The 72,089-nt window shown below is 42.5% G+C and overlaps 1 protein-coding gene and 1 long non-coding RNA gene across 4 annotated transcripts; one reads left to right on the forward strand and one right to left on the reverse strand.

The window, feature by feature from the left end:
• Window positions 1–5,511: 5,511 nt before the first annotated feature.
• On the forward strand, window positions 5,512–42,176 carry EDN3 (endothelin 3). Of its 3 annotated transcripts, none has more exons than XM_033153653.1 (5): window positions 5,513–6,300; window positions 9,833–10,112; window positions 36,738–36,914; window positions 38,576–38,715; window positions 40,791–42,176. In XM_033153653.1, exons 1-4 carry the CDS (start codon window positions 6,249–6,251, stop codon window positions 38,700–38,702), a joined length of 636 nt encoding a protein of 211 aa, XP_033009544.1. In that variant the 5' UTR covers window positions 5,513–6,248; the 3' UTR covers window positions 38,703–38,715; window positions 40,791–42,176. The 3 variants fall into 3 exon arrangements, with proteins under 3 accessions (XP_033009546.1, XP_033009544.1, XP_033009545.1); XM_033153654.1 differs by having other exon boundaries at window positions 5,517–6,300; window positions 38,576–38,684; XM_033153655.1 differs by lacking the exon at window positions 38,576–38,715 and having other exon boundaries at window positions 5,512–6,300.
• On the reverse strand, window positions 13,933–18,342 carry LOC117049056. Its single transcript, XR_004426910.1, has 2 exons — window positions 18,016–18,342; window positions 13,933–14,007 (listed from the first exon to the last, which is right to left on the reverse strand). It is a non-coding gene; the product is annotated as an uncharacterized LOC117049056 (long non-coding RNA).
• Window positions 42,177–72,089: the final 29,913 nt, after the last annotated feature.

A 72,089-nucleotide genomic window follows, 5' to 3' on the forward strand; every position in this document is an offset into this window, starting at 1 on the left:
TGCCTTAATAACAAGAAATAATGGGAAGCGTGAACTTTGCACTATTCATTAGCATGGTGCCGAGGAAATGTGGGCTGTTGCTTTCTGATATATTCAAGGTTATGGGTGTTACCCAATGGTTAAATATTATTTAACATATTTTTAACTTGCCCTTTGACCCAAAATACAAAAGTGGCTTACAAAAACTAAAATTGTTATGTTGCAGGGGTATACTGTTGTCACAACAGAAAAGGCCACAGTTTTTCTGTTGTCTTCTAATCCCTGAACACAAGGAGATGGGAATCACTGTTTCAAGGGCATTTAATACTGCACCACTTCAGCTATTAGGAACAACTGATAAAAATCAAGGAAACAAAGCACTTACTTGGCTATATTGATAACTCTTTCCTAGTAGCTCTCAAAGAGAAAGCCCTATGAAACTCAGAAGAATTTGGAGAAAGAAAATTGGTTGCTTTTAGAAAAATGTTATTCCTTTTAAAATTTATGCGGTTAAATATTTCAGAACAATTGTTTTATTTTCTGATTGTCTCAAGCTTGAGAGACTGCTAGGACATGACATTAATACATATGTGTGTATAAGTTGTGGGATTTTAAAAAAATAAATATTATGGTCCTTTCTCATCGCTCCCCCCCTTTCATCCCGATCCTATGCAGAACCAGGCATATTGAACAATATGCTAAGATGTGCCATACTTTATGCAGGAGTGGACTGTTGTTGCTATGCTATAAATTGTGACATTTGCACAAAACTTAAAAAAGGCACACCCAACCTTTATGTCAATAGAAAATGAGAGGCATAGCCCACTGACTTAACCCTCTTGGGGAATTAATGGATGGAACCATTTAATTATGCTTGGAACTCCCAAACCAAGTTCATTTGAATGAACAACGAAGAGTCATGATATCACAACTATATTATCACTTTAAATGGGATTACTTTGGAAATGTCCCTGATCATTGACATTTGAGAGATCCCTTCTTTTCTCAGAGCTTTTGATGGTCTGATTAACTTAAGCAACCTAACTATATGTAGCATTATGGGTACAATCTAGCCAAAATTAAGCATTTTGAAGAGTTAAGCATATGCATACATCTCTCTAACTGAGATCAATGGGGCTTCAATGGGCGAATTGTGCCTTTTACACACACACACACACACACACACACATTTTTTGCCTCAGTAAAAGATTGCATGAAATTCCTGATTTCACTTTAATATTGTTGCTTGCCCAATGAAAGAGAGCATCTATTTCAGGCTTCATGGGATTTTTCCAGCAACAACTATCTGAAACGGAATAAAGATAGATGGCGCAATCTGACAAAATTTAGTTCTTATTTGTGGGGCATTGTCACACATGAGGCTTAAAGCAATTATTGTTTCAATCAGTAAGGCAAATGTAACAAACAGGCACCTAACTATTCTCAAGTTACAGGTGACATCCATCTCTTGGCAAGCCCCCCCCCCCGCCCCATTACAGTCAAAACACAGAAATGTTTAACCCAGCCTTGATTGATAGCAGCCACAGTCTTCTAGAATTCAAGCCATTTTATTCACATTCTGTATTTAGCCAAGGGCTTCTTTTGGCGTTGGAAATGTCATTTGTATTATATCCCAAAGAAAGTTAATAGATCAAAGCATTGGCTAAGATGTTCCATTTTGAACTTTAATTGCCGTTAAGTAGGAAATATATTTTATGACTGTAAGCTGACTTTGCACTGGGTGCAATGACCAAGCATTCCTTGGCTCTTCAGCGCATGATGAAATGTAAGGGAACATTCATTTTATTTCTCTGTCTCTCTCTCTCTTTACAAAATCCTCTCCTTCCTCCAAGGAATCAAGGACAGGATTCATACTTAATAAGGAACGGATAACTGGATTATTGTATGAATGTTCATTTAATTTTTTAAAATAAAAAAAATTATTAGCTTCTTGTTTTTATTATGTATTTTGTGTTTTTATCTTGTATTTTTACGCTGTGAACCACCCTGAGATCTTTGGATGAAGGGCAGTACACAAACTTAAATTAAATTAAGTAAGTTCTATACGGTTCTTCATTCGAGGATCACAGGGTGGTTTACAATATAAAAACACAAAAATACATAATATAGTAACAAACGAAAACAATACACACCCACCCAGTTTTTTTTTTAAAACGAAGAGGAAAGGAAATCTGACAGCCCAATGAGTGTTTGATTCTCTGGTATTCGTGCCTGATGTCTAAGTTGCACTCTTACACTGCAGCTGAGGAATTAGCTGTAGTTTGTCTATTTTCATTTGAAGACAAAAGAACCAAAGATGGATCTATATGGATAAAGAAGTGGATTTTAAAGCAGTGGGCCATCTGTGTCGGGGCCAGAGCTGCTGTTTAGCATACTCAAACAGCAAATTTGGGTATGCTATTAAAAAGCAGCGTAGTGCCACTTGCCTAGTTTCTTATTTTATTCTTACCACTCTGGGGTGCCATTTAGATGTTCAGCTTCAGGTGACCACCTCTGTCTGATGCTGCCTCTAAATCAAGGATGGCTAACTGTGAACTCTCCAGCATACTTTCTGGATATATCCTTACATATATTTATTATATCTTATTTTTAAAAAACTTGAGCAATCTGAAAATGGTGATTAGACTATCTGAGTGAGACTGTCTCCTCAGTACAGTTTACATGATATAGTGGTCTCTAGCCTAAGTCACAATAAATCATTTAGCCTTTAGGATGCCACAGAACTCTGTTGTTTTACTACAACAGACTGATGCAGCTATTCCTCTGGAACTGAGTCAATAGGAGTCCATCAATAAAAAATAAAATTATTATTTGTTCCCTTGTTCTTCCTTTATTGCTGTATGAAGATTTCATTGCTTGGGAAAGAGAAGGAATTTTGCAACATCTGAACAGAGGAAATGATAAAAACCAAGAACCATAGCCCTCATAAATGTCTCATTGGTTGCAATGATGAGTTGCAACAGAAAACTGTCTTCTTAGTACATTTTAATTTACTATGAATAAGTGAAATACTGTACTTTGTGCAGTGAATCAGTGCAGTATCTAGAACATCCAGATATAAAGCAATGCATTTTTGAGCTGGAAATCATTCTGAATATTTTCAGACACTAAGTTGTAGTTTGAGATGTTGGCCTACAGCCTGACAACAGTATTGTGGTTTTCAAAAAAGAAAAAAAGGGAAAAAACTGTACTCTGACACAATATGCATACAGTGTCAATGATGTGCCAGTACACAGAGGTCAGTTTATTTTATTATGGCTTCAATCACACAGCAATTCCTCCTGTAATGGAGCTATTCCCGTGTCAAGGGCACGTAGCCAGACTTGTGAATTATAGCACTCTAGAAGCTGCTCTTCAGTTTATTACAGTTCAATCAGGGAGTTTCACACACACATTACTTTGCTAACTCAGCAATGGCCCCACCTGTGACTTTTAGCCAGAGTCAACCATCCCAGGGTATAACATATTGCAGGGTTATAGTCTACCCGTGTAACTCATCTCCCGTAAAGAAGAAAAAGGCCACAATAACTGTAAATCTGCAGTGTAGCATATCAGTGAGGAAGCTGCAACTTGCTATTGTAATGCAGTGAATTCGGTATTTGTGTTGGGAAGTGCTGGGAATATTTTTCGTTGCAGCTGAAATCTGGCTTTCAGCTACAATAAGGAGGAATTGCCGTAATCTTCCTTCCAAAGTTGTTCTCAAATAAACTTTAACAAATACAACCAGTACTGAATACCCTTGTAAACTGTACATCATTGCTTTATGGTCTGGAAGCAAGACTGCCTGGACCTTACCCAGAGATAGTACCTCCGTCTATAAAAGTTTAGAGGCACAGAGGCTATTGCTGCTGCAGCTTCTGTCCTGTTCCTCAGTTGTTGAGGAAGGAAGGGGGTGGCAGCTGCTTCTAAGTACCCCCCCCCAGCACTTTGAAGTCCCTGAGTACTGAGCTGGCTACCCAGCAAGTACCACTGAAATCAAAAGTGATGCTTTCTTAGTAAACTTATTAGGGTTCGGGTGGTTATCCCCCCCCAACCTTACTTATAAGTAACAATTAGCCAGCTTTAGAGCAACAATTTTCTATGTTCTGGAGGACCCTTGGAATTCCTTGGAAGGTTATCTGCCATTCCTTAATTATTAGTGAAGTTCCTGGAAACACAGCTTATCCACCAATAGAAATATTCTGCAATGTCCAGCTGAAAGAGATGGCTTCCCAGTTGACAGAAGGAGGCCTTCCTCAGTGTCTTCTATGAGCGGAGAGTGTGGCCTAGAACATATGTGACCCAGAATCCGCTGTCTTGATAGATGACATGGGAAGGATTCTATGAAGTTAGGAAGCTGCCAAACCACTGGTCTAGGGGACAGGCTTAGATCTGGGTTCAAGTGCTCTCAGTGCCTGAGAGTGGCCCTCCTTGTTGATGAACTCTTAACTCCCATCAACTCCAGTCAGCATAGCCAATACTCAGGGATTATAGGAGCTGCTATCCAGTGATATCTGCAGGGCCACAGCTGGTTCCCCATCTTTGATCTATGCCAGGAGTAGGCTACATTTATCACTCTGAGGATTGCATTCCCTCCTGGAGAACCTTCCAAGGAACACAGGCAGAAGTGGCTAGAGCAAGAAATGCAAATTTTGCCTTTGGACAGCAGGCTCGTTCCTACTCCCTTGCCCTGAGTTCACAACCCTGATCTATTTCCTGTTAGTCTTTGTTTACGCCTTTGGTCATATTCCTGTCTCTCAGCCCCAACAGGTCAACTGTGGCTTCTGGCCCCGGTCCCTCGGTGTTGTAGGGCAGGGCAGGCACACTCAGGATAGGCTAGCCAGCAAAGATTTAAGATTGCTAAGCACTTAGCACATTAAACCGTTTCTGTATATGGTACTTGCATGGGCGTAGCCAGGATTTTTGTTGGGGGGAAGCTTTTGTTAGGAGAGGGCAGAACCTCAGATTTGTATTGATTTGTATTGAGTTAGGGGCTTGTTGTTGTTTAGTTGTTTAGTCGTGTCCAACTCTTCGTGACCCCATGGACCAGAGCACGCCAGGCACTCCTGTCTTCCACTGCCTCCCGCAGTTTGGTCAGACTCATGTTGGTAGCTTCGAGAACACTGTCCAACCCTCTTGTCCTCTGCCGTCCCCTTCTCCTTGTGCCCTCCATCTTTCCCAACATCAGGGTCTTTTCCAGGGAGTCTTTTCTTCTCATGAGGTGGCCAAAGTATTGGAGCCTCAGCTTCAGGATCTGTCCTTCCAGTGAGCACTCAGGCCTGATTTCCTTCAGTATGGATAGGTTTGATCTTCTTGCAGTCCATGGGACTCTCAAGAGTCTCCTCCAGCGCCATAATTCAAAAGCATCAATTCTTCGGTGATCAGCCTTCTTTATGGTCCAGCTCTCATTTCCATACATTACTACTGGGAGCTGGGCTACGCCCATATGGGCACATGCTTTTTATACAAGCTGCGTAACACGCAGTGGCTGTGGACGGAGCGGCACATTTACAACCGCTCCACGATGCAACCTGCGAGCTTATGCCAAATCTCTGTTGCTCCGTATGCAAAACCCGGGCTGGGGCGGAACCAATCAGGACCAGAACCAGCTCCCACGCCCCGCCTCCATCCCTAAACCCACCCCTCCTCCGGCGGCTCGCTTAACAGCTCGGCGCAAGTGATGGGATGAGAAACGCGCGCAAAACCCCGTTTTTGGCCAGAGCTGGCTCGTCTTGGCGGAGCAGCGTCCGGTGCGCCTGCTTTTCTCGGCATTTACCTGGGCAAAGCTGCCGTTGCAGCAGGATGCGGGAAACAGGAGGAGACAGAGAAAGACGATAGCAACTCGGCAGTGTCGCTTGTTGGAAGCGGTTTGTGCCGGTGCGCGCGTGGGAAGCCCTGAACCCGCGTTTCGGATCGGATCGAGAGGCGCTGAGAGAAGAAAGGAGAGGAAAGGCGAGCTATGGAGCGCGTCTTGGCATTGCAACGCTTTCTTCGGGACTAGTTCTGCAAAGAGGGAGCTGGAGGGCAAGCGGGGTGAAGGCGCAACCGGCAATCCAAGACCCCAGGCGCCGTTAACTCCTCGGCGCGTGGAGGAAACACGTCCGGGAGGAGAACTTCCACGTAGCCGCGACCCGGGATTTTCCCTACCGCCAGGAGTAATTTTGCACGCGCAAGTCTTACGGGGGTTTTCCGCCCCGCCCCGCCCCGCCAGCCCCCTTTCCTCGCCGTCTGTGTTTGCCTGCAAGTTGCGAAGCTTCCCATTGGATTTCATGGAGCTGGGATTCCTGGTACTTGTTGGGCTTACAGTTATATCGAGTACAGGTAAAAAAAACAAAACCAAACCAAACAAAAGTGGTGGAGAAAGAGATCGATTGTATTGGTTATTTCTGATCGCTTTCCCGGGAGTGGCGATACTGAACAAGAATTCGATTTTGCAGCGATTAGCCGCGCGATCCGTAACTAGTTTACTCAAAACCCAGCCCTTGAATTGGCTTACTTCCCTAGTAAATGTGGATAGGTTTTGAGCTGTGCAATCCTATCACGTCTCAGAGGTAAATCTAATTTAGTTCTATGGGTCTTATTCCTAGCTGAGTGTAGGATTGCAGTGGAAGATTGCAATCCTATACCCACATACCACTGAAGTAAAGTAAGATTTACTGCTGAGTTTCAAATCCCATGGGCATTAGTGCCTCCTAGTAACTGTAGAGTCAAGATCAAAGATACAGTTCTCTTAATGGCATTAGAGAAATTCTAAACACTGTTTCTTCTGTTTAACAATAAGGCACTATTATTAATAATACAGTATAATAAATATAAAACTTAAAAAACAATGTGCTCTATGGAACACCAAACAGAATAAATAGGAACAACAAAATCTTGCCAGAAGCTTATAACTTCTGAAATGTTGTTACGTAATTATAAAATTTAAATGCCTACATCAATGACTATTCCCTTGGTGACTTAAAAGCAAGACAATATTAAAAAATACACTGTACAATAATTAAAAACAACAATTAGCAATAAAAAATAGAAACAAACCAAACACCAAACGTTTTAAACTGCTTTTCCCCTTGCTTTTTTAAAAAAAATAATGCTATTTGGCAACAAAAAATTATGAACCTACCTTTCCATATTATTAACTGTTCCTCAAATGAAATTCGTAGGATTTTCTGGATCAAGGAAATCTGACAATTTTTCTAAAAATAAAAAGAGACCTTTCCAAAGTATTATATTGATTATGTGTACTTTGGAGTTGTGCATGCTTGCTGCTGAACAAAGAAGAATGTTTTCTCATGCTGTGGCTGTGATGAACAGGGAGCCTGGGAATAAATCCCTGGCTGAAATCTAACCTCAGTAACACATTCTCTTCATAGCATTAAGGATAGCAAAACCACTGTCTCTTGGCTGCAATGGTGTTGATCATTCTTGCTTGCCTTACCAAGGGGTTGCGAGAATCATCTTAGTAGTCTATCTGAAATGCTTTGAAGATGCAAAAAGTCCGGTATTCTCTCCACCAGGAAGTTCCCTGACGGAAATAATAACTGTATTGTTTTGGGTATCTCACATGGTTGTACTGCACTGTATACTGGTTGCACCTAGGATCTCTTGCTTGTAGAAGTGAGGATTCCTGGAGTGCACCTCTTAAGATTGCACTGTCACCCCTGCAGGTATTGCTCTGATCTCCGTTGAAATCCTGCATGCCAGAAGGATCTGGCAGATGACAATAAAATGTGCCTCTAACTTGCATGCTGTGGCTTGTTGCAACGCAGCACGCTTTTGATGAGAGGTTTTATCACAGTGTAATATGGCACTAAATTATTCAAGGAATTTTTGGAGTATTTCCTGCATTTCAGGATCTAGAAGTTGCACAACTCCAAGGGATAAGTTGCACATTTCTAGTGGCTAAGAGCAAATGTTGAAGCCAGTAGTCCTCCAACATCAATGAAAGACTTCTCATATCTGTATACTGGCAGCTTAGGAGAAATTAGCACTTATTATACTTGGCAAAGTAGTGCGGTTTGACAATCAATGTACGACTTTGTATTTTTTTCGTCCATTTGCTCAACTTTTCCCTTATTGGTATTGTTTGCAGGTAAGCCATAGTTAATATTTTACCAGGAATGCATGGATCAGTCTCATTTTGCTCCTCCCCTTGCATGAACAGGAGCAACAAAACTGCCCTTGGTTTATGGTGTCCAAATGGTTGACTGTGATTTGTTTTTATTCAAACAAACAACAAGCAAAATTTGACTTCAGATCATGGTTTGTTGCATGAGCGTAACCGGACTTTATTTTTTTAGAGGCGGCAAGCTTTATATTGGGGGGGCAGAACTGAATTACCTTCAATGCAATTGGTCAATTAGTTAAGTATTTTTATTTATTTACTTGATTTTTTTGGGGGGGGGGCCACCCTGGCTACGCCCATGGTTTGTTGGGATTGAAATAAACCACAATCTCTGGTTTGGACAGAACACTAAGCCAAGGTTTGCAGTTTTATGTTCCCACTAAGAGATTGCTGTTGTGCTCAGGTCCTGCTTTCAGACTTCCCATAGGCATCTGGTTGGTCACTGTGAGAACAGGATGCTGGACTAGATGGTCCATTGTCCTGAACCAGTAGACTTTTCTTATGTTCTTTTTAGCAAAGTGAGAGTGATCTGCTCATTAACGCTAGACTGTGGCTTAAAATGCCATGCTTCGCCATCCTACTAACTTAATGTCCTGCTTTGCATGTAACACTAGACCATGGTTCATTAAACTATGATTTATTAACCATGGCTAAGTGATATACATCCATTGGCCATGTTCAGATGTTATGATAAACTATTTTATTGTGAAATGTATGAGCTTGTGCAAGCTTTCCACTCCTTCAGCACGACTGTGAGAAGTGGATTGGAAGTTCCACTTCTGTTCCTGATTAATAGCTGTATAGTGTTACACCGCGTGGTTTGAAGCTTTCTTGTTTCAAACAAACCCTAGCTATCATTAAGCATAGTTTTTATTTGTTCAGATGACATAACAGGTCATGGTTAATCAAACTGAAAGAGAAGGCTTCTGAGCTCCTCATGGCTGTCACAGAGGAGGTGAGAGGGGTGTGTGCAAACCAAGGCTCACACAGGCTCATTCCTGTCATAATCACAGAATCATAGAACCGTAGAGTTGGAAGGGACCCTGGAGGATCATCTAGTCCAGCCCCCTGCAATGCAGGAATATGCAGTTGTCCCATACAGTGATTGAACCTGCAACCTTGGCATTATAATAATATAGCTGTGGTTTATTATGACGTCTAAACAGAGAGAGTGTCTGCTTTGGTAAGGATCCTGTGGAACTGGGAAGGAAGAGATGTCTAGCATCCAGGGAGCTGCCTGATATCGAGTCAAACCAAGAAGCTCAGTATTGCCTACACTGAGTGGCAGCTGCTGTCCAGTTTTTCAGGCAGGAATCTGATCAGCTGGTTGAAGTGTGGTGTTGATAAGGCCAATGTTGCAGGTCTGCTCCAGCTGCATTGCAGGGGGTTGGACTAGATGATCATCGGGGTCCCTTCCAACTCTATGCTTCTATGACATGTAATCATAGGTGGAAGTCTCAGTTGTTGATTAGCATAATAAATAAATAAATAAATAAATAAATAAATGTCCATGATTTATTGCAGTTTCCTTTCCACATGTTAAAAAGTAATAAAAAACAACTATTAACTTAGACGAGCAAACATGCTAAGGATTGTGACAGTCAATGGACCTTTAAATCTTGTTCCACATGTTGCTGCCTTTTTATTGGTCTTAAATGCCTTCCTACAGAAATAGAAGCTTCCTCTTCTGATTAAACTCTGTCTTTTATTTTCTCCCCGACTTTGCAGGCTTCTCACTGCCCGTCTCTCGCCCCCTGCTGCTCTACAGTGGTGGCAGTAGCAGCAACAACAACAGTGAGCTGAGGTTTCCAGGGCCCCACGGGAGGGTCAGCAAAGAAAACGAGACAGCAGTAGGAGGGCTGCTTTCAGCCAGCGACGCCACCGTGGGGAAAGTGGCTGGCCCACAGGAGGTACACCACAGAGCCAAGCGCTGCACTTGCTACACCTACAAAGATAAGGAGTGTGTTTATTACTGCCACCTGGACATAATCTGGATCAACACGCCAGAGTGAGTGAGGAGGTTTGCTCTGAATGATGTGTGGAAAGTGAATCTCCCTGCTGTTTTATATACTCCACATGCACTGTTACATGTGGAATATACACTTTAATCTGCATAATGGTACAGAACCAGAGTCTGGTTATGCTGAATGAATAAGATACGGTATTAGTTTGTATACATGTCTTAGATGTTGTTTATGTAGCTCTTCTGTGGAGTTTGGCTGCGCTTCCAGCGGCTGTATATAACTGACTGCGTGTGCACATGTTTATACACAGTTTGATTTGTATCGTCTAGCTAGTGTACCAGAAGCCGAAAATAAGATAAGATAAAGTGAATCAAAGTGGGGTAGCCTCCAAGCAAGGAACCAATGAGTAAAACTATTCATATGATAGCCCTAGTGAATTGTGCAAAGCCAACTATTGGATAGGAAGGCAAAAACTGAACAGGGTCAGTAGCTGATCTTACTGGCATGAAAATGCAAACAATGGCTTGGCTTTCCTACCAATCACTACTTATGCTCTCCCACAGTGGCATAGCATAGGTTGCTGGTGCCCCAGTGGGGCATGTGCCCCCCAGTGGACTGGGCAGCCCAGTGGTGCTGGGCCATCATGCGAGGAAGCTGCCTCTGCAGCTCCCTCACATGCCAGACTCCAGTGGATGAGTGGCGCATCTCCTCTCCTGCCCCTGGGTCAGGCCTGACATCTCCGGCATGGCAGCGTTGGGCCATTGTGTGAGGAACCTCCTCATGCCCAGTAGAGGAGAGGTGTGGCGATGCTGGTTCTTGTCTTCTCCAAGTAGAAATACGAATGCAGTTGGCTGTATTCCAGTGTGGAAGGATTGTGAGCTGCTGGATGTATTTAACTGAGCAAGTGGATTTGTAGATGCCTGCTTCCTACCCTAAATATTGCAGTGCCTTCATCAGATCCTGGAGTATGAAGTAAGTAAAGTAAAAGTAAAGGACCCCTGAAGGGTTAAGTCCAATCAAAGGTGGGTGCGGCGCTCATTTTGCTTCTCAGGCCAAGGGAGTCGGCGTTTGTCCACAGACAGCTTTCTGGGTCATGTGGCCAGTTTGACAAAACCATTACTGGCGCAGTGGCGCATGGAGGACCGTGACAGAAACACCATTTACCTTCCCGCTGCAGTGGCATCTATTTATCTATTTGCTTTCGAACTGCTAGGTTGGCAAAAGCTGGGACAGAGCAATGGGAGCTCACACTGTTGCATGGATTTGAACCGCTGACCTTCTGATTGGCAAGCCCAAGAGGCTCAGTGGTTTAGACCACAGTGCCACTGAACCTATAGATGGAATTATTTTTGTAGCTGACAACTAATTTGACAAAAATAATTCAGATGCTGACGTACTGCCCCAATAGTGTTTACATAAAAATGGAAGGTTTTTTTATTTTTTATTTTTACAATGAAAGTGAGTGCTGGAAAAGGTTCCCCTTTGTGCATCCGGCACATGTTAAAAGTTGGGAATTAATTTTTAGATCCCACCCTTTACACTAGACATTTCAAGAATTCCACAAAAATCTATGGACAGCACAGTCTGGCATGCATGAAGTACACACACACACACACACACACACACACACACTCTTCTTCCCACCGTCCTATAAATTTGTAATAGGTAAAGGTAAAGGGACCCCCTGACTGTTAAGTCCAGTTGTGGACGACTCTGGGGTTGTGGCGCTCATCTCGCTTTACTGGCCAAGGGAGCCGGCGTACAGCTTCTGGGTCATGTGAGCAGCATGACAAAGCCACTTCTGGCGAACCAGAGCAATGCACGGAAACGCCGTTTACCTTCCCACCGGAGTGGTACCTATTTATCTACTTGCACTTTGACATGCTTTAGAACTGCTAGGTTGGCAGGAGAAAAATTTGAAATATTGCTGCTCAGTTCTGCCTTGCTCAGACCACACCTGGAGTACAATGTCTAGTTCTGGGTGCCACAATTTAAGAAGGATGTAGACAAGCCGGAATGTGTGTAGAGGAGAGTAATCAAGATGATCAAGCGTATGGAAACAAAGCCTTATGAGGAATGGTTGAGAGTGTTTGGTATGTTTAGCCTGGAGAAGAGGAGACTGAGAGTTATGATATGCTACATGAAATATGGAACAAGCTTGTTTTCTCCTGCCCTGGAGGGTGCGACCTGAACAAATAGATTCAAGTTATAGGGGACGACAGAGGATGAGATGGTTGGACAGTGTTCTCGAAGCTACTAACATGAGTTTGGCCAAACTGAGAGAGGCAGTGAAGGATAGGCGTGCCTGGCGTGCTCTGGTCCATGGGGTCACGAAGAGTCGGACACGACTGAACGACAACAAATTATTCCTTGGGGTTTTTAAGCAGAGATTGGATGGTCATTTGTCATGTATGCTTTAGTTGAGAGTCTTGTATTGCAGGGGGTTGGACTAGACGACCCTCTGAAATCCTCCCAAATGTACCATTCCATGATTCTATGATTTTAGACCTCTATCACAAATACTTCCTACTTGGAATATTCCAAATACTTCCTACTTGGAATATTCTGTTCTGGCAATTGGTCCACTGGAGCTACACTGGGCTGCTAATGATATTATTACAGGCTTATAAGTAGCCACTTATCTGATCATCTGTGGTGAAGCATTGCCTTCAGGCAACCAGGGAGGGAACACTGCATTTATTTTTCTTTCAACCATCCCTTGGCTGACAGTGGCTGCTTGGAATGTATAATGTTAGCAGGTAGGCTAGAAAAAGGGTTGTAGGCAAGCATCTTTTGTAAATTTATTTGCAGGGCTGTACTTTTTATTACTTTGACATGTGAAATTGCTATGTACTTACTAAAGCAGTAATAATAATGTTATGCATTTAATATATTAGGCACTGTATGAAAGAAAAAAGTTTCCTTATTCTTATTTCATCATGTGACAAAAGGTAAAAAGATGAGTATATTCAGGTTAATTAAAGTTTTTAATTATTGACATATATTCTCTCCTCCCCCCCCCCAAAGTTTACCCTGTCCACTTCCTCTGTCTTGCCACTCCTGTTTACATTTTAGGACTGTAAATTTCTTGGGGGAGGGATTTGTATTCACACAAATTGCAAAACACCCTGCACATTGTTAGCACTATTTAATTAAACAAGTGAAATAAACATTGGAGGAGTCATGTAACAGTTGTTTCCACCTTGGCTTGGAGTACATACAGCTTCAGACTGCAAAGACTGCATATTGCTCCCTCAAGAGACGAGTTAATCCCCGCCCATAGAAAATGAGCATGTTGGCAAGATTCTAGCCTACCCTTCTCGCTTGTGTTTCTACAAGCCCTTTTTGCATCCTCCAAACTGTTGCCATTGAGTTTGAAGATTTACACCCTACCTTTTAGTCAAAGGTTCCTCAAGATCGCTTAAATCAGATTTCAGTACTATATAAGATAAAAACCCAAACATACACACATAACCCATCATCCCTCAGGCTGAGCCACACCTTGGAGGGGCTTAGACCCTGGAACTCTGTATTGTATCCTTCAAAATAATAATAGTACATTTTAGCATGTGCAGAATGCCATTTCCATTGTTGTTAATATACCACATTTTCCCCAGACCAGGAATTAATGTGGCTTATAGATAAAGCAGATATTTATCACTAAGTATGAGCTATGCCAACCTCTAAGGTGGGCTGTGGTTTCCAAGTGGTTTCTAAGCAGGGTGTCGTGTCCTAGATTGCGCTTCTTTCGGAACATTAGTTGGGAGTGGCTTAAGCTGTTTTATGTACTGTACTTGAGAAACAGGCAAGTGGAAGCAGGAAAGAGGAAGCATTTGATCGTTAGATGTTACTTGCCTTTTTTTTACAGCATTCCATTCATGGTGATCCATGGGACAACAATTTGGAGGTGCTAGTGTAGAGCCTCTGCAGTTCAACATGCTGCAAGAAAAATATTGTGTCAAGCCACACTGGAAAATGTGTACAAATTGTGTTCTGCTTGAGCAAATGGTTAGAGCATACTATACAACTGGTGCCTTTCTGAAAAGCTGGATTCCTGAGCTCTTGGGACATAAAACTGCACTTTCATTGAGTTTATATCTGTTTACTAGTCACGATCTTTCCCATTTCAAATCAAATATCTTTAATACGGTCGAAGACCAGAGAACAATTTGTAAAAGTATAATATTATAAATTGTATTGTGCTACAAATAGAAATAAAAATGCGGGCCAATTCACGGAATTGGTGCTTACATTTAAAACCAAGTTCCAGCCATTTAAAGTTTTAAAATTTAAATTCATAAGTCTCTACTGTCTATTATCGTTCCATCGGGGGTTAAAATTCGATCTCCGTTGCTGACATCACTGCTCGTCTTCTTCTTGTCGCAACGTGACAGTACTTTGCCACAGGCTTGATAATTTCGGGATCTTTATCAGCTAGGAGGTGTCTGATATAGTTATCATCTGTGCTATTGGGTAATTTCCTCAGAATCGGTTCGATCAGCTCTTTTCTTGAGTCTCGATATAATGGGCAGAGTAGATCTTTCCCATATGATCCCTACAAACTATGATTGCAGTCTGATGGAAAGCAGAGAATTCCCTGTTTGATCTTAGCTCCTTGCCTATTTCATAGAACTACAATTCTAAGAGGTGTTTGAGAAGAGGCCATTGCAGTTTGACTTCTTGGAATTTGTGGTGTCAATACATGCTTAGGTTACAAAGGTATACAGTGGGAATGTATACCTTGTTTTTGTTGTAGCTTAACACAGATCACAATGCCACCCTGCATTCTAATGGACTACTTGAACATGGCTGGGGGTATTAGTGGGCTGCTTGATGATTCGTCTCCTGTTGTAGCAATTGCAATGTGCTGTGTTAGATGCTATATGATTTTTGTTTTGTTTCTTTATTGCTTATTTTATTTCTTATATATTGTTTACAACATGAATTCCATAGAATTCAAATTGTAATACGTTAAAAATATCTTATAAGAAATAAAAGAAGCACTAGAGTTAAACTGGAATACAGATTACTTTGACCCTCATGAAGATGCCAGTTGTGAAAACACTGCAGTTCCTTCAGATCCATCCAACACTGACCTTTCTTAGTTAACTTTTAAATACATTTGATTTGTGGCTTCAATAGTTAGCATTTAAATCCCATATACTGTACACAGAAAATGTATGACACCCAGATGCATGTTTTCCACCTTAGTACCCTGTTCTCACAGATGAACGCCAGGAATTGAAAACAGTGCCCACTGTGTCATAAGCATACATTTTAAATTAAAAACTCCTGTGTAATAGCAAATAACTTCATAAGAGAAATCCAGATGTTACAGGATTTTTTTTGAAAACCGTGGAAATTATATGTTTCTCTGGATCCCATCATGTTGCACATATGGATTTTCTCAATTGCACTTTTTGTCAGATGATAGATTGTTTAGTTTTCCATGGTGCATATCTGAAAAGCTGTAATAGTTGCTTCAGGGCACTTTTATAGTATTTTGCTTGTATTAGTAAGTGAAGGTTTTTGCTAGATATTTTGATAGGATATGCTGCTATTGGCTTCCATATCACTGCAAATATATATATCGCTCCAATAACAGCCTCATTATAACAATACCAATTTTATCCAATTGATACAATTATTAATGCCAGTTATTCAAATGCCAATTATTAATGCCAATTATTCAAACTGCCCCCTCGCATGCTAGAATTGATAAGTTCATTCTTCTACATTTTTTCTGTGTTCCAAAATTTTAATAATTTTCATTCCATTCCATTCAGATATAATAATCCCTTATATAACAGCTACAATCTTGTGATTTCAATTCATGTTGGTATAACAGGTAATTTATAAAGTTTCAAGTAAGGAACTTTAGCTGTAATCGTTATTCTTTCCTGTGTGTGACATTTCCTCCCACGATGTCTTTCCATCCATATATGGTGTTGTATCCTTTATTCCTGCAACTGTTGATGATTCCAGCATCGGAATCAGGAAGCTATATCACCGTGATTCTTGATCCTAATGCTACTCTTTGGCACAGAGATGGAATATAGAACAATTGCCATACCACATGTTGTTTAGTTGTGTCCGACTCTTCGTGACCCCATGGACCAGAGCATGCCAGGCACTCCTGTCTTCCACTGCTTCCTGCAGTTTGGTCAGACTCATGTTGGTAGCTTCGAGAACACTGTCCAACCCTCTCGTCCTCTGTCGTCCCCTTCTCCTTGTGCCCTTCATCTTTCCCAACATCAGGGTCTTTTCCAGGGAGTCTTCTCTTCTCATGATGTGGCCAAAGTATTGGAGCCTCAGCTTCAGGATCTGTCCTTCCAGTGAGCACTCAGGCCTGATTTCCTTCAGAATGGATAGGTTTGATCTTCTTGTAGTCCATGGGACTCTCAAGAGTCTCCTCCAGCCCCATAATTCAAAAGCATCAATTCTTCGGTGATCAGCCTTCTTTATGGTCCAGCTCTCACTTCCATACATCACTACTGGGAAAACCATAGCTTTAAATATACAGACCTTTGTTGGCAAGTTGATTCTCTGCTTTTTAAGATGCTGTCTAGGTTTGTCATTGCTTTTCTTCCAAGAAGCAGGTGTCTTTTAATTTCGTGACTGCTGTCACCATCTGCAGTGATCATGGAACCCAAGATCACCATCTGCAGAGATCATGGAACCCAAGAAAGTAAAATCTCTCACTGCCTCCATTTCTTCCCCTTCTATTTGCCAGGAGGTGATGGGACCGGTGGCTATGACCTTAGTTTTTTTTTTATGTTGAGTAATGTACTGAGTGAATTGTTGAAAGATTGGCATGGCTAATACTGGCTCTGTAGGTGTACCTGTGTGATACATTAGTACATTTGCCTAATTCACGAATTGCATTTTTTAGAAGTAAACCTTTAAAATTCTGCGAGTGAAGTGGCTTAATAAAGGAATATGAATTGACATTCTAAACTCTATTTCTCTTTTAAAATGCAGGCTAAATCATGACCCAAATAATATGACATTGTTTCAGTATTCACAATTTTTGTGCATTGAATATGCTATGTTTTGAGCTTCTGTTTATCTTTATTTATCTGCTAAAGGAAGATGACATGGATAAGAATACATTGGAAATTCTCATTCTAGAGCAAATTTAGGGTTATTTCAAAGTAATGTGTTTTTACATTTCTTATACTGGTTTCGCAAGGAACCTATGGTACATAAACAAATTTTGGCTATTCCCTTCAAAACATTAATTAGTGAGACCCAGGAAACCTGCTGTTTGCCACTTGTAATTTTTCAAAGGAGAAAAGATTAGACATTTGGCTGCTTTTCATACCACATATGATAAGCATGTGTTTCTTTCTTGGGAAACTGTTATTGGAAAACTGTTACTGAATTGCACACTTCTGTCCTTAGTCTCTGAACCTTTTTTAGTACAGCTGTACCTCGTGTTACGAACGCTGCGTGTTGCATTCATCACGGGTTACAAACCCACCGAACCCGGAAGTACCGGAACAGGTTACTTCCGGGTTCGGCGGTTCGCATATGCGCAGACGCGCCAAATGACGCCACACGCATGTGCAGAAGCGCCGAATCGCGTGGCAAGCATGCGCAGACGCAGCGCTCAGCATGCGGACTGCTCAGGATGCGAATGGGGCTCCGGAACGGATCCCGTTCGCATCCAAAGGTACCACTGTATATATAAATAAGAGGTACTGCTAGGGAACTTTTAAGGTGAGGGCTGAAGGCCTTTTCACACAATATAGCTTTCTGTGAGTAAAATACAACTGAATGTTAAACTTACCAGTGTTGTTTTGCACCAAAGCATTATCTGTCTAGATAAACCTTCCTGCCTGAGGCAGCTTAAACTTGAGATGTGAATTTGGGAAATAAACATCTCACATCATTTCTCCTTAGCATACTTTCAATCAATGAGCCAGTTGATCAAATTCCGCTAACCTTAGTAGGATTATACGTGCAGAATTGCTGGTTCCAGTCCTTAATGTTGAAAAATGGGCCTTCTGCAATGAATCAATCATATGCTTTCCATTTTTAAATTGGCAGGGCTTTCTAATAAACTATGAAAGAGTGTTAAAATAGAAAACACTGTTTTGAATTTGCTTTGCCTTTTCTGTTATGCTGAATGACTATTCAGACTCAGGCAGCCAAATTCTCTACTGTAGTTGGTTTAGCCACCAACTACCTCTGGTGTTAAAGATAGGAAGACATGAAATTCTACCCCACATGTCATTGTTATTTCCTGCAGATTCCTTACTCCTTCTTTTTGCTAGTGCAACACTGGCTGCTGAACTTGGGAGGGTGATGCATGGGTTCAAATGGCTGCTTAGGCATGAAACTTGCTGGGCAATACTGAGTAAATCATTACTCTACCTCAAAGGGTTGTTGTGAGGATAAATTTGGAAAACAGTGGAGACTTGATCCTGTCTCCCTAATGTTGTTGTTTAGTTGTTTAGTCGTGCCTGACTCTTCGTGACCCCATGGACCAGAGCACGCCAGGCACTCCTGTCTTCCACTGTCTCCTGCAGTTTGGTCAGACTCATGTTGGTAGCTTCGAGAACACTGTCCAACCACCTCATCCTCTGTCGCCCCTTCCCCTTGTGCCCTCAATCTTTCCCAGCATCAGGGTCTTTTCCAGGGAGTCTTCTCTTCTCATGAGGTGGCCAAAGTATTGGAGCCTCAGCTTCAGGATCTGTCCTTCCAGTGAGCACTCAGGCCTGATTTCCTTAAGAATGGATAGGTTTGATCTTCTTGCAGTCCATGGGACTCGCAGCACCATAATTCAAAAGCATCAATTCTTCGGCGATCAGCCTTCTTTATGGTCCAGCTCTCACTTCCATACACCACTATTGGGAAAACCATAGCTTTAACTATACGGACCTTTGTCGTCTCCCTAATATTTACCTACAAATTGACAGGATGTTCAATTATTCTGAGGATTTATGCAGTGAGTATATCAAGGTAAGGCTGATTTCAGAAAGCCTAAGGCACTACTGGATCAGAAATACTCAAAGAGAAGGGAGTCCTAGATGAATGGTTCAGCTATTGAAGTCACAAAGGCAGACAATTCCAACAAGAAAGAAAATTGGGAGGCATCTAAAGAAACTGGTGTGGCTGCATAAGCTTACAGATGAGCTGAGAGTTAAGAAGGGCATGTGTAAGAAATGGAAGAAAGGGGAAATCATAAAGGAGGAGTATACACGAGTAGTAAACAATTGGAGGGTGAATGTCAGGTGGGCTAAAGCTCAGAATGAGCTCAGGCTTGCAAGAGAGGTTAAAAATAGTTTTCTGTATTCGAAGCAAGAGGAAGAACAAACAAGTGGTAGGTCCTCTGCGTGGAGAAGATGGAGAAATGCTATTGGGTGACAAACATTCACTTTGCCTCTGTCTTCACCCAAAAGGAAAGCAATGCCCAGCCTGGTGATAATATAATAAACTGATGTAAGGAGGGAGCAGTTCTATTATTCTATGATTAAATGTGGCATGGTTGCTGGTATAATAGAGAATCATAGAATTGTAGAGTTGGAAGAGTCCTGAGTATCAGTCCATGGTTAGGCAAACTAAGGCCCAGGGGCCGGATCCGGCCCAATCACCTTCTAAATCCAGCCCGCGGACGGTCCGGGAATCAGCGTGTTTTTACTTGAGTCGATTGTGTCCTTTTATTTAAAATGCATCTATGGGTTATTTGTGGGGCATAGGAATTTGTTCACCCCCCCAAAAAAATATAGTCTGGCCCCCCACAAGGTCTGAGGGAGTGGACCGGCCCCCTGCTGAAAAAAATTGCCGACCCCTGTGACCCCTGCAATGCAGGAATATGCAGCTGCACCATACAGCTAATGAACCTGCAACCTTGGTGTTATCAGCACCATTCTCTAGCCAATCCAGGCTTATATACATGCTTATTTTTAGGGAATGGGAGTTAACTAGAATAATAAGGGTGGGAAAGTGTTTTAAATGTGCCAGCCCGCTGATGTGTTGGAATCAGTAAGCATGTGTTGCTTATTGGGCAGTGTTACTCAATGACATTGATATGCCAAGTTTTCCTCTTCACATGCTCTGCTACATTAGCAACATGCTGACAGACAGCTAGCTGGTTTATATTTTCATTCCTCCCCCCCCCCAGCTTCAAGGCGAGTAACATATTTAAAAATGAATTTAGGTATACAATATAATTGAATTCAAATAGATTCATTCCTCATTAACTCTTGCTGCCAAATGGGCAGCTGCCAATCTGCTACAGGCTGAACATTTTCCAGAAGCACCACAAGCCTTTCCACCCTTTGTTTTCTCTCCCTATTAAGTCGAAAAGACTTCTAATGGCCAGTGCTTGATGCTGGGACATTTTAATTCCCTGCTGTTTTGTGGGTTCCTGGCATGTTTTAAACTTTACTATTTTAGCACAAGAAGGTTTGGTATAACTTCTAAGGGGTCAGGACAAATGAGGTTATTTAATTATGCAATACAGTGGTACCTCAGGTTACGTTCCGGGTCGCTGTACGTAACCCGGAATGTACGAAACCCAAAAGATGCGTGTTGCGCATGCACAGACAGCACAGACTGCTTCTGCGCATGCGTGGATTGTGCACGCAATGGGAAACACTTCCGGATTACGGGAGTTCGTAACCCGAAAAGTACGCAACCCGAAGCGTACATAACCTGAGGTACGACTGTAAAAGGCTGTTCCAACTAAAGGGCTTGATTTACATATGGAAAATGGTGTTAGGGAAAGGGTTAACTCGCCCCAGCAGCTGCTTTTATGCAAAGGGAGAAAAAAACTTGGGAGATATGTGACTCTCCTGTTTCATGTTTTTTTTTTTTTAATAGCCAAGTGGTGTTACCCACACGAAGGAACTTAAAAGTTTCCCTAGCCACGGAATTATGTCAAGCATACTCTCTCCCAGGCTGTAGGTGGTTAAAATCTTCTTGTTTTGCAGACTAGGGGAAGGCAGATAATTGTTCTGGAAGTGGGTATTTTTGTGGCCAAGTTGATGGTCTTAACTTAGTGTGTATTTCCTTTGTTTTGGTTTTGCTGTGTTCTACTGTTCTTGATTTTTAATTGAAAATATATTTGAGAGCATGGTTTATGACAGGGATGGTGAACCTTTTGCAGCCTGACGGCTGCATTCCTGCATGAGAAACCTTTCAGGGACCATATGCTAGTTCTGAGCAGGGCCAGATTCAAAATATACGACACTCACTTTTGTACAGTAGGCTACATTCCAGTCACAAACAGGTTGGCTTTCTACACACCCACAAAATCTCTCCATCCATCCATCCATCCATCCATCCAGGAAACTGAGGTATTATCACAGTTCCAGGACACATTCCCACCTCTACCCCTGGCAGAATCACTCAAAAGTAGGGCCTGGAACAGAGCCAGTAAAGATTGTGGCCTGGGGAGGGTCTGGGCAGCCACATTTGGCCCCTGTGACTAAGGTTTCCTACTCGTGCTTTATGAAGCAGGGTGGATATCTGAATGCAAATAAAATACAAGCCCAGGTTGCTACGTGACTGAGGTCTTGGTGAACACTTGAGTTATTCCACATTATGCAGGGTGTGATAATAATAAAGATTATCTTAAGGCCTATTTGAAATACTTAGGGTGTAAGTCCCTTTGGAGGAGGAAGATGTCAGCTGTGTTCTTTGTAAAGCACTACGTACATAGATGGTTCTATAAAAAGACACTAGTAATAATAAACATTGCAGATGTTTATAACAAACATTTAGGCATTCCTTCCTGCAAGTAGTAGAACTGCAAGTGTGTCTCGCACGATTGTTCTTTGATATGAAGAAAGTTCCAGGCACATAGAAAATTAGTTCTAGCAGATAGATTGATGAAGATGTCAATGTAGGGTGTGGCAGCTGTGGAAAATGTGAATTCCGAGTTAGGAATCATTAGTTACAGGAATCTGAAGAAGTATGCATGCACACAAAATAACAAACAGTTGGTCTCTAAGGTGCTACTGGAAGGAATTTTTATATTTTGTTTCGACTACGGCAGACCAACACAGCTACCTACCTGTAACTAGGAATGAAAATGAAATTGTCAATATCATAATGCGGTTATACAAATCTTTGGTGAGTTTTGAACACCATCCTGGAAATACTGTGCACATTTCTGATACATTTCTCACCTCTAAAAGGATATCATAGATCTAGCAGAAGTTCAGAAAAGATCAACCAAAATGATCAAGGGGTTGGTGCAATTCTCCAGTAAAGAAAGGTTACAGCATTAGCAGCTTTTAGTTTGGGGGGAAAAGGTGAGTAAAGGGGACATGATAGAGTTGTATAAGATTATGCTTGGCATAGAAAAATTGGATACGGAGGCATTTCTCGTCCTCTCTTGTAATCGTAGAAATGGGTGCCATCAAATACAGCACTGAATGTTAGTATATTCATGGCAGCCAAAATAAAGTACTTTTTCCACACGCAGCACAGTTAAATTCTGGAATTCATTGCGTGTCGAGGTTCCAGGACAGCCTCCCCCCCAATAATTCAGACATCACACAGTCATTTAAGTTTTTAAGGTTTTTGGCATAATTTTTTGACCACAACTTTATTTAAATACAACCAATGTGAGTGGTAGCTTAGGCATTGGTTCCGACTATCTGTCCCCCGCCCTGGGACAGAACTGACATCCGATAGACAGCAAAGTCAGTAAGGGTAAACACCTATAGGGGAGAGATCATGAGCTGGGTGCCAGGCCCTCAGCTCTCCCCCAAATGCTCCCAGGGGCTCTTGCACGGCCCTAGCCCCTTCTCGGGGGGTACGGACAAAAGCAAGATGAGCCCCTGGATTCCTTTAACGGAATACCCTTGCAGCAGCATTTTGCAGGGGTAGGTCTTACAACAGTCCAGCCAAATCCATACCCCTGCAGCAGCATTCTTAGGGGCAGGCCCAGCCAATTCCTTACCCCTACACCAACCAATTTTAACCAATGCCTAACCACAACCTTACAAGTTGTGACGATTTGCTATGCAGTAGGCAAAAACCAGATGGCACCAGCCAATCAGCCAAATGGACAAAATTCCTACCAGGCCCCCGCTCCAAAGCAGGTGACCCCAATGACAGGCATAGCAAGGTCAAATGCAAAAGAAAAATTCCCTGAAGACAGGGAGGGCGGGCGGGAGATCCGTTGCACGCAGCAAAAGTGAAACATTAAAGTCGCGTGCAAGAATTTAAACAACAATGCCTGTCAATCATTAACTTGCCCCAGCAACCTGATGAGCCCAATCCAAACAGTGGCCATGCAAACTAACCCACCCAGCAACAAGGGAGTTGTCCTGTTAACCCTTCCGCAACCCGTGCTCTCCCTGAGTGGAGAACCCGCTTTCCCAGAAGATGTTGTGATTACCATCAACTTGGATAGCTTTAAGAGAGATTAGGCAAGGTCATAGAGGGTAAGACTATCAGTGACTACAGTACTACAGTGATGGCTATTTTCTGTCCTCCACTGTCGGGAGGCATTATACCCATGAATACCAGAAATCACAAGTGGGGAGAATGCTGTTCCACTCAGGTCCTGCTTACATGCTTCCCATGGACATTTGGTTCTTCACTGTGAGAACAGGATGCTGGGTTAGATCAGCCTTTGACCTGATCCAGTATGGCTTTACTTACATTCTTGCCCAAATCACAGCACATTGGTAATGCTCAACAAGATACAAAACTGTTTTGATCATTCTTCTCTTCTGATTAAATTGTGTGTGTGTGTTTGTTTTGGAGAGCGGGATGTATGTTCTCTGTACAGATTTTGTGACGTGAAATCATAGTATTAGAAATGTTACAAGAAGCCCTAAAGTGCAGTCTTGAGTTTTGCATTAAAATTGGTTATGAGCGTGATGTAATTTTGAGTCACCTTGTAATGAACACTCACCCTTTGGAGCAGACTGTTTAATACTCAGAGGTGTCAAGGAAACACAGCTGCCAAGGGACATACGAGGGCTAATTCATAGTTCTGTGAACTCCTTTGCTCTCTGTGGTAGAATTTGACATCACACAGTTACCTAGAATTGGAATTGCTCCAGGCCAGAGAGATTAAAAAAAACCGAAACACGTTTCTGTGCTCTGCTTTACTTGAAAATGTCTTTATTGTAAAGGGGATCTTCATAAAACAAAAAACAGAATGCTAAACTTTATACATGATGTTAAAATTATAACTGTAGAACTGTAGAACAGTACAACGGAAGTGGAAGACTTCTCACCAATAAAGGAAGTACCGGTACTTGTGACAAAACACATAATGAACCTGGGGAATTTGCTGCCGCAAACACAGAAGGGGACTGGAAAAATCATGTGCATATCAGACAAATATTAACAGCCTTTGGCTATAAGAAGAAGAAGAAGAAGAGTTTGGATTTGATATCCCGCTTTATCACTACCCAAAGGAGTCTCAAAGCGGCTAACATTCTCCTTTCCCTTCCCCCCCACAACAAACACTCTGTGAGGTGAGTGGGGATGAGAGAAATGTGACTAGCCCAAGGTCACCCAGCAGCTGCATGTGGAGGAGCGGAGACGCGAACCCGGTTCCCCAGATTACGAGTCTACCACTCTTAACCACTACACCACATGCCTAGAGTCAGTTAATACCGGTATGTATGTGTGCCATGGCAAAGCAGATTTAAACTTCTCACAATAGTCTCTTAAGCACACTTTATCTGTGCTTCTAATTTAAATACAAAACCTACTTTGGCTATAATATAGAATACATTTTAAAACAACTCTTTCACGTCTCCCCTATTGACTGTATATACAATTTAAGGGAGACCACATGCTTGTAGCCATTGAAAAGAGGCCTACTTTGGTGAGCTATTCCCAACCAGCTTACAATGTTTGCAAATACTTGACTTCCCGTGTGGCTTTTTGTTATTTTAAGGTTCTCTTGGGACAATTTCCCCATATCTGCTTCACATTTACTTGCTTTTCTCTTCCTTGCCCATCCCCCCCCTTTTTGTATCATGTCTGTGGAATTGGAAGTGTGTGGGCAGGAACATCTTTTAATGTTCTGTGCACCACCTAATTATAAAGCACTTAATTATTATTTTTTAACATCAACTACATTGTGAATACAAAGTGAACCAGAGGATTGTGAGGTTTACTTTTGCTGGTGCAAACCCATTAAAAAAGAGTTAATTCTGAAGTGGTGCTCCTGCCATGAGAGAGAAAACAAATGAAATGTTTGCCATGTAAATTCCCCTTCAACTCTTGACACAATCTGAGTAACCATTTCATTCCAAGTCCTCTCGCCTGGTTGACAGTTACTCCCTCAAGTTGGCAGCTGGAACCAGAGTGGATAAAAACCATTGATTAAAAAAAAAATCAAAAATCAGATATTTTTAATTTAAATCAGATTTTTTAAAAATTTAAATTAGATTTTTATAATAAAATGCTTTTGGAGGAAAAATCTTACTAATGATGGTTTCCTATTTAAGTTACATTATAGTTCAAAGGATATTCATCAGGAAATAAGGATTTGTTTTAAGTTTATCATGTGTGCTAAAACTCAGTAGTTTTTTTAAAAAAATCGTTTATCCACATCAGTTAACAAACATGGATACATATGCTATAATGTTATTGTTTCAGTTAAATAAATTGTTTAAATTGTTATTGTTGCATTTGGGCCACTGCTACATTATGAAGGAAATGATTATTTTTCACCTTCCAATAAAGTACAGCAGAAAAGTGCAAATATAAACAGTTAACTTATTAATAATAATTTCATAATTATCTGTCTGTGTATTTCTAATACTATAACCAAATCAGTAATTTGTGATATAACTGTAAAAACTACTCTGAAAATTTATTATTCCAAAAATGATACCTTCATCTGGTTGTAAATATTAAGATTATACCAGCAAGAATGAGTCTTCCTGTAAAAAAAAATGATTTACGGTAAATCAAGTCTTACTGACTAGTCATTTAAATCGTGATTTAAATGGTTGGAGCTGACAGTTACTCCCTCAAGTTGGCAGTTGGAACTGACAGTTACTCCCATGAGGTGTTGCTTAGCAACGGTGGAGGGAGGGCAAGACGCCTTCTTTGAGATGTCGCTTAGCAATGGCAGTAGGGAGTTAATGAGGGAGAGATTAAAAAATAAAGAGCAAGGCCCTGTCTGCACTATACATTTAGAGCAGCATTGTACCACTTTAAACAGTCATGGCTTCCCCAAAAGCATCCTGGGAACTGTAGTTTGTTAAGCGTGCTGTGAGGAGACTCCTGTCAGTGGCGGAGCGTATCTAAATAGTGCCAGGGTCAGGAGAGTGGGTGGCAGCATTGCCACTTATAGCCTCATCCTTCAAGATTTTGGGCTCATCCAGGCTTCTGCTTGTCTTGCGGCTCCCCCCCACCCCCCGGAAAAAACCCACTCTTCAGCGCTGAATCGAAGCAAACGCCAATCAGTTTTTCCAGTCGTTTGCTCCGATTTAGTGCTAAAGAGCAAGTTTGCCCTCGGGAAAACCTCTCAGACTTTGCTTTCTAGGTGTGGGATAAGCAGAAGCATGGATGAGCCCTCAGTCAAAGCCATCTTTTAAAGCCATCCAAGGAAACCCGTATTTCACATTCCCCTCACAGGATTTGTGGCTTTGGCTACTGGTTTAACAATCAGTTCCTCTTTTCAGGGAACTCTGGACAGCTCTTGAGCAGCTTTTATTGCAGTCCTGTGCATTTCTGTTCTGGAGTAAATCTACAGTAACTCCACTGAGTGGCCTAGTAAATGTGTTTAGAATTGCAACCCCCCCCCCCACTTTTAATGCAGATTACTTCAAAATGTTTTAGCAGTCCACGCCCTCCCCCCTCAGTCCACCTAGAACAGTACAAAATAGTTGGTGCAGCTAGGAATGCACTAAATGCCTTAACAAATCAGTGTCAATGTTCATTTTTGGAACTTATTTTTTATAACAGGTCTATGGCCTTTTTGTGACAAAGACAATTCCAGAATCACACAGTTCTTTACTTGCTGTGTTTAACTTCAGTAGCTGATTTTTAGCTCAGGTGCTTCACAAGAGGACAAAAATAAAAAAATAAAATAAAAATGTTCCCTTCTCACTTTTGCCCACTGTGCTACAAAAAGTATAGTTTCAATTGTTTTGTGAGATCCTGGCTGCCGAAATCAAAATTCAGTCAATTTCTGCCTTCAGCTGTTGCCACACAGCTGTTTCACATTGCTGATTGTAAAAACTCCCATTGAAATATTATGCCAAAGCCACAAATGCTGAAACTTATCCCCATTACTTCCAGTCTGATTACTATTAGGGCATCACCAATAACATGTTGTGTTTGGGTTTTTTTTTTTAAAAAAGTTTTAAAACTAAAATTCTTTAGGGGAGCCAAAGTTGTTGAGCTTCTTTGGGGGAGCCAGTGATCTACCAGTGATCTACCACAAGACGTCCAGTGATCTACTGGTAGATCACGATCTACCTGTTGGACGTGCCTGTCCTATGCAATGAAAATGCTGCTGCGGAAAGGGCAGTGAGAGTGTTCTCTTATAGCCTGCTAATTGATGGTGAACAATAGATGTTTCCTTAATGGACCGTTAAGCAGATGTTAAACTAAAAAAAAAAAAAGCATGGGAAAAGAAACCTGAAGCCACAGCTGTCTCTAGAGGTCCCTTTGGGCATTCTTTGAACACACAGAGAAAACGATCTTTGATGTCGTGGAGCTGCTTCTGCTTCTGTGGGAGGGGTTTATTTAGAATCCTCCTTCTGGTGAATGACAGTTCCGATAATACTAGCATTGCCTATCTGTGCACCTATCTACTTCTCACTGGCGTATGTAAAGGAGCACCTCCTTTAAAAATACTGTAAAATGGTTCTGGAGCTTCTTACCAGGGCCGGTCCTCCCATGAGGCAGACTGAAGCAGCAGCCTTTTTCGTTGGAATCCCTGTGAGGTCCCTGCCCCTTGCTGCTGGAGTCGCTTGGCAGCAGCTTCCCTTCGAGATCTTGCAACCCCAGGAAAGTGAGGCTTTGGTGGGGGCGACATCTTCCTATTTCACCTCGGGTGGTGAAACGGGATGGGCCACACTTCTTTCTACTATGGAAAAGTGGGCAGCACGGGACAGTTTTGTATCAAGGATTTATGTAAGTTAAGCATCCAAGGAGGCAGGTGAAAGGAGAAAAAGTTAATGGAGATTTATTACCTGCCTTGGGAAGGCTGTATTTATTTAAAGATAGAAAGGCAATATACACATGTTGTTGATATATATATATATATATATATATATATATATATATATATATATAACATTAATATTTGCACATCTTGATATGATGGTCTTTAGTAGTGTTGTCCAATCTGCCCCTTGCATGCTACGTTTCCGCTGACATTGAACTTGTGCAAAACCTTGCTTAGGATTGCGCAGCTGCTAAACCTGAGTTATTATCCAACATTACATGCAAACCCTTTCACATACTACCCACTGAAAACAACAGGAGGGTAATTCCATTAAAATGTCAACCTACAGACCCATTTTTCATTTTCATATATACTGATCGTGCTCTGTATAATCTTAAAGATAATTTTCCAAAGTTCCATCTGGTAAGCAGTTTTTCAAGACGACATTTTTCATACAACTTAGAATTTTTCTACTCCTCTCACAAGTATTGATTTTTCTCTAACAGACCCCCCCCACTCTTTTTCTTGAAGTATATACAAGTTCCTACCAGCTTCCACTCAGATGGGTCAAGGAGGGGGAGGCCCAGCCTGATGAGCCAGGCTGAACAGGTGGACTCATTTGCAAATCCAAAACTTCACCTCTGGAGCCAAAGGCTTCTTACCTTGCCTCACAGGGTGACAGTTGTTGTTGTTGTTCAGTCGTTCAATCGTGTCCAACTCTTCGTGACCCCATGGACCAGAGCACGTCAGGCACGCCTATCCTTCACTGCCTCCCGCAGTTTGGCCAAACTCATGTTAGTAGCTTCGAGAACACTGTCCAACCATCTCATCCTCTGTCGTCCCCTTCTTCTTGTGCCCTCCCTCTTTCCCAACATCAGGGTCTTTTCCAGGGAGTCTTCTCTTCTCATGAGGTGGCCAAAGTACTGGAGCCTCAACTTCAGGATCTGTCCTTCTAGTGAGCACTCAGGGCCGATTTCCTTGAGAATGGATAGGTTTGATCTTCTTGCAGTCCATGGGTGACAGTACAACCCTGTAAAAAAGTTGAAGGCAGTGTTGAACACAAAGTGTAAATGGATATTTCACGTATTTTTAAATGAACACAGGGGAAGATGTCCTCATAGGGAATATGATTATCCTGAAAGAAAGTACAGATGCTGAAGCAGTCACTTAAGTATTGGTTTCAGTTGGCAAATTTGTTACTGTTGAGTTTGAGACGGAAATAGTTGACGATGTGATGATCTTGAATATGAAATCCTCGTGTTAAAAAATGGGACTTCTCTGACATTTGTCTTCCCTGCAAATGAGGATGAAGATTAGGTTGAAAAGAAACAAATAATTTGGGCATTGCCACAGCCAAGTGCAAATTCCCATGGACATTACAACTTCCCACATGGACTCTGTGCAGATCTGCAATTTGTTAACACATAGTAAAGTGTTATATGCACAAGGCCTTTATTTGTGTATCTGTCAGTGAATTGTCACCTGTTGGTCACAGGCCATTTATCAGAAAACTTTCTTTCCAGTTTCCAGTAAACATTCCTGTAACATTGACACCTGCTCATGAAACATTAGCTGTTCATGTATTTTGCTGCACACACACACACACACACACACACACACACTTAGAGAATACAGTACAGTTTTCTTAAGTTGCAGATAAATTCTTGAGGTTGCGCAAGTATTGTGTTGGCCACATCTTTTAAAACACAATAAAAATAAAGGATTTAAACTTTGTTGGCACACTTATTCCTTATATTTGTAGGGATGACCAATTCGGCTAACACACAAACAGTTTAATGTTAATTGCAGTTCAAATAAAATTAGCTAAACACACAGACTATTATGTAAAGAAGCTTATAAATGCCATTATCCAGGATTGGACTGTAGAATCTAATTTTGGATAGTTCCTGAGCCTTTGCTAAACTGCCGTGGTCTTCTGGGAGATTTGCGTGAGAGAATTATACAGCACCGGGTTGTATACGCATTTGCTTCCAACTTTGCATGAGAGAGAGACAGACAGAAGGATTAAGAGTGAATCAGTGTCTTAAGTTATTAAAAGTAAATAATGGAAAGATTATAGTTCTAATCGCTACAGGGAAAAAGGGCAGGCAAAACAGACAGCGGATAATCCTTTTTGGAAGCTACTAGTTCTGTCTAACTGTTCAGAGACAGACATCATTTGCCGTTTTACATGCAAATTTTAATGTTTTGTGGTTCTCAGATGTTTTTGAGAAAAATAAAATTGGGTGAGGTTTAAGACTGCACATCGTAAGCAGCAAAAGCTTTCCGTTCCTCCTTGAATGGGAAAGTTTACATTATCTTTTAAATTTATTTATTTTGAAAAAGTCTAAAGTGTACTTGCATCCTAAATATAGATTTCAGGGTGGTGTTGTGGTTAAGGACAGTGGCCCCACGGTTTGCTTTGGGTTTAGTTTCCCCAGTCTTAGTTGAAGCAGATTTGATTAGTCTTACAGTCTTTGGTTGCAGGTGGCGCTGTGGGTTAAACCACAGAGCCTAGGGCTTGCCGATCAGAAGGTCGGCGGTTCGAATCCCCGCAGTGGGGTGAGCTCCCGTTGTTCGGTCCCTGCTCCTGCCAAGTTAGCACTGCTCTGGTTCGCCAGAAGCGGCTTTGTCATGCTGGCCACATGACCCGGAAGCTGTACGCTGGCTCCCTCGGCCAGTAAAGCGAGATGAGCGCCACAACCGCAGAGTCATCCGCTACTGGACCTAATGGTCAGGGGTCCCTTTACCTTTACAGTCTTTGGTCAGTTTTGCATGGTTTTTTTTTTTTTTTTAGCTTAAAGGGTATAACAGCATGGCTTCCTATGTGGGCAGGTCCACCTGTTCATGCTTTAAATAAAACATTTGAAAGTGCAATCCTATGCATGTCTACAGAGAGGGAAGTCCCATTGAGTTCAATGTGGCTTCTAGGTAAGTGGATTTTGGATTGAGAAAAAGGACAAATTTCTGAAATAGATTGAAGAAGAAAAAAATAAAACTGTATTGCTTCCATTAGAGACAGTGATGGCCACTGACCTAGATAGACAAATCCATGACGACAATGCAAATTCATGATGGCAATGCTTCTGAATACCAGTTGCTGGAAACCACAACAAGGGAGAGCTCTCTTGTGCCTGAATCCTGCTTGTGAGCTTCCCACAGGCATCTGGTTGGCTACTGTGAAAACAGATGCTGGGTTAGACTGGCCATTGGCCTGATAAAGCAGGCTCTTCCTATGTTCTTATTGCCATTTATGTACCATATTTTCCTCCAAGGAGATCAAGGCAGTGTACATGTTTCTCCACTACCCATTTTATCTTCACAACAGCCCTGTAAGTTGGGATAGACTAAGAGGCAGTGACTGGCCCAAGGTCACCCATTGAACTTCATGGTTGAATGGGGAATTTGAACGCTGGCCTCCCAGATCATAGTCCAACACTTTGTCTAATGGTCCTTTTAAAGAGGATTGAATGGCTTCATGGAAACTAGTAGCCAAAATAATGAAAAATGGCAAATTCAGGGGCAGTACACTCCTGATTATCAGATGCAGGATATAAACAATCCAGAATGGCTGTTTCCATCAGGCCATGTTTGAATAACATAAATGGACATTCACAGGTGGCTGGCCAATATTAGAGCTAAAATGCCGGACTGGGTACAAATTTGGTCTGAGGTGTCCTGAGGCATTTAATACTGGTGCACATTTATTCATGCCGCTGAATATTAAAATGCAGAAGAGTAAGTGCTAACTCCCATGTGCTATGTTTATTGCTGCAGAAAATTCTATGCATTATTTCACATTCTCTACCTCTATATTGATGTTTATTGATGCCTTTCTTCCCTTCCTTGTTGCGGGAAGGTCTGTTTTGTTTTAAGAGGCAGAAATTAATTTCTCATGCCTTGTTTTTGACCCAGACACAGGAGAAGAGGGGGTTGGGAGAGAAGAACATTTGTCTTGTGTGCTTGTGTGTGTGTTAAAGAAACAGATGGAAAACAAATGGCTTGGCGAGTGAGAAAATATTTTGTACTACCTTCCTTGGAGCTGAGATTTCTAGTGTAGCATTCAATTCAGTTCATCTGAATAAAGTTTGAATATTTTAGAATTTTGCATGGTTCCATATTAAACAACATTTATGCTGCATCCTTTCTTCTTTTTGTGTGCAAAACTAGAGAAAATAAATGTAATTTTGATCAGACTGCTTGCTGTACTCTGTGGGGGGAAAACTGGAAATGAGGCGCACAGCCACCCGATGCCTTTGAGATGGGTAATGTTGCTAGTCGTACACATTGGTGCGAAACCCTATTAATTTTTCCTCTATTAGTGTCAGTGTTCTGTGAATTCTTCCCCACTCCCATTTCCACTCAAATAAATTTTTCAGTAGTTTTGTTGACGCATTGCTTTTCACGATGAGGCTAATATTTACGGGCACTTGGGGAGGAGCACATGAACCTAAAACATGTAATATAAAATCCACTGTGTTCCCTTGCCTGTGTTTGGCTTAAAAAAAATAATTGTAATAAGTGAGAGTTGACTTTTTCAGTGTAGGCTGAAGCCCAAAAGGATTGCGCTGGAGTGCAATTACTTGCCAATTTATTCACAGTTACCCCATTTAAATTGCTTAATTTTCTCTACTGCTGTAGCTTTTTCATGATTTTACACTCCTCTTCCTCCTTTCTCTTCTGCTTGTTTCACTTAATGCCTTCTTATCTACTTCCATTTCTTTTTGCAAATACATGTCTTCTGTACCAATCTTTCAGACCATTCCTAGGCCTTGATGCAACCTCCTACACTTTCAGCTGTCAAACTCCTTCCTCCTTTTTCTTTCCTTCCTAATGCCTCTTCTTCAGTCATAGGATTTCTGTAACTGCTATAGCCAATCAACGTTGCCATTCTTTGTATTCTTGTGTGCATATGTAAGCTTTCAGTGCTGTTTGGATTAACATTGAAGACTAATTTGGCAATTCCAGCAGAATGTAATCATTCTTGATGATTGAGCTCTTCTTGGAATCTTCAAGTGGAGGAAGGAAATGGTTGTGATGACATTGCTGGAACCAGTCGTGGGCATTACTCAATAGTTACATTTTCTCCCACCCTTCCTCCAGGCATCTTAGAGCTCCAATTTTATCATTGTTTTACTCCAGTGAGCTACATGATTCAGTGGGAACTCATGACCCTTTTGGACATAATGCTAAATAAGGTTGGACTCTCCCTGAAGGAGTAGGTGTGTGGTTTGGGTGATGCTCCTTGATCCAGCTCTGTCACTGGAGGTACAGGTGTCCTTATTGACTAGGATGAAATCTACACACATATAAAAACTGTTCTGAAAATGCTTTTTTAAAAGCGTTTTTAAAAATGCATTGAATTTCCCATTAGGCTCACCATCTAGTGTCACATTGTATATTGCACTTAAAACACACTTAAAATGTTTTATTTGCAGCTGTATAGCAGCTCTATAGCTAAGTCCTAGGAGTGCCTATTTCTTATTTCGGCAAGACAGTTGTGGTCCTTTCTGGATCAGGATAACTCGATCATAGTTGTTTGTGCACCAGTAACCTCATGGTTGGATTACTACAATGCTCTCTATGTGGGCTTGGTTTGGAGGCTGCAAGTGGTGCAGAACATGGCGGTTAGGTTGCTTGTGGGTGCAAGCTACCACTGGCATATAATACCTTACTTTCGGAATTTGCACTGGCTGCCAATTTGCTACCAGGTTGAGGGTACTGGTGCTAACACAGTCTTATAATTCCCCCTGTTAAGTCAAGGCCAGGTTACTTGAGAAACCGCTTTATCTCTTATAAACCCAGTAAATTGCTGTGGTCTGTAAGAGAGTTTCTCCTGCAAATTCTAAAGATCTTAGAAGCCCGCTCTGCAGTAACTCAGAGTAGGACTTTTAGTGCGGTTGCCCCTGTTCTGTGGAATGACATTCCTGCCACAGTACGACTGGCACCCGCTATCCGCTCTTTCCAGAAACAGTTCACAACAGTTTTGTTCAATCAGTCTTTCCCAGCTGATTGGGCTGGGTCTTTACCATGAGGGTCCACTTGTCAGGGTTTTAGTCTTGTTTCAAATTTATTTGTAGTTAATGTGTTTTAACTTTTTAATTAATGTATGTGTAAATTACCGAGAGACAGTGGTTTAGAAGGGAATTAATAAACTAATTGTGACAATGATAAGAAACAATAAACTATGGCTTAGAAACGTTACTACCATCTACACCAGAGCTTTCCAAATTTTTCATGTTGGTGACACACTTTTTAGACATGCATCATTTTGCGACACAGAAATTAAGTTTTACTTGCAAACTAATCCCTTTCCAGCCCGTGGAAGAGTGTGGGGAGCATTCACATGAAAACAGCAACACACTGCAGCCAACACACTAACGTGTCACGACACAGTTTGGAAAGCTCTGATCTGCACTGTTCATCTCCCTCTCTGATACTTTTTGGCATTTACTTATTTAAGAGCATCATAATCTGTTAAGTGGTTTACATACATGAAAATTAAAATCACAGATAAAATCAGATGTTTAAAAGCAGGTTAAACAACTCTTTCCCCAAAATATAAATAAAAGCAGCAGTGTTAAGAAATATACATTATAAAACAATGTTACATATTAAAAAAAAAACTGGTTAAATTTACATGTCTGGGTAGGCTTGCCTAGACAAAAAAGTTTCTACCAGGCACTGAAAACAGTGCAACGAAGATACCTATCTACACTGAATCACTGGTTCATAGTAAGTGTTTAACAAACATTATGTGGCTCTTGTAAAAGTGCCAGTTCTGAAGATCAAAGCATTTGAGTGGGCATATAATTGGTGAATGATGGTTTATTGTCACAGAAACAAGCCTAGTTGAGCCTTTGGTTTGCTCGTTCCGCCCCTTATGAGGAGGATTTTGGAAACTTTTGCTTCTACTTTTGCTTAACCGCACTTTAGCATTATGCCCAAAGCCATGGTTTATTATCCTTGCTTATTTGCCTAAACCACATTTAAGGTTTACCATATTTTGAGTTCAGTTAATTGAAAATGGAAGTGAAAGCTAACAAGTTTCTGTTTGCAGCCATATTGGAAGAAGTGCACAAGCCCAAAGTTTGTGCATTTTAGCACTTAGCCATAGTTTAGCGTTGTCTCCAAACCAGATCACTGGCTGTGTCTTTTAAGTGAACTAGTGCATGCAAATTGATTTGTGTGGTACAGCTGAAAGCTGCAACTACCATATTTTTCGCTCCATAGGGCGCACCGGACCATAGGGCGCACCACATTTTTAGAGGAGGAAACAAGAAAAAAAATATTTTTTTCTGGTTTTCCTCCTCTAAAAGCCCTGCTTTTTTTGAGGATCAGCTAAAAGTTTTGCAGCTTTTTTGCAAAGGGAAAAGCCCTGTTTTTTTGAGGATCAGCTAAAAGTTTTGCAGCTTTTTTTGCAAAGGGAAAAGCTGTTTTTTTGAGGATCAGCTAAAAGTTTTGCAGCTTTTTTGAAAAGGGAAAAGCCCTGTTTTTTTGAGGATCAGCTACAAGTTTTGCAGCTTTTTTTGCAAAGGGAAAAGCAGTTTTTTTGAGGATCAGCTAAAAGTTTTGCAGCTTTTTTGCAAAGGGGGGAACACAAAGAGGGAAAGCCCCATTTTTATGGGGTTCAACTCACATTTCTGAAAAATCTTAAGGAAAGGGAGCCGTTTCTACAGTTTCCAGACAGATAATCTAATCAGCCAGTCACATATCGCTGGGGAAACAAACAACCTCCCTCTGCAGCACATTCAACAATGGAGGCCTGGGCAAAGGGGTGGGCTGAAAGGGAGCTGGGACTCTTATCTCTCTCCCGATCTCTTGCTGATCAGCTGCTGAGCGGTTCCTTTCAACACCCCCTTTTCTCTTTGTAAAAAAAAAAAAAAGCATGATCTGCTTTTGGCCCCTGGACAATTCAGCTCCAGGGACCACCATTCGCTCCATAATACGTACAGATATTTCCCCTTACTTTTTAGGATGTATGTTGACATAATATGTATTGTGAGCCCATTTGGGGGGCCTTTACATGAATAGATCCATGAATAGATCCATGTGGACTTTATATGCAGCTTCTGTCTTTTTTCAATTCTCCTTCTTCAATTCAGCACTCTTATTTCGTTGAGGCTGAAAGCGAGTTGTTGAAATATGGGAGGAGGGAAGGGGGAATCATCTGGTTTATTTCTTCAGTTTTAATTAAAGTCATTCGGTTCCCCCTCTCTTCCGTAATTCCACAGCATGTCCTTATTTTTCTCTTTTCTTTCCAGTCCGATCTTCCCCACGCGATTCTTACCAGGTCTGGACTCCCTTTTTGCACTCCAGGACATATTCCAAAATTATTTTGCTGATTCATTTAATATCATTGTATCTTTTGGATATAAATTTAGGAAGTTTGTTGGGAAGCAATAATACAATACATACTGTCCTCCTTCCTTCTCCCGGGATGCCGCTGCTCCTGCCCACCATGGCTGCTCTTTTTATCTGAAGTATGGGGGTAAAAACACTTGCTTCCATACCATCTTGAAAATGCTAAGGCATTCGTATGTTTTTGTTGCAGGAGGATTGTTCCATATGGACTGGCAAATTACAGGGGAAGTTTCAGAGGCAAAAGATCTACAGAGCGGCATCGCAAGAGCTTGCATTCATCAAAACAGCCTCCATTGCGCTGCTCTTGTGCAGACAGATGCGACAAGCAGTGTATGCATTTTTGCAGAAGGACCCAGAATGGCCAATGGTAAGATTGTTCATCTGTGGCAGGGGTGAGAAGCCCTTTTCTTTTGAGGGAGGTGGGGACAGAGTTTATGGTGGATGGGGCTGTCTCCTCTCCTCTCTTGCATAGCCCCCTTTCCCTCATTTTCTCCTTCTTGCCACTCACATGAAATTAGCCCAAGGATAATGCATGTTGCGTTCTCCTGTTTTATGGTATTTGCTTATCTAAAAGGAACTGAGGGTATAATTTTTCTCCCTTTCTCATATAAGAGAAACCAAATGAAGCAGTAGCAACAGGAAGTAACTTTTCAGGAAGTATAGTCATACCTCGGGTTACGGCTGCTTCAGGTTGTGCATTTTCGGGTTACGCACCGCGCCGAACCCGGAAGTAACAGAACAGGTTACTTCTGGGTTTCGTGCTTTGCACATGCGCAGAAGCTGCAAATTGCAACCAGCGCGTGCGCAGACATGGTGCTGCGGGTTGCGAATGCGCCTCCCGCACGGATCGCGTTCGCAACCTGAGCATCCACTGTTCTTACCGGTAATTAGAGAACCAAGGTACAGTCGTACCTTGGTTCTGGAACAGAATGCTTTTCGGGAGTCTGTTCGACTCCCGGAACCGTTCGAAAACCAAGGTGTGGCTTCCGATTGGCTGCAGGAGAGTCCTGCAGCCAATCAGAAGCCACACCAGATGTTTGGCTTCTGAAAATCATTTGAAAACTGGAACACTCACTACCAGGTTTCAATCGTTTGGGAGCTGATTTGTTCGGGAGCCAAGGCGTTTGAGATCCAAGGTACGACTGTATAGAATTCCCTACCACAAATGTGATGATGGCTGTTAGCACTGCCCCCTTTCACATGCATCCACAGCTAGCTGCATCCTCAGTGGTGCAGATGCGTAAGAAAGGCCCATGCGTTATGCCACTGTTAATTCATTTGAAATTGAACTCAGCCAGCTCAGTTGTTTGGTGTATTCACATTCAGAAGTGTTATGGATATCTATAATCTTAACACCTTACATGTGAGCTGCCGAGAAGCATCTGGCTGCAACACCATTGGAAACGGAATAGTGGACTAGATGGATCCTTGCTATGATCCTACAAGGAAACTCAGATGTTTGTAAGATAGCACAAGCACCAGAGTTTGTCCCAGATGAGTTTAGTGAATGGAAGAAACATGGAGAAGAGCCCTTAATATTTATTTGGGATGTAGCGTTGTGGAAATAGTGTAAAAAAAAGTTATGCTCACTTGTCCAGTTAACTGTTAAGCAGTGCTTGCTTTATTCTAGCATTCCTTAAAGGCAGACGCCGGAAAAGCAACGGGTATGTTTTGAACTTGTTCTTTGAAAGAGACAATCTTTGGATTGTATTCAGTGCTAGTCCTACTTAGTGCAGACCCACTGAAATTAAGGAACATGTCTATTAATTTCAGTGGATCAACTCTTAGTAGGTCTAGCATTGCCTACAACGCTTTATTATTATTATTATTATTATTATTATTATTATTATTATTCTTCTTCTTCTTCTTAAAAACCTTTTAGGATAATGGCCTCACAAGGTGGTTTTCAACAACAGGTACAAATAATAGAATAAAATACAACATGAAAATTAAAAACTAAAGCTAGATAAATATTTGGGATGAAGAAATTGTGTGGTCATTTAAAAGCCCCAACTTTCTTTTCCATAGTAATAATGAGCAACTGAACAGCAGAGAAGAAACAGATCCCCATCAAGAAAAGGAGCATATATCTCACTCTGCAGCCCAGGAGAATTTTCAGCTTCTTCAAAGTGGAGAGGTGCAGTCTGTGTTTTAATTATATTGTGCGTGTAAGTGGCTAAAACGTTTGGAGGGCAAGTCAATATTTTGCTAATTGTCAAGTCTGTTAGTTTAAAGAAAAGGCCTAGAAGCGGGTAGCGGGCATGTTTCTGCCTGATCATGTGCATATTTAAGGCACTTTTTAATCATCCCTGCTCTTCCAGCCAAAAAATGAAATTGGCTTGCATCAAGGCAGAAGTGTTGTTTGCAAAATGTAAAGTGTTTTCTGTTGACTCAAATGTGCAACCAAACTCAACCCAATAGCTTTGTGTGGTGCAAACCAAAAAGCATAACCTAAAATAATTATTTGGTGATTTTAGAATTTTTTAATACTGTGTTATTAATAGCAACATTTAGCACTTCAGAGTATTCAAAGTGCTTCATATACCTTATCTCAGGAAGCCTTACAAATGCCCTATAATAAGATGGATCAGTTTTATTACTCCTACAGTTGAAGTTGGAGCGGGTACTAAGAAACAGTATCTTGCTCAAAGCCACCTACTGAGTTCATGGCAAACCAACCAACCAACCAACCAACCAACCAACCAACAAACAAACATTTCGGCTGTGGCAGGGGTTTCCCACTCCACATCTTGGTCTTTTTTTGCTTCAATAAGACCTATGAGATAGGTTAGGATGAAAAGCTAAGACTTGATGACAGCCAACCAGTCACACTACCTCACAACTGAGCAGGAAACTGACACTGCGTTTCCGATGTGCACATCTAACCTTCCAAACATTGTATTAGACCAGCATTTCCCAAGCTAGTGCTCAAATCATCTGGAGGGCACCAACCTGGGGAAGATGCCCCCTCCATCACACTAATTTCACTAATCTAGCTAGGTGGACCAAGGGCGCATTACGCTAACTTCATGTCTGTGGGATCCTTCCTCAATGAAGTAAGCAGAGCTCCATCCAGTTGGAGACTGGGCCATATCCAAGCCCCTAGCCTAAGGTCTAAGGCAGGAGTCGGCAAGGTTATCCGGCCGTGGGCTGGACATGTGCAGCGCAATGCTGGAAATCACGTCTGCGCATGTCCCCGGCACCGGAAATCGCTTCTGCGCATGCCCAGACGCTTGCACAGATGCCATTTCCGGTGCCACTCGGTGAGTCCCCGCGCCGCGCCGCACCAGTTTAGTGCAGTGCACAGGGGACTTGCTGAGCGGGCAGCTCGGTGACCGCGCTGCTCATGGGCCAGTTAAACGGCCTTTGTGGGCCGCATCCAGCCCATGGGCCGGAGGTTGCCGATGCCTGGTCTAAGGAATATGCTGGCCCACCCAGATATGAGAGATGTGTGTGAAGATAGTGGTAGCAATTGCAGTAGGACTTGCTGGCACCCCACTTTGAGGATGGGCAGGGGAGGCTTGCTACAGCACCCTCCCTTCCCTGCTCAGAGCTGACCTACTTTAAAACTAGTTGTGGGCTAAGGTACTATGATAACTAAAAGCAGTTCCTTCCATACTATGATGCTTACTCCGATTCCATTCTCTTTGCTAGAATGGCAGTTGATTTTTGTGGTAACATATGGCTAATAGTTCTCAGAAATTTAATTTTCTGCCTGTTGCCCGCACATTTCCTGGCACTGCTTGCTACATTTCTGGGTATATATTAATACTTATAAATGAAGAATTATTCCACTGCAAATGGCGCAAAAGTTGCATAAGCATTCTGTTCTTAGTTTGTTCCTGAAAAGCCCATGTCATAAATCAAAACAAAATAAAAAATAAAAAATCGGTTTGTGGGGGGGAAATTGGAGCTAAGTCCTGTCTTGCAGTAACCATCAGAAATGAGCTGGATGGCTTGACATCACTTTGCTTTGCAGTGTGTCCAGACACCTGGTAAATATACTTTTTCTTGAAGTCTTGTATGGACCAGGGGTCTTGTGGGATCTGTAGCTGATCTGCGCAGACATCACATTGAGGAAAGCAGCTCTAACCACTCCACCACACATGCTGTCAGTGCTTGTTTCATTTATTTATAAAATAACCCTTGCTTTTGGCCCTTAAAAATAATAATGGTTTCAGAATACAAAACAAAATTTCAACAGCATTTGGAGAAGCCTTTCATCATGCATTTTCTTTCACAGGTATGAAGCTGAGTACCTACTACCTAAGATATGAAACTCACTGAAGATGAACAAATGTTCAAGACTCTCAAATGGATTATCTGCCTGCAGGTGCTTCCTTTTCCTGAACTGATGCAATCTTGAAAGTGGACAATGTACCTGCCTGGAGGAAGTGTTACTGAACTGCAATGTTCTGGCTCATGTCTTGCTTGAATCTTATACACCCCACATGATGATGACATCCATGAAGACATCCGTCAGTTTTGGAAAGCAACATTTTTTGCTGTTTACGGTCCCAAGAACAGCCCCCACTGGCAAAAAAATAAAAATAAAAATAAAGATTCAAGGAGTGAAAAACTTTCCTACTCTGTCAAGATGCAGGACAGGAAAAAAAGAATGCTTCACTTGTTTGCTTGTCATATGTATGAATGTCCAACTTTTCTCATGCAGTTGCCATGGGACAAATTGGGACATTGGAACAGTACCTGTATTTGATATTTTGGTCACTTTTTTTAAAAGGCACCCTTTTCTCCATAATGTTGTTCAAACCTGTCTTCCTATTGTAATCTCAGTGGTGAAGAAATGTAAATGACAATATCTATGCAGATTGAATATGAATGGCTAATATTAATATAATTATAACATATAGCAAGCTAACAGTATACTGGGAGTATTTCATAGGTTATTGGATTTAGGCACCAATTATTCCTGCACTGAAATGGAATTTTACAACAGATCTACTGGATAGATATTGAGAGAGAAGAATGCTAGTTTATCCGTCCTATTCACTCTGCTGCTCCGGGGTGAAGAAATTCTGAAACATTAAAAATGCATTTGAAGGACATTCAAAGCCATATATTAGCCCTTAATTCAAATTGCTAGAAGGACTGGCTGGGAAAATACAGTGATGGGAACTGTTAATTGCAATTATGAAAGTTCATTTTTGAGGAACAGATGAAGCAGAAGAATTGCATGTATTTCTACACAATCAATGGATGTCCTTTTTGAATTAGTTGGGTGCATGTTAAGAAGACTGCGGAAGAACATTCACCCAGTGTTTGCTAATCAGAAAGAGGGAAAAGACATTCATTGCTGATAGTTGAGAATCTTTCAAAGGACACTTTCATAAAAATGGATTTTTCTTTAAAAGTCTTTTATTTTACAAGAACATAGTTCTGGAGACCACAGTTAAGACTGTAGGCTGAACTGATGAACTTTTGGGCTCATTCAGAAAATGTGCAAATCCCCAAACCAGCTATATAAAATTTGCAAAATAAGTAACGGACATTGTTTTCAGCAAGAAAGGAAGAGATCTTTTGTCTATATTATATATATATATATATGAATATATTACATAAATAAATTATTCTACTTATAAAAGTAAAACACCGCTCTCCATTATCACATTTATACTAGCTTTCTATTTTCCTGGCCCCAATTTGGTGAATTTTGTTGAGATGTAGTCTATTTATTGTACTGGCAAATAACTTTTCTTATTGTGTGTGTTTCTTTTAATTAACTCAGCAGAGAAATCAATCTGTTTCAAGGAGCTAACCTTTTATTATGAGGTAGATCGCTATCTGAGGTATATGTGGTATATTTTAATAACCACAGATTTCTTTTAGAAAGTCACAATGTGAGTGTGCAATGTGAGCACATGAAACTGTTTTTAAAGCAGGCCTTTGTCATACAGAATAAGGCCCAAATCCAGCCGGAGCTTTGCCCGCTTCCAGTTGTAAGCAAAAGAAAAATGATGCTCTTAGTGTATTTCATGCATATTTTATTCTATCGCTATTTTCTACAGACTCGGAAAATGCAGAAAGGTACACAAATCTTTCACCTGGCAAACCCTCAGCCCCACCCCAATCAACGACTTCATACCATTTGAGTGTATGCAGTCTCTACCCAGAAAGTCCTTCATCCTAGAGACCTAGACATTAACCTTATCATGGAATATAATTGTCCACTAGGTGTGTTAGTGCGGATCAAACAGTTCTGGACCTCAGACTATCATCTAGAGTCATGGTAGTTAACTCAGTGTCTTCCAGATGTTTTAGACTACAACTCCCATGAGTCTTGTCCAGCATGGCTAATGGTCAGTGATGATGGGAGTTGTAGTAGCTCCTGGGAATAAGTTGATCATCTTTGACTTAAATGCTAGGCACTGGATATGTCGCTTGTGCGCTTACCTCTTTCCAAAAACCCAGCTGTCTTCTGGAATAGACACATAACCGTAGGAAGTTTGACACTGTTGTAAGGATACTTAGGCAGCTGAATATTTGCTATCACAACAATTAAATATTTTGACCATTATGGCCCCAAATTTCCCCAGTATGTGGCCTTTATATAAAGAAATTGATGACATCAGGTAATGGAATTAAATACATGTCAATGGTTTAATTAGAATATCAGTTTCCCCAAGGTTCCTTACAGTTCCACATGGTTTGATAGGAGTTCCTATAGACAATGGAAATCCATTTTTTTTGTAATCTAGGTGTGAATTAGTGTAGCAAAAGATCAAATTGAGCAAATATGGTGTCTCCAAGCCAGGTAATTAGTTATACTTGCATCACATAAGAAGAATGGAGACTCAAATTTAGTTGTGATTAATTTATTCTGTTAAGTTTGATGAGGCTTAATGATGAGATTAAACTGCCTCTTTATTGAGCCGAGGTAAGCACAGGTCAAAACTTGCTTCAACTCCCATGGAGCCTGTTTTCAATTTTAACTTATGGATTGTAGCAAATTTCTGTGGTTTAGTTTGGCCTTGTTGGATTGCCACCCAACTCTACTTGAGTAACTTCACAACAACATATTGCAAAATAAAAGGTTTGTGATTTACCCAGACGATACTAATTTCAATATTTTAGGCTACAAGTTCTTTGCATCACACTTAGTTAAGCCTAAATTGTCAGCAGCCACGACAACTTTCAGCTTTGGGTAGGGATTCTACTGTTGAGTGCCAAGCGCTTTTGAAGATGCTGTTATGTGGTGGTTCTGCTTCTGGGAAACTTGGCCAAATCATGGTTCTGGTACATAAAGTCTTAGTCACATAATTAAAGCAAAAACTGCAAACTTTTTTTTAAAAAAAGTTGCAAAACTTCTCTAGCGACTGTTGGGAATAAAGGTATGCTTTTTTAAAAGTGTTATTAGCTTCTCCATAAAACGTCTAAAGTAAGCAAAAAGTTAAAATAGCCTTGTTGGTGATGTCACAGATACTAGCCAACAGGCACTTATTTCAGTCAGTTTTCCTTCAGTTCAAACTGATCTAAGTCGTCCCCCCCCCCACCTTCACCGTTTCCAGAATTCACCCCAGTACATTTTTTTGAAGGGTAGTGACAGAGCTATCAAATTATTTCCATCCTTCTTAATGTTAGGCTGAGTCATAAAGAGAAATTGTAGAACTTACTATCAAACAAAGATATGCCTAGTTTTGATTCAACCAAAAGGAATGCTAGTTTGTTAACCCTGGCTCCTGTTAAATGAGATAAATATGAAGCTGAGTAGATTTAGTTTGCATCTGAATGAGTAGCTTAGCAAGAAATTTCAAGGGATGCCATGTCTGTAAACAAACTCCGATGGTAAAAATCCACAAAGTGATTGAAACATTATTCTCTTTGTTGCTTCTGGGTGAGTGTGATACTTCTGCCTGGGTAATTTATTAGCCAAGTTTCTGAAGGATGCAGCACTTGCCACATTATAGTGCCGTAATTCATTTTGTCTTGGATATGAATGGATCAAAGGCATCTGAAACAGTTCAAAGCACAGTGATTGGCTGCAGCTTTGTGATTGCCATCCAACTATTTATTTGATGCAGGGAAACTAAACTAATAATGACTCTTCCATACCAGTAACATATTTGATTCCTTCGCAGGCTAACCACAAACAGGCAGAAGGAAGTTCTTTTGGCTCTTCAACTGCATGATGCAGGCCTAGCGGTACTCTGTTTCAGTTTGGATTTGTAGCTCTGTTGAGGGATAAACTATGGTTCCTAGGAGTCATTGTGGGGTGGGTAGGTGCTTCAAAAGGCACAATGGCCAGTATCTCACTGTAAGTGGCTGGAGGACTATTTCTTCTTTTTGCCCCAAGTGGAGACGGGGCATATTAGTTCAAATCTCACCAGAAAGTGATCCGTCTATGACACAGAAACATAGGAAGCTGCCTTATACTGAATCTGATCATTACTCCATCCAGCTCTGTATTGTGTACATACCCACTGGCACTGGCTTTCCAGGAGTTCAGATGGGGCATACCCAGCCCAATCTGAAGATACCAAGGGTGGAACCTGGGACCTTCTTAATGCAAAGCAGATGCTCACCCCTCCTGGCCATTGGATTACTCCTGGTTCGTCCTGTAGTAAAAACCAGACCAAGGATGTGATTGACTATGTGTTGGACCTACGATCAACGTATTGAGGCAGCCCCGTGGTTGACGTATTGCCCATGAATTTCTGAGCTGGAGCTGAATAAATGACAAGCTAAAATCCCGCAGTTCTCCAAACCACACTTGAAGAAGAAGAGTTTGGATTTGATATCCCGCTTTATCACTACCCAAAGGAGTCTCAAAGCGGCTAACATTCTCCCTTCCCTTCCTCCCCAACAACAAACACTATGTGAGGTGAGTGAGGCTGAGAGACTTCAGAGAAATGTAACTAGCCCAAGGTCACCCAGCAGCTGCATGTGGAGGAGCGGGGAAGCAAACCCGGTTCACCAGATTATGAGTCTAACGCTCTTAACCACTATACCACACTGGCTCTAACACATGAATCAGGGAAAGTGGTATCTGCCGGTCACCCAACACTTGATAACAGCCCCTCACATCTGGCACCCAGCCAGATTGGTTTCCTAGTGATTATGATGGAACTCCTGTGGTCAAATGCAACTCCCCTGACCTTCCAATCTGGCCAAGTACCTAATAGGGCACAACTGGCTTACCCAATCAGGCCCCTGTAATGCATGCCAGGTCACTCCCCTCATCCATGATCAAATCCTGTCTGAGCAATGTTTTATTATGAACCGACTCGGTATTCACCAGCAACACCACCACACTTGAAGGGTAAGCCAGCATGACTACGCAAGGCTACTTGTAGGCTCTTGGGTGTTCTGGAGAGGGAAATAGGAACCAATTGCCTATGCCCTCCCCTCTGATGGTAAAAGTCACCTTGAGCACCCATACTCCCCATATTAACCCAGATCAAAAGGCCTGGGAAAATTAAAAAGTCTTTTAGTAATGCCAAAAGGACACAAAGGTGGGTGCCAGTTGCACCTCTCTAGGAGAGCAGAGATGAGAGAGCCTTTTCTACAGTAACCACACCTCACTAGGATTACTAAACAAACGACACTCTTCAGATTGGGAGGTTGGAAAAGTACTTCCAAATGTAGCAGAAAACAAAACATCAAAGGGGAACTGGGTCCCTTTGGCCATTTTCCCAAATCTTGAATTCCATCCCTCTTTGAAAGGTTTTGATGCTCAGATGTAATGCTTAGAGGGCCCGTCCCAACTGATAAGATTTTCTTAGTGCCTCCAGAGTATGGGAGGAGGGGTTTGTGTGCATTTTACAGGGCAATTGCATTATCATCAGTAAAATGCTGAGGCTAAATTGCTTGAGGGTTATTTATGGAAACCTATTTCCCTGTACTTATGTACCTAGTGCCCAGATCTTGTGAGATTTGCCGTAGCCCATTAGAGGCAGTGTTAGAGCAGAACAATCAGCATTCTGAAGGAGCAGCACAGTACAGGCTCATTGATCCCAGGGATCGCAAGATCAGTGCTGCCAACAGAGTTTACTGGCCCCATATATAACATAAAATCAAAGAGTTGGAAGGGACCAGGAGGGTCATGTAGTCCAACTTCCTACAAATCAGGAATATTTTGCCCAACATGGGGCTCAAACCCATGACCCTAAGATTAAGAATCCCATGATCTGTCATCCGAGCTATCTCACATGGTAATCTCAGCAAGTACCAGAAAATAGGGTGATAGACCCACCATTCTACTGGGACTGGCTACAAATAAAAATCAGCATAATTCATAAGCATGAAAAGGCTGGTTAAGTAAAGGGAACTAAGGAAGAGGGTTCAATGTCCGAAAGAATGCTTGAGAGGGCCTGATCCTGACCATTAGTTCATTGAATTCCCTGCCTTTAAAGCCTCCTCTCTCTGGGTTCTGAGGCTGCCCTGTGCAAAAACAAAAAAAAAACCAAAAAAAAAACCATGTAACACTCTGGTCCAGGAAATTTGGGTCAGAATAAATCTCCAAAGAGTGCAATCTCAGCCAATATTAAGCTGAGTAAACCAACACAAAAGTGTTTCCTGACCAACAGAACAATGTGCCACCCCTGTGGACTTTAAAACTTCTTAATCCCTTTGTTAGAATCTGCTACGGCAGCAGTCAAGGAAAATGTTAAATACACAGAACAAGATCTGTTTCTGTAGCTATGCTGAAAAGAGAAAAGAGATTAGAAATACATCTCTCTCTATGTATGGAAAAGGTTTATAGAACAGCAAAATCTTTCAGGATTAAGTGGTTTACAATATACCAGGCAATTTAAACAAAGAATATTGAAATGCTCTGTTTATATTATCTTGGTATTTTACTGAGCTGCTTTTTAAAAAAAAGCACTTTCTGCTAATAAAAGCTCTACTTGCCGTGTGTTTGTGTGTTTGAGGGGCAGGGGAGAAGAGGAAGGGAACATTTGGGTTGTCCTATATTTCCAAAGCTTCTTAAATAATAAATTAGCAACACCTAGGCCACTTTTCACACTATACAATTAAAGCACTATGGTACCACTTTAAACAGCCATAGCTTACCCCAAAGAATTCTGGGAGCTGTAGTTTGTTAAGGGTGATGAGACATGTTGGGAGACCCCTACAGAGCTACAATTTTCAGAGTGGTTTAACATACAATCCTTCTGAGGGAATGCTGAGAATTGTAGCCCTGTGAGATATCCCTACTCTATATGTGGGCAGATACTATAAAGCAGGGATGGCCCGACTGGCAGATCTACATTTGGAGATGCCCTTTCTCAGCCAGCAATGAGTTCTGGGTAACCACTGTTATCTTCTTCGGTGGGGTTGTTCCATGACAGAACACCACACCTTTACAACATCTGTGCTACTGGTGGTCGAACTTTGGGATTGCAGAAATATATGCAACAAAAATTTAATCAATTTGAGTCGTGCCACTCACTGGACCCATTTTTTTTGAGCAATGTGAGCTAAAGTTGTTTCTGGGGCCCCTTTGGGATTAGGGGTCCTGAAGTTTAAGCTTCATTAGTTTCATAGTAGACTTGCCCTTGGCTGGCCCGCTCATGAGGCACGGTGAAGCCGCTGCCTCAGGTGGCAGATTTGACTGCCTCCTATGCTTGTCGGCCTCCTCTTCCATCCACCCCTGCCAGCTCCTCTCCTTTTACTCTGCCACCAGCTTCCCTGGGTTGCTGTCAGAGGCTGGCTGGACACTGAGGAGTGGTGGCTGGATTCTGATGTGTGAGCACTAGGTGACTAGGAGATGTGGGGCTGGAGGCTGACTTGGAAGAAGGGATTGGTGATCTTGGGGAACATGTAACAGCCAGGTAGACGAGGGTCAGAGACAGGAGAAACTGCAGGTTCAGAGAGTGAAGAACAGTTGCAGGAGAAGGGAGAGAGAGAGAGAGGTCAGGCTGGCGGAGGCTTCCACATCTCCTCCTCCTGCCCCAGGACCAGAAGAGGATTGCAGCGGGAGGAGCAGAAGCAGGTTACGTGCAGGTGGAGTCTTTGTCTGCTTAGGATAGGGGAGATACATAAGCTGAGGTTGGGAGCCGAGTCTCTCTGTTGCAGCAACTGCCTCATTGGAGCAGCTGAGAGACACAGGACTACTAAAAGATACTATGCTTTTCCCTAACTTGTAAGTGCACTTGTGACAATACAGAGTTAATTCCTCCCCCTGGTCATTCCTTACCTGTCATCACCATGATAACTACCTCCAGTCCCTCAAGTGGTGGTTGCTGCAGAGGAAGGGCAGTATTTTCTGTTTTGTCTCGGGCAGCAAAACGCCCTGGGCTGACCCTGCTATGAATTCATTTCACCAAAAGGAACTATTGACATGGATGCCGGCGGCTGACAGGGTCTGTATAGCACAAGTCTGACTATATCCTTATGGCATAAATATCTCTGGAATTAGTTATTGCAGAAAAAAATAACACATATGTTAACTGTTCTCTAAGGGACAGGAAGTTCCTGGTCATTTCTATTCAGTACGGTGGGATTTTATTTCATATAGTTTAGGTTCAGACTTTCATGTATCTCTCCCAACACCGTCTAGAGAAATATGGTTGTTATTATTTTAGTTTGGGTGGTACTGTATTAAATAAAAATGTGTTCAGGTTCTGTATGTTCTGCCTTTAGTTGGACATATTGTTGAATTTTTGTTATTCTTTACTCGTCTCCATAATAATTTGAAAACTAATAAAATATAATTTTTAAAAAGATAATTTTGGGATGGGATTATTTTACTGTCCCGGCACAACTATTCAAAAGTAAAATCCCTGCTCCTGTATTAAGCTGTTTACACTGCTGCTTCTTTAATCAGAACTGGGAACGGTCAAAATGAAAGAATAATTTGTGCAAAAAGTTCGCTAAACAATAATAAACTTGTCCCAAGATCTCAGAATGAGGCCTTGACTGAGACACTCAAAACAAAACAGGAGCGCATCCACAAGTACAATGACGGAAAATGTTCGTATAACCTTGCATCAAAACAGGGAACCAACAAAAACACTGATAAACATCAGCATTTAAACCCAGCATTTCAAGCTAAGCTATTAGTTCCACATGGAGGAGGGAGCAAATTCTACAGAGTAGCCTGTATCTGTTTCTTATAAAATATAAAGCATTTTGGGCCTTTCAGAACTTTGCCAACTCAGCATGGAATTGATTAATGAATTAGAGTCAGTTAATTACAATTGGGCTTAAAAGGCCATTTAGTCCTGAAACATCAGGACTGTTTTGCTTGATCCAGTCAAGGCCCATTAACCCAGTGTCCTGCTTCCATCAGCAGCCAGCCAAAAGTTTGCAAACTGGGTGCTTTTTGCCATTTTCTTGATAGAGTTAGCATATAGCCAGTTAACCTATTTTTGAGATACGAAAAGACTTGTGCTGAATTTACTTTGTCAGGCCATTTATTTTGAGGGTACATATATCGATGACCACAATATCAGCCGATGGCATGGGGAATAAGGCATTGCAGCTCTTACAACACAGCTAGGGCTTTCATCTGGTGTCAATGGAGTTGAATCACAATCCCACTTGTTGTTGTTGTTCAGTCGTTCAGTCGTGTCCGACTCTTCGTGACCCCATGGACCAGAGCACGCCAGGCACGCCTATCCTTCACTGCCTCTCGCAGTTTGGCCAAACTCATGTTAGTAGCTTCGAGAACACTGTCCAACCATCTCATCCTCTGTCATCCCCTTCTCCTTGTGCCCTCCATCTTTCCCAACATCAGGGTCTTTTCTAGGGAGTCTTCTCTTCTCATGAGGTGGCCAAAGTACTGGAGCCTCAACTTCAGAATCTGTCCTTCTAGTGAGCACTCAGGGCTGATTTCTTTGAGAATGGATAGGTTTAATCTACTTGCAGTCCATGGGACTCTCAAGAGTCTCCTCCAGCACCATAATTCAAAAGCATCAATTCTTCGGCGATCAGCCTTCTTTATGGTCCAGCTCTCACTTCCGTAACATTACTACTGGGAAAACCATAGCTTTAACTATACGCGAGCAACTGTTGGCTAATCATAAGCCAGCTTTCAGTAAGCGGTTAAGTGGGTAAGAAACCAGCTTTTTGGAGAAAGACGGGATGGCTGGGCCGATGCCTGCCTTCAAAAAGACAAAGACTGACATTAACCAGCACTCCAGTACACAACAACAGCCTGGTGAAGCGAAGCCCTTTTTCTTTCAGCCAGCAGCCAGCCCTACTAAAAGCACAACATAAAATCTGGACCTGCTGCAAGGGGAGGCAGGGACTGACAATTTACCATGCGGGAAGACGAGGTCTGTCCCCTTGCAACCCGTCACTCAGAATGCTGAACACTGGGTCCCAAAATAATAATGCAAATAAGAGTAAGATTTGTCATCTGCCAGTAGTGATGTTATGGGAACTGCCCAGTTGGTGCTGGTGATATCTGCATAAGTATCCGCAGTCCAGACAGCTCATATAATTGCAATGGTCTTTTTAGCTGGGGCATTTTTATTTTCTTTTCTAAGCAACAATATAGCACAGTTTGACTGTTGGGAGCAAAGAAAAAGGTATGCCCCAAATAGATGGAATTCCTTGTGCAAAGTTCTTTGGATTTTGTGCTTTTAATATTGCAAACTCATTGTCTAGCAGAAGTTCTATAAACCTAATGCCATTTAGAGTAAGCATATCAAACCTAGGCAGTGCTGTATTTTAATGCATTTAAAATGGAAAATATCTCAGGGAAAATTCTTCCACCAGAGTGCTATTCTACCCCCCAAGAAAACCAGTGGTGAAATCCCCAATGGATAATAAGGCAGCAGGATAGCAGGCTAGGAGGTTTGTCTGCTGTGCTAAGTCGGCTACAAACTCACATCTGGCTGATGAACTTGCGAGACCTTGTTGAAGTGAAACCCAGGGGAGCCTTTTGCGGAACATGCTCTCAGATAAAAGCTGAGCTTTGCTATAAAGCAAACAGCCCTCAGGGCCAGTAAATTTGCAACAGCCTAGACATGAATGAAACATGCTCCAGGAAAATGTGTGAAGAATGTCAATGGTCAAAGGTTTTTAAGGAAGAGTTATTGCATGCTACTGAGCTCTGATAGAGCTTGTTATCACAAAAACGACATTTTCTGTATTCAGCATGTCAAGACAGAGGAAGGTTGCAGTCCAAGGAAGAGGAAGATTCACATAGTGAAAAATCACAGGTGTGAACAAAGATAGGGTGGGCAGACGCCAGGCATCTGAAATCTACTTCGTTTTCCACTAGAACCCCAAGATCTACCAACCACAGCCAGCAAAATACAATTAAAAACCAGGGTGCCTCTGAGCATAGCACTTTATTTTGACTGAGAAAAATGATTGGAGCTTTCTGCACCTCCATTAGCTTTCTTAATTTCAGCAGTCCAAATTTAGCTGGGGAAAGCCATTTGGTTGTTGCTATGTTTAAAGCAACTGGGAGTTGGAAACTCTTGTCAAGCTGCTATAAATCAACCAATAGACCCCAGCCAATCTTTTCCCCGCCCCTGCTTTAAGTAATCTACAGGCGTACCTTAGGGGTTATTGGGAATTGGAGCACAATACCTTGTGGGGGGTCACTGCTTTCCCATCCCTGCTTTAATCAGAACAACGATAAAGGAACAGTTCAGTGCAAAGTAGCTCCACTGTTTCCGCAACCTCAAAATACTGTAATAATAATAATAAAAATGCAAATAAGCAGGGGTGAATTGGACAGAAGGTTGTGCAAATACAGTTATACTATAAGGAGGGCACTCCAGAGACTGAGGTTTGGAAAAAAAGTAGATTTTCTCATATAGATATTCATATCAATTTACCATAGTTACTGTTGTGCAAGATAAGATCCTCTAGCAGAAGAGCAATTTTTAAAAAGGCAACATACAATTAAGGATAAAAGGCTGCCAATTGCATAAAGCAAGACTCCCCCTATCTCAACTCGGCTTTGTCTCTTTTTCTTAATTTATTTTGTCTGCTCCAGGATGAAATACAGTTGGCTTTGCCAGACTGCATTTTCTAGTATGTGTGAGTTCCCAGCTACTGGTATAGTTTTGGTCAAAGCTACAGGGCAGCTGTTTTGGACATGACCCGCCCAAAAAGAAGAAAAAAAAAGGATGGAAAGGCAGACAGCATGCACAAATTGGCTTTCACTTTTGTCTGCTCTGAGATTGATCTTGTATTCCCCCTCGCTCAACAACAGGGAGATGTTCAAGATCAGTTCAGGGCAAGACAGAAGCATGGGGAGCAGAAAATGCAAGTGAATTGAATTGCTCATCCTGTTTCCCCCCCTCTTTTGTCCCGTCTGAAATGGGTCTGACTCAGGTCCCCTTTTTATGTCTCTGCCACTCTTCCCTGCCTTTCATCTTGGGCCAGGGCTAGAGTCAGCCACCCTTGGTCTCCCACCTCACCTTGATCTCATTTTATGTCTCGAAAGGGTATATGGTAGAACCCAGAGGTGCAGAGCAGGTTGGGGGCTGGCAACTTTGGTGGCCGCTTGAGAAAGGAGAACAACACTGGACTGATCTCTAAACTCCCTCCAAAGTTGCCCAGCTCATACACAGCCCTTCAACAAGACAGATGCAAAAGCTCATAAAAGAGATAAAAGCGCCTACATGCTTTTAAAAAATGTATTTTGTTTCACTGTGCTTATCACACCAGAGGAAATGTGTTAACTTCACAAGAATGAAGCCAGAATTTAACACCTTCTGATGTCAATTTATCATGTCACGGGTTAGCTGCAGGTCAAGCTACTTAGTGTTTTGAAGTTGAAAGAAGTTAGGACACCAAAATAGGCATCATAACAAATGGTGTGGATTTTGAAACCAGTGGGAGCAGATTCCCAGGACCTATACTAGCGATTGACAAATCTGACCATTTTACTTTTTCTCAGTTTCTCATTTTCCCAGTCTTTCTGTATCAGTTTACCATAAAAAAAGATCATCATGAAAATTCACCAGCAATTTTAGTATGAATTTCTCCTAATACACATATTTTTGTTTGAAGTTTTGCTTAATATACACAGTTTCGCAAGCAATTTTCTCTAATAAAATTCATGTTTAGATTTTATTTTATGCACACGTTTCCCTAATGTACATATTTTCCTAGCTTTTTTCTGTTGGAAGACTGCATCACAAAATTCAGAAAAGTGCAAATTTCAAAGGATGGCTGTGTTTTGGTTCACATATAGTTTTGGGAATTGTGAATTAGTTCAGTTCACATTAAAATGCAAAGTGAATTGACTTTCTCCCTCCCCTGACACTAAACCACATTACATGTTGTGCTTTGATAGACTAAGCAGCCATGCAAGTATGGTGTTTGTCCCCATACTACAGAAACCATAACATTGAAGCTTGCCAGCACCATGGAAATAGGAGACAGGGTCTCAAATGGACAGAGCTTCCTGTAATTTGAACCACTTTTCAGAGCTCTGAAGATAAAACATTTAAAGAATGTAGGCTACAAACCATGAAAACTGGAGTGGTTGGATTTAAGATGACGTCTCAGGAGAGTTGCCCTGGATTATTTGGTTTTCAGAACCACATTATTTGGTTTTGACTTAACTCTTAAGGTTGTTTCACACAGTTTCTCCTGCAAGTGAGCAAATTACAGCCTGTCTTTGGCAGGGAAGTGCCAACTATTGCACGGGGGAAATACTAATATGAAGCAGATGGTTACAGCCAGCATCAAGTTCCATGAACATGGTACCACTTTTCTCAACATCCACAATCATTAGACTCATGATGGTAGTTATAGTCTCATCCAGACCAATTCAAATGAATGTTTCTTTATTTAAAGATTTACATATTGTGCCCTGCACTGTCATTTCACTTGGGAGGCCTTAAAAAATTAGAACAATGAAAACCAACGCAACGTCTAAAAATCCACTTCAGACCAGCAAATAATGAAGCCACAAAATCAGTGTTAGCAGCAGAAACCAGCCTAGTCATAAAAAAAGCACAGCAGAGGAAAGACTAGGGTTCCTCAGATGTGACCAGCAAAAAGCTTGCAAAAATTAGTTACATTGAAATCCCATTGCAATTAACAGGACTTCAGTTAGCTGTGGCTAACGTGTCCTACTGATTTCAGTGGGACTGAAGACTGACAAAAGGTAGCTCAACCAGGACTTGTAGATCTCATTTCTAAAGCCACATGCGTGGCTGCTTGCAGTCTGAAGGCAAGATGACAGGCAACGTGGCAAGTTGATCGTCACTGCCTAAGCAAAGAGTTGCTTGGATGGACGGAGAGAAGCCAACAGCTTCATAAGTCCAGGTGGGACCCAACCAACCCCTTCAGTTGACTCCTGCTGACCTTACACATTCAATACCAACCTTAGGCCATCTTCAGGGTGACAATGAAATGCATCAGAAACAAGAGGTGTACCTAAGGTCCCTTGTGCCCTTAGCAAGGAGCTATATTGGTACCCCTCACCCCAGAAAAAAATATTTTACTGCACACCTTTGTGTCACAGTGCGAGAAGGATGGGAAGTTTCTTTTGCATTTGATCTCACCACAACAGCTGAAGTGTGTTACCATCCACATATATATCAGACATGCCATAGTCTGATAAGTGATTTTTGTGTTCCAGGGTGCAATTGGCAGAGACCAGTTTTGCCAACCCCTAGGTACGCCTCTGTCAGAAACCAGACCAGTAGTAGTAGTAGTTGTCCTCTAGTAGTAGAACAAGGGTGGGCAGACTTCAGGTTTGTTGGATCTACTTCCTGTTTTACTTGGCCTCCAAGATGTGCCAACCAGGGGAAGGGATGTAGGTCAGTGGTACAGCATCTGGTTTGCATCCTGAAGGTCCCAGGTTCAATCCATGGAATCTCAAGGTAGGGCTGGGAATGTCACAGTTGCACACAGTTGGTGCTACTCCAGCCAACCCCCAAGTTGGTCTTTTATTTCCTCATAAGTTCTTAATTTAACGTCACCTTCACCATGTATCAATAAAGCATTATATGTCAACCAATTCGCTTTCATGTTCTTTTTCCTAACTGCATTTGCCTTCATAGGAGATATCCATCTTGGAGTCTTTGGCTCCAATAACTTTTTATATTTTTCCCAAACTTGGAGGAGAGTGTTTCTTACTATGTGGCTTGTAAAATTCTTGTGTACTCTATACTTTTTGTACTGTAGATAGGCCGGCCATCCGTAACGGAGGTCATGCCCTTCTAGATCTAACAATTTAGTATAATTTAACAGGAACCACTCTTTCAACCAGGAAAAACATGCGGCTTCATAATATAATTTTAAGTCGGTCTGGCTCAGTATAAGGCAGATTCCTATGCTCCTAACAAGAGCCAGATGGGTTCAAAAGAAATACAGTTAGAATGAAAGAACAGACTGCTCACTATTCTTTCATACAAAACTCCATCCTTGGTTAGCTTTCTACAGTTCAGCACCCCAATTTAGGTGGGAAAATCACCCCGTTGTTGCTGCCATAATTAAACAATTGTGATTCAGAAACTCTTACCAACCTACTGAGATCCTGATCTTCATTTTGACCACGCTGGCACATAATGTAAGTCACCTGGGTCTTAAAGCTAGAATCCATCTGTTTAAGATCCTGGGTGCATTAGCCTTGTGTTGGGGGCAACTAGGGACTGATATCGCAAAGCATGGAGAGTATGGCAAAGGGAAGGGCATACCCCTCTGTAGAACCAAATGAAATGACGGGAAAGAGGAAGCAGGAGTGTAGCACTCTGAGAGTTGACAGCAGCAGCTGGAACTATAGCAGCACATGGGGTCAAAGGTGTTGCCAGGGTGAGATTGGAGATCCCTGTGACTGCTGCTGAGATAAGCTGAATCGTTGCCTTACTTTCTGCGTAACAGGCAAGAACAGGCAAGGCACAGTCGTCAGCTCCCCTTGTGTAATCCTTACATGGAAGAGGTACGGAATGGAATTTGGCTTTGCAGCCTGAGTGTGCTATGCTCATAACGCATGGCACGCACAACTAATTTAGCGCATGCAGCCGAAGCATTCAAATAAGCAGATAAATACAATAAAATTAAACAATGTCCCTGTCACGACCTCCAGATGTGTGTGCCAAAAAATGCAGGATGCAATCAAATAAAAAATAAATCTCACCACTTGTGAAGGATGCCATATGGCTCCCAGAAAACCTCCTGGCTGCAGGCTGGACATCAACAGGCAGCTGGGTGAAATTGAATGAGTTACGGCTTTCCCCTCCTTTTAGTCCCGTTTTATTCTAGGATGCCACCCAGAAGACCTGTTGAGACGGAGGCCTGGGTTAAGTGCACACCTCTGACACAGGTCACAACAAAGCCATTTTCTGGGATGGGTTTATGATGAAGTAGCCAGCCTAATGCGATTTTGACCTGCTGTTTCAGAGGTTAACAGCCAGAGTGGCCCCCAATTGTTTGTCTTAGCTGACACATCTGCTGACATAACCCAACTTCAATGGCAACAGATGCTCTTAGGCACTGGAGATGCAACTGGTGCACAGTGGGACCAATTTTCAAAAGGAATCATAGAATCATAGAGTTGGAAGAGACCACAAAGGCCATCCAGTCCAACCCCCTGCCAAGCAGGAAACACCATCAAAGCATTCCTGACAGATGGCTGTCAAGTCTTCCACTTGGGCTGCAATCCTAAGCAGTGCTTAAAAACAAACAAAAAAACAACAACTCCCCCTTCTATGTAGACATGTACAGGATTAGGCCAATGTGAGCAAGCTCCTTTCACACACCACACAACCCAACTCAACTCAAGTGACCAATAGCTTGTTTAGGCATGGGTGCAATCATATACTAGCAGTGCTTTTTTCGGGGGGACGGGACACAGGGGTATGCATACCCCTAAACATTTTGTGAATCTAAGTTTGGCTTTATTGAGGGGCAGTATTTCAAAATGAGTAGGAAAATGAGAGTACCCCTAAACATTTTTTTAAAGAAAAAAAAACACTGTATATTAGATCAGATATGGGCTGGACATTATATATATATGTAGATGAGAGTAAGGAGCATTGCTGGAAAATGACTAGGATTTAATGGTTCCTCAGTCGTCTTGGAAATGTATATTATTGCACCAGAATGAAGAAAGCTGTGGTGGGTGGGTTTTTGCTGTCAAAATATTGTGTGATCCATTCAGTTCTGGGGTTCAATTCTTTAATTTGAAGCATATATCTTTTGTACCAGGCTTCAGTTGGTGGATTCTAGTAAAGAATAAAGTAGATCCCACAAGCCCAAAGTCTGCTCACACCTGCTCTGTAGTACAGTGTACAATAGGGTTGCCATACTTCAAAGAGGCAAAAAAGAGGATGCTATGACAGCCATTCAAAGCAAATGAATGCAACTTGTCTCAAATTTTACCCCTGAAAAAGAGCACATGTCCTGGAAAAAGAGGACACATGGCAACCCTAGACTGTACACATGCAACCTCTCCACACTTAATAACAAAATCCTATGTATGTTTACTCAGATATTGTCTTCTAATGGCAGTCATTTCATCAGGCTGCAGAGCAGGGGGAGAGAAGAGAAACAGGCTGTTCCATTGCCCCTGCTGAGAGACCAGCTGCCTTTGGCCCTCCCTCAAATGTCATTCCATCAGGCTATCTGAACCACTTGCAGGTGCCTTGTACATTTTTCAGGCTACCTGTATGTCATAAGAGTTGTAGCTACCCTTTTTCCTCCTCCCCCCTCCTCCTTTTTTCCTTGTGTGTCATGTCTTTTAGAATGGAAATCCTATCCAAGCCTGCCACAATATATATGCCTATTCCATGTATTTGTCACTTGTGGAACCATTGCTGCAAGAGAAAAGCCACAGTGTGCCTGACAACTGAAGACTTATGCACCAACTGTCCCTATTTACTAGGGCCTGCCCCAGGTAATACCTGCTGTTCATATGATGCTCATATGATGCAAACAAGACATGAAGGCTGGCAACACCAACCTTACTGTGTGGGAATGTCTTGCAGACAGTCTGTGTAAATTGTGCATCAGCAGTAACCAGAGGAGAAATGACCACTGGGAGGACTGAAGAGAGGAAACTCTATGGTGCATCTGCAGCAGCACAACCTTCAGCTACCCCAGCTGCAACAAAACATGTCCCTCCTGTATTAGTCTCTACGGTCACAGCAGGTGCTGTAAGTCTCCAACAGTTTGACTTCCCGCACAAAGGCACACTCTTCTGGTCTTCCATAGTCTCCCAATATTTCTTTCTTCTGGAAGACACCTGTGTGTGAATTTGTTTTATGTGTAGAGATCAGTGCATGCTGATCAATGCATAGCCTTTTCAATAAGGCTCTATTCTGATGGCATGAATATCATGATGACCAGTAGATTCCTATCTGCTGCAGCCTTCACCCGCCTTCACAGCGGTTGTAACATACCGCTTGTTATCTTCCGCCACTTCTGCCGTTGAGGACTTCTTGGATCATGCTTTGTCTTGCTCCTCCCCTTACTGCCTTGGGCGACCCTACTGGGAGTACGAAACTCCCGACGGCTTCGCTCACAAGGATCATAGGAACGCGCAAGCCCACTCACCATGACAAGGCGATGATCCTGCGAGTGAGTCTCCCGAGACAGATGGGTGTCAACAAGAAGTGTGAGCTACTAGAGCTGCAGTTTTCAGGCACCTGAGGGTTTTTGCCTTACAAATGATGGTCCTCTGGACTGTCAGATCGAAGACTAGTTGGTCAAAGCTTTCCTACTTGGTCAAAGCTTTCCTAATTACATAGGCACCAGGGAGTCGCTTTGCTACCTGGGGCAGAAAACATGGGGGCACGTCACGACGCACGTGCAGCATCCCAGGTGGACTGCACATGTGCGGACATGCGCAGTCCACCCAAGATGGCATGTGCGAGCGGCCAGCAGTGGCACCCCTTCCGACTGTGCAGCGGCGCGGCAACTTTTAAGGCTGCAGCGCGCGAACAGCAGCGCAGACGCTATGCTGCTGTTCATGCGCTGCAGCCTTAAAAGTTGCCGTGCCCCACGCGCGCCAGTGGCACCGATCGTGGGGGTGGGGCGGCGCCCCGAGTGTCACCCCCCCAGGGCGGTACCCAGGCGGCATGCCCCTGATAGGCACATCTGCAGCTACAGTTTGGCATCAGTTTCAGATGTTGGAAAACAATTTGCAAAAAACCAGCGACAAAGGGAATAGGGTATATTCCTCATAATTCCTTCCTGATTGTGATCTCTCAGGGAAAGGCATTTGGATAATGAATTTGTGGTTAGTATATAGGCTTATACATTTCTGGCATATCTAGGCAAAAGAACAGACACTCTCTTGGCTTTTAAATCAGAACTAATGACTGCAGAAGAGTCGTTTAATAGGGGGGGGCAAGCAGCGACTCTCTGTGGGAGAATTGAGGAGTTTCAAATAGGCAAGGGTGTGAAAATCTTGTTGGAAGTCATGGCGAAAGCATTTGCAGTTTGTTTGAATAGATGAAGGGAGCAAAGGGCAGGAGGCAGGAGAAACTGGGTAGTCGGATGGGAGGTAGAATTGAATTCCAGGGGCTTCTAATCCTTGAAATATAAACTATCTAAAAGACCCATCCCTTTCGCCCTCAAGCAGCTGCTTGCTGACTGTAGTCTTTGCATGCATGTGATGGGGGTGGGGAGGACTGGGGAGAGATTTGTTCCTGCTGTCTTGTATTCTCAACCCAGTTGGGAACTCTGACTTGTTGAGATCAAGGGGATGCAGCAACAAGGAGAGGTCAGGACCTCAGCATTGCTCCCAACCCCCCAAACTGGGTACTTTGTAGTAACATGAATCTGATAATTCTCAAATTTTGCAGCAGGACATCCACAGTTGTGAAATGGGCTATGTGAAGTTATGAGTGGACATTATAGCTACATTACAAAACAGTCATCTATAAGTCTATCAGAAGCCTGTTATTTAACTTAAGCAGATACTTCTGCTTCTTTTGGTTGTTCCACAATAGATTGGCCAAAATTCTAGAATTCTTATCACTCTGTTCATAGAAAGCTTTGCTAAAGTACTGTAGAGAGAGAGAGAGAGAGAGAGAGAGAGCAGTTTTTGGAATATCTAATGCCTTAAGCTCAGTGTATTTGCACAGGAGCTTTCTGGGAATAGTAGTTCTCTTATGTTTGATCTCTAGTTCTTTTATATCTAGGAGGAGTGTGGCCCATACTGCTTCCCTAAAAACAACAACCAGCTCTTTTGCTAATAAAACGCCCCACCAACACTGCCTGAAACGTGTCCTACAACAGCATCAAAGAGTATCCTCTTGTATCATGGGAAAGTCTAGGATCACTTTCTGTATCTTTTCTGCAACCAAGGTGTTAGATAGCAATGTAGGGTTGAGTCTCCAGCATGGAGGGGTGGGAAGTAAGTCATCCAAAATAAAGACAGTTGTGAGGGGAACATGGTCAGATACCAAAACTGAGCCTATCTTAGAGGAGTCTGTGGGTCTACCCCTCCAAGATCAAGATATGGTCAACACAGAAATAAGAATGGTCTTTCCTGAGAAGAAGGTTTTCCCCCCTCCCACTTGTGAATTGTCCTCCAGGCAGCTACAAGTTTAAAATGTTGGGCATCTCAGATCTTCCTCCTCTGTGACCAAAACTCTTCCCACTACATCTCACTGGCTCTTCTGCTTTTAACAATAATAACCAGACAATAACTTTGCTTTTCAAAGGGAGCATGAGCGCTCTCTCTCTCTCTCTCTCTCTCTCTCTCTCTCTCTCTCTCTCTCTCTCCAAACAGTTTGCACAGAACAATATAAACAACAAAAAAGTAATTGGCGGCAAGAATAAATATGAACACCAGTTGACTTTTTCATACAAACTCTTGACATGAGCTGTTGAGTAGAATCGGTGGGAGGCCTTTGTTGAAGAAGGAGGTGGAAGAGGCCTTGTAAATAAGGCAATTAAAACTAGGGTTTCATATTGCCAAATGTGCTGGAACAGTTTGTGTTTATTGCAAGGTAGAAGGAGAACAGAGAAAGACATCTGTTTGAAATCTGTTATGTTGTTCCACAAATTCACTGGAACAGATAGACAAATAGTCGGAGTATAAGGCAGCTTTTGGTGTTCCTACTTTGAGAGAGTCATGTGGGCAGTGAGGATCATGTGACTCAGCATGAGGATCGCGTGACTCAGCTAGATGATCAGCTAACCTATAGGCTAGGGACCAAGGCTGAATAAGTGATAGAAGAAAGAGAGATGAATCTTTGAAGGTTTATTGGGCTGGAGGAGATCTTCCAAGCCTGATCGCTGAATCCTAGGGGAAGAGATAAATTTAATAACTGGATTCATGTTTTAAAGTTCTGCTGCACAACTAGCAATTAATAAGGCATTTATACGAGGCAGATATTCTGGAAGAGGGTCACGGAAGGATTTCTGCCCTTATTTATTCAATTTATTTCATAAAATTTATACTCTGGTTGACTGTAGAAAGAAACCTCGAAACAGTTTACAAAGCAGTAAAATCAAGAAACATTCAGAACCATACTTTGAAAAATGCAAAAGTTAAAATAATAAAACAGATTAAAATTACCTCAGCTTTCTAAGCATCTTGAAAAGCTTCTCTCTTTACAAGCATTGCTTTGTTTAACTGATGTTTTCCGGTTAGCGTTGTAGCCGGTTTGCTTGGCCTTAAATTTCTGCAAAGGGAATTACACAAACTATAAACACATCATGGGTACTGCAAAAATACTATTGCTGAATTAAAAACGACAGGCATTCCCGACACAGTGGTTAGACCCCCACATGCCTCAGCGAAACTTTCCCAACAGATGATTGTCTCCCCTGTTGACAGTGTTCGTCTCAAAGTATACAAAGAATATTCTAAGGCTCAAAAAGCTTTGGTTTAAGAGAAAACTTAAGGCTGTTACTAATTCACTCATGCGCCACACAGCATAGACATGGTAAGTTACAACTTGCACCTAAATTTCAGCACCATGTAAGTAGTAAGGGTGTATTACAGACTCACATTCTGTGCCTGCTCACAAGTTAACCTCCATATATTTGCATAATTTCATCCCCATTCTTCCTCTGCTGGGGAGGGTGGTCTGAAATTGGGGTCAGTACTACGTCAATGTTCACTAAGAAATATGTTTGTAACTTCTGAATGGTTAATGTTGACAACCAGGTTGAGAACTAGGAGCTGTCAGCATGCAATGCAGCCGCACCCCAAAAAACAACTTTGACTGGCTGGCTAAACCAGGTGAGGCCACCAATGGGTCTCAAACCCTTGACAAGACAGAAGTACTGTTCTTGGGGGACAAGGGGTGTGTGTGTGTGTGAAACTCCCTGGTCCTGAACAGGATTTCTGGGACAGGTAGCTAGCCGTGTTGGTCTGCCATAGTCAAAACAAAACAAAATAAAAAATTCCTTCCAGTAGCACCTTAGAGACCAATTAAGTGTTCTTGGTATGAGCTTTCGTGTGCATGCACACTTCTTCAGATGATTTCTGGGAGTCATTTTGGATTCACAGCTGTCCATGGAGGCACACGTCAATTCTGTGTCCAGGGCAGCTGTTTACCAGCTCCATCTGGTACACAGGCTGAGACCCTATCTGCCCACAGACTGTCTCGCCAGAGTGGTGCATGCCCTGGTTATCTCCCACTTGGACTATGTGCTCCACATGGGGCTACCTTTGTCGGTGACTCAGAAACTACAACTAATCCAGAATGTGGCAGCTAGACTGGTGACTGGGAGCGGCTGCCAAGACCACATAACACTGGTCTTGAAAGACCTACATTGGCTCCCAGTATGTTTCCGGGCACAATTCAAAGTGTTGGTGCTGACCTTTAAAGCCCTAGATGGCCTCCACCCCCATCATTCAGCCCAGACACGGAGGTCCAGCTACAGAGAACCTGGCAGAGGGACTTCTCAGTAGTGGCACCACCCCTGTGGAACGCTCTCCCACCAGATGTCAAGGAAATAAACAACTATCTGATTTCTCGAAGCTACCAGAAGGCTAGCCCGACTATTTCAAGAAGGAAGCTGAAGGAAAACGCACATCCTAAACCACCGCTGCCTTGCAGGATGTCTTTGGGAGAAGAAAAGGCTAAAGAGTAAAGCCTACACAAATCTGGAGTAGAGTCCCTAAGACAGTTGGATGGCACCTTGTATGCCTCCTTCCTGCAACTCCTGCAGCCAAGTTAGTGAAGAAGAAGAAGAAGAAGAAGAAGAAGAAGAAGAAGAAGAAGAAGAAGAAGAGTTTGGATTTGATATCCCGCTTTTCACTACCCGAAGGAGTCTCAAAGCGGCTAACATTATCCTTTCCCTTCCTCCCCCACAACAAACACTCTGTGAGGTGAGTGGGGCTGAGAGACTTCAAAGAAGTGTGACTAGCCCAAGGTCACCCAGCAGCTGCATGTGGAGGAGCGGAGACGCGAACCCAGTTCCCCAGATTACAAGTCTGCCGCTCTTAACCACTACACCACACGTGCCAAACGTATTATTCTCTTTTCTTTTGGACCACATCAGTGAGGCAGGGTTCTTGTTGTCTGAGCAGCCCAGGACCTCCATACACACTTCCCAGGCTTGTGCCCCAGTGAGGTCACTTTAATGCTGTTAATGTAGCAGCTTGACTTCACCCCTGGAGGCGCACTCCATTGTCTCTTGAGACAGATGGATGTCAATAATGTTGACAACCAAACTCTTTACAAAGCTCAGAGTGGTGCTTGAACTGGTAACCTCAAGAATGGATTATTGCAAGACACTGTGCTGGGCTGCCTTTAAGGTTATTTCAGAAGCTGCACCTAGTGATTGTGGGGATAACCTACGTCTGGGACGACCAGTAATTCCCGGAGTTCCTGCTCCCACTGGCCGTGAAAGGGTCCGCTGGTTTGATCTGAAGGTCGTGAGATTGTTGTTGGGAGTTCTGAAGGTTTCTGAAGGTTTCCTTGGAGTCACGAAGGCTCCTCTGGAGTTACGAAGGCTTGAGGTTCCAAAAAGAAAGAATAGAAGCGGTGGCCAAAACTAAGAAGGCGGCCAAACAAAATTTTAGAAATAAAATGAAATAAGAGACTGCAGTCAATGGTGGAGTTGCAAGTTCCCAGCTACTGCTCTGTGCGTCTTAGTTTTCCTTTCGCTTTCTCTCTCTCTTGGCTTGTCTCGCACACTCTACACAAACGCTACAGAGAGCAGGGGCTTTTTATTAGTAAACTGAACAACGTCACAACATTATCAACAACCAATCACAACGCTGTATCTGGGTGAGTTTCTGGGCGGGAAACTCTTAACTGACTGTTACAAAAGCTGATTTTAGCGCGCTTTGCTGCTAGCGTGGAGGGATCCAGGCAGCAGACCTCTGCCGGATCTCCTTGCCTTCTGTGCAATGCGTGGAAGGTTACCTTAAAGCGGACAGGTGCAGGAGCACCTTAAAACGTATTCCCACAAGTGATGAATTGTTTAATCATAGAGGGAAAGGAATGAAAGAAGGAGGTGCATCTAGTACAAAATGCAGCAGCGAGGTTGTTTTCCGGGATGACCTATCATCTGCATATATCACTTCCAGGGATAGGCAAATATGTCTGTTTTGGTTTCTCTCTCTTTTTGCAGTTTTAAGTTCAGTTGCCCACTATTTTATCATGGTTTCAATGTACATGTCATGTCCTCAGTTTTAGCATTACATTATATTTTCACTCAATTCATTTGATATTCTGCTTAAGCTGTATTAGTTACCAAGGGCACCTAGAAATCTATAGGGCACACACCTTGAACTGTAATTGACCTTTTCGTGTATCTGGATGTAGGGCACCATGCACGTGCTTTTCTTGGCCTGTATGTGTGCACTTCTTTTGCAATTTCTTCCATAATGATTTTAATCTTTGTAATAACATTTTATAAAAATACGAACAAAACCCAGTTACACAAACATGAAAATAATTCAAACACACAACACTAGGCAGCATTGCAGAGATGGGCAAAGATCTCCATTCTTCGTGGCTGTAAAAATTTGTTTTACAAGCTATCTTTTATCGCTGCCTCTTTCTTGCGCTGCTTGTTTTGGTTTCTCTATTCTTACTTACCATGGCCAAAAATGGCAGAAGCTGAAAAGGCAGAGTGAGGCAGTACAACTCCCCCCCCCCCAATAATATAAACACTCATTATAATTGATGGGGGTGCTATAAGATATTGTGCCAAGCCCAGCAGGAAGCAAAGGGAGGTTCTTTTTCTGAGGTACATTAAGAAATTGCTCATACTGCTATTCCTTAAGAGGTTTTTGTTGTGAATGCCTGATTCTCAGGGCTGTGTGGAGAAAAAACTATATTTACCTCAGAATCTTCCTCATTGGTTTGGAAGGGGATTGCCTTGTTTGGACAATTATGCTTCACCTCAGATCAGAGGCAAAGAGTTGCCTCACCTCATTTTGGATGGCTGACCTGTTTACTACAAGAGGAAAAGCAACAACTGCCTATACCTTTTTTTTAAAAAAAATGTTTGGCAGAATTGGCTGGAATTGTCAGGCATATTAGCCCCTTTAGGGTGGAGGGAAATGAAGTCTGCCAAATGTCTGACACAAAGATCCAGTGATTTTTGTGCAAGGAGCCTTCTAATTTTGATGGATTTTTTTTTTTAAATAAAAGGTTTGATGCCCCTCCCTGTGCTTTTGAGGTGCTTTTAGATAAGTTTACTGGGGTAAAAAACAAGGCTATGTGTTGTCGTGGCTCCCAGTTGCTGAAGAACAGAGTCTCGAAAAATGATTCTTCCCAAAGTCTTTAATGTTTAGATTACTGCAGTACATATGCAGATCACTGGTTTAAGGCACTTCTGGCAATACATTTGATTTGATTTGACTTCTGGCAATACACATGGTTAAGCCTAAATACAGTTACAACAAAAGCAGGTACTGTAACTGCCAAAAGTTTAGATGTTGCTCTAACACTGGCACATCACTTTGCACATCCCTATATCTAGGAACTGGGCAGGCACATCTTAGGGCAGTAAGTGTTTCTGCAATGTCTTGCTACACCTAGTAGGCAGCATCCTTTGTCTCCTTCTCTTTTGGCTCATCCTCGTGGTGACAGGGCAGGTGTCTCTACCTCCTGAGAGGACCAGTAAAGCGTCCTCCTCTGGAAAGACAGAGCTACTCCCAGTATCTGACAGTATCTGTTGACTAGACCTCAATGAGTGAGTGAGTGAGTTTATGTGAAGAGAGGCAGTGTGGTGTGGTGTGGTGAAGCTTTGGTCCTCCAGATGTTGCTGAACTACAACTTCCACCATCCCCGGCTGCTGGCCAAGAAGCTGCACTCCAGTCTGAAGAATGTGTAGTATTCCACATGAACACATTCAGAGAGGAACACTACCTTCTGAAAGTAACACAAAGTGTTGATATTAATCTATGATGCTTTTATGGCTCGGGACTCCAATATATTTCAGAGCACCCTTCCCAATGTGAACATACCTGTAAATTTTGATTTTGATCTGAAGCTCTTTTCCAGGTGCCCTCTCTGAGGGAGGTTCAGATGGAGATGACAAAGGAGAGGGCCTTTTCAGTTGTGCCTCCCTGCTTGTAGAACACTCTCCTCAGTGAGATCCTCTTGATGACATCAATAACACCATTTCCACACCAGGTTAAAAACCCATCTCCTCCCAGGCATTCAGTGATTGTGCTGTTGATCAGAGCCGTCTTAAGGAGATCGGCCGCCCTGGTGCGGCTATCCCTCCGGCGCCCCCACCATGCCGCCTCTCCGCCGCCTCCCTCCCGCGCTTGCCGCCCCTTGGGAGGGGGGTGGGCAAGCGGGGGATCAGGGGCGTGGCGCTGGAGCGGCGCGGGGCTCTGCGCGCCCTTCCAGCGCTTCTGGGACGGGAGGCGAGGGCGGCCGGCTCGCGCTCCTGCGCTCCGCGGGGCAGCCGGATGGCGCAGCGCAGCCGGGCAGCTCGCGCTGCGCCGGGCAGCTGGAGGGTGCGGTGCGGCTGGCCAGCTCGTGCTCCCGCACTCTGCTGCGCTCCTGTGCTCTGCCGGGCAGCCAGAGGGCGTGGCGTGGCCGGCCAGCTCCCTTGCTCCGCTGGGCAGTCGGAGGGCGCTGCTGGCAGGCGCTGCCAGCGGGGCTGGAGGGCGGAGGCGCCCTCCAGGCCATTGCGCCCTGGTGCGCTGCGCCACCAGCCGCAATGGATGAGACGGCTCTGCTGTTGATTGATGATATGTTTTTGTTGCTATTTCATTGGGTCTGTCCTATGATTATTCTATGGCTTTAAATGTGCTGTATTTGTTCTTTTCTCAGATTTTATGTAATGCTTCCTGCTGTTAAAATTTAATGAATTGCTTAGGGATTCCTTATGTAGCAAGCAACTAAGATATTCAATTATTATTGATGATGGTGGGTTGTATCCAACAAAGCAGACCTGTTTGTGCTTCTGCTTGCTTCTTCAGTGGAATGCCCCCCTTCTCCTCACGCCCCACATCTGTTCTGGGGGTTCCCCTAACTCTTTGGAGTAAATTTTGCAGAGTGGGGTGGAGCACAGGGAGAGCAGAGAGAAGACAATTTCGGTTATGCAAGCAGAAGTCCTTGCATGAACAGGACAACCTAGTTGGATGCGCCTCTAAAATAATAATAAAGATTTATCATGTGGAACAATGTATTTTTCAGTCTAGCACATGATCCTCTGCCAATAACACATGCCTGTTTGTTTTATGGAAGTGAAATCAGGGTGTTGATTGGAGGAGATGGAAGCACTAAGCTTAAGCAGCTGCTGGCCAAGAATCCGTACTTCTTGAATTTCTTCCATGGTTGCATTTCTTGTTGGACCCCAGGCACTGTTTTTCAGGCAAATCAGTAGCCCTGAAAAAAACACTAGTATTTCAACAGAGGTCCTGAGGTTTATTTAAGTAGGACCACATATATCTGCCTGACTTTTTGCAGCGTTTTGCCATCAAGTCGCTGCTATCTTCAAAACTATCAAGCTTTATAAGTGCATTCCCAGGGATTGTGTAGCTTTTTTCTTTGGTCCACTGAAAATAATTAAATGTATACTCAGCCCATGCATTATTATCATGCTTTTAGAGTGGGAGATTGGGAAAGGAAGAAAAATAAATGATGATAAAAATCGCCCTTTGGGATTGTGGTGCATATCTGTGGTAATGCCTTGGTTCTCAACTGGAGAAGAATATTTGTTTTCAAAACTTTATTCGGGGACTGTTTCCAGAGTGAAAAGTGAAAAATAGTGGAGGTACACAGAAGGCATTGAAATAATTTAGGGTTGAATCTTCTAAGAGGGAACAGCCAAAGCAGCAGAATTTAACCCATCATTCATTAGCCAAAGATTAGGGATTAAATCCTGCTCAGTTCAACAGGTTTCCATTGAAACTCTGACTTAAATGATTTCCCCCACTTCATTTTAGCATGACTTTTGATGCAAGCCCCTTCCTGATTCAAGATCATTTAAGGTTGATTCAGATTATATTTTTTCTGTAGATGGGTGGGAGCGGGAGGGTGCCTTATCGTTTGCCAAAGACAGCAAGATGTCTTGGGCAAGCTCTATTTCAGAGACCCAGATCCTAAGTCAAATCAGGGATGGGTAACCCGTAGCACTCCAAATGTTGGACTAGAGTTACCATTATCCTTGACCCCTGGCCATGCCAGCCAGTAGGGATGGTGGATAAATCAGATTTTGTTCACATTTTAACAATAAACTGCCTGATTTGCACTTTTCAAAGGAATATGTGAAATTCACACTTCTCTAAATTTAGTGATACACTTTTCCAAGTGAACCATATGTGCAAAAATAAATAAATTAAATGCATGTAGTAGGGGGATATGTGCATACAGATGCATATATTAGTGAAAATCACATTAAACGTGTAGAAAAGTGCTCAAAAAGCATGTATGTTACTCAAACCTGCACTGAAATATAAATTCGCATGGAAGCTTACTGTAGATGAATTTTCATGAGGATTTTAATAAATGACGTAAAATTGCAGACTGCTGTGGAAATAGGGAGAGCAGAGTTTAAGACTTGAAACTGAGAGGAACCGAAATTCCTTCTGGCTGGCGCTGATGGGAGTTGGAGTCCCACAGCATCTGGAATGCCAAAAGTCTCCTATTCCTTTTGCAGAGGTGAATAGCACCACCTGATTGTGTACATGGCTTCTTCGTCCAAATTCTGCAGACGTTTATCCCTAGCTGGGTTAGAATGCCAACCTCTGGAGGAATGACTCAACAGTGGGCATTTTTACATTGTCAGGCAGACCAAAGGAGCTGGGCTCCCAAAAGTTGACTGCAGACTGGAATGCAGTAGGGGCAGCTTTCCCAGCATAGAGATGGAGTGCAGGGGAATTGCTAGGCTTATTGTATTTCGGCCTTTAAAGGTGCAAAGGCTTGGAAAGAAAGAAAAGAGGTGATGTCCCAATGAGTCAGAGAAAGGGTTTGATTGCACCCAGTTCAAATAGATCTGACCATGATATATTATTATGTGTCTTACAAATAAGTGAACCATTAATTTGTACCAGCCACTATGATGGTGCTTAGAAAAAAAGAATAACTGAAAGGACATTAAAAATATCCTTGTCGACATTTGCTGAGTGTAGGAAAAAATGAGGAATAAATTAAAATAATTATTTGCGTCATTTTTTTAGCCCTTTGGATTTCTGCTGAGCGAACGAACGGAAAGCTAAATAATTTCTTCAAGATGGCCCAATTGGTATTTAATGTGATCTTTTATTGATTCTGTTTTCCACTGGGTTGACCCACACAATGCTGTACTATGATGGGACTTTGGTCAGATCCATCCAGGCTCTTCTGACATTCTTGCAAGTTATTATTAAAACCATGGGATAAAACCACCATCATATGTCCACTAGCCCTAATGGCTGTGTCCAGTGTCCATATGCCTCTGAATACTAGTTTCTGGGGAGCACAAGAGGAGAGCTGTTGCACTCTGGTCATGCTTATGGGCTCCATGCAGGCATCTGGACTATGATGAGCATTTGGCCTGATCTTATGAGGTTGGAACACCAAAGTCAGGTGACAAAAGGAGGATCATGGGCTAGAGCCATGCCAGTGGCATGCAAGGTGATGCTGTGTGGATCTGCCTGGTCCAAAGCCTTCCCATCCCCCTGACTCCCTTCTGCCCCCAGCTCTGGAGCTGGCACAATTTATTTCCCTCCCATTGGGAGCAATGGGTGGGAAACAGCTGCAAAATGCCAAATATAACTCTTTCGATGGTTCCTCTCGTTTCCTTCTCCGCAGATTGCTCTTCCAGAAACATCAAGACGAGTTCAAGCATTTCTTGAAGACATGTAATATAGGCTGCAATTATACATACTGGGGCAGCTAACCTTTTTAGTCTGAGGGTCACATGCAGCCTTGGTAAACCCTCCAGTGTCAGGGACTGGACAGAGGAGGAATGGTGGGAACCGCCTCCCCTGCCTGACCTTTCCAGAGAAGAGGAGGGCAGTATAGATTTACAACAGGGGTTTGCGGGAGGTCATAGCTCAGAGGCAGATGAGGGGAAAAGCTGGGAAATAATGGAAGAGGAGCAGGAAGAATAAGAAGCACCAGGGGAGAGACAGCTGACAGACTTGGTGTCTTCAAAAAGCATCCCAGACCCCCCTTCTCCCAGAATCTGGCGGGCATTGAAAGTAGGAGAGCAGAGAGCTCAGAGGCAGAAGGCACAGATCAGCCACCGTAGGGATGATGTATAATGGGAGAGACGGAGGGGGTGGGGTTTCATTCGGAGCAATGCCATTCCTCCAAGAGGCAGCATTTCTAAGCCTCTCTCTGTGAATATTGAATAAAATACCTTGGTAAGAACTCGCCCTGTTTGTCTATTCCTGGCAGTCTACTGTGGGAGCTTCCGATTCCCTGAAGCCTGACATCCAGGGACTACATGCTGGTGGCGGGTATGTCCAAAAGTAGGTGTGGGCACTTCTTACTTTTGCAGGATGCATCCACACAGGCACACAGCCCAAGCTTCTCAGCTGATTTGTGTAGAGCAGCTGCCAAAAGGGTTAAAGTGCCTTCCCTGCTCACCCCTGGCCATTGACCATTTTGGCTGGGGCTGGCTGTAGTTGTAGTCTGCAACATCTGGATGACTTCACTTTGGGTACTCTCTGGTGCTGCCCTTTCCCACATGCCACAAGTGTCTTTCACAAGAAGGCAACATATTTTACCTTGACAACCTTCCCACCACTGTTTTCACCTCTTCTGAGTTTCATTCAAAGCTGATTTTCCCAGTAAAGTTTAATAGTGTAGTTATAAACCTCCTCAAACCCTTTAATCCTTTGGCAAACAGTTCAAAGGCTACAATGGTTTATTGCAGCTTTGTTCCGGCTCAGAACGTCTCACATTTCATCTCATAAATAAGATTCCAAAGGTGATAGTGGGTAATTCTTCACTGTGATTTGCAAATGTGGGTTTTCCCTCCCTAAGGCCACACATAGCTTTGCAACATGGAACACCCTTGCCATAGCCCAACAGACACACAGGAAAATGACACTCTGGAAGAGCAATCTCCTTTTAGACCGATTGCTCAACATATAGATCCTGAAGGCTTATTTTACAACACTGGGAATTAAGTCAAAGTAATCAACAACCACCTGAAAGGCCCCGAAGAAAGATATTTTTTTAATTAGGGTGGCATCAAAACATGTTTTCACTCCTGCAAGAGAAGAAAAGGGAAAGGCTTGAGCAAAAGGTGCTTCGGATGCACGCTGGAGGAAATGGCTTAT

The sequence above is a fragment of the Lacerta agilis genome, chromosome 6, assembly GCF_009819535.1.
Source record: "Lacerta agilis isolate rLacAgi1 chromosome 6, rLacAgi1.pri, whole genome shotgun sequence".
Lineage (NCBI taxonomy): Eukaryota > Metazoa > Chordata > Lepidosauria > Squamata > Lacertidae > Lacerta > Lacerta agilis.

What these genes read in the sequence shown, in the direction of transcription:
- EDN3 (XM_033153653.1), top strand. Translation starts at nt 6,249, where the DNA reads ATGGAGCTGGGATTCCTGGTACTTGTTGGGCTTACAGTTATATCGAGT. An exon ending in ATCTGGATCAACACGCCAGA is followed by an intron (nt 10,113 to 36,737) that starts GTGAGTGAGGAG and finishes TTTTTGTTGCAG; the next exon opens with GAGGATTGTTCCATATGGAC. An exon ending in AGGACCCAGAATGGCCAATG is followed by an intron (nt 36,915 to 38,575) that starts GTAAGATTGTTC and finishes TCTTTTCCATAG; the next exon opens with TAATAATGAGCAACTGAACA.